The sequence below is a fragment of the Lipophrys pholis genome (genome assembly GCF_963383615.2).
Source record: "Lipophrys pholis genome assembly, chromosome: 12".
In the NCBI taxonomy this organism is placed as follows: Eukaryota; Metazoa; Chordata; class Actinopteri; order Blenniiformes; family Blenniidae; genus Lipophrys; species Lipophrys pholis.
This window is the reverse complement of record NC_137641.1, coordinates 20,432,793-20,494,296: the sequence shown is the minus strand read 5'-3', so window position 1 is coordinate 20,494,296 and position 61,504 is coordinate 20,432,793. Positions and strand designations below refer to the sequence as shown.

General features: G+C 41.8%; 4 protein-coding genes across 5 annotated transcripts; 3 read left to right on the top strand and 1 right to left on the bottom strand.

The window, feature by feature from the left end:
- Positions 1-866: 866 nt before the first annotated feature.
- On the top strand, positions 867-9,558 carry mat2aa (methionine adenosyltransferase 2Aa). Of its 2 annotated transcripts, XM_080476207.1 has the most exons (10): positions 867-1,212; positions 4,112-4,189; positions 4,478-4,600; positions 5,545-5,657; positions 5,777-5,920; positions 6,673-6,891; positions 7,113-7,295; positions 7,743-7,876; positions 7,986-8,117; positions 9,113-9,558. In XM_080476207.1, exons 1-9 carry the CDS (start codon positions 1,119-1,121, stop codon positions 8,086-8,088), a joined length of 1,191 nt encoding a protein of 396 aa, XP_080332333.1. In that variant the 5' UTR covers positions 867-1,118; the 3' UTR covers positions 8,089-8,117; positions 9,113-9,558. The 2 variants fall into 2 exon arrangements, with proteins under 2 accessions (XP_080332333.1, XP_080332332.1); XM_080476206.1 differs by having other exon boundaries at positions 7,986-9,558.
- A 2,380-nt stretch (positions 9,559-11,938) lies between these two features.
- sftpba (surfactant protein Ba) lies at positions 11,939-18,291 on the bottom strand. The gene is made up of 10 exons (XM_080477745.1): positions 18,021-18,291; positions 17,863-17,915; positions 16,133-16,207; positions 13,855-13,983; positions 13,662-13,760; positions 13,451-13,531; positions 13,143-13,326; positions 12,475-12,533; positions 12,335-12,394; positions 11,939-12,248 (listed from the first exon to the last, which is right to left on the bottom strand). The coding sequence occupies exons 1-9, from the start codon at positions 18,232-18,234 to the stop codon at positions 12,344-12,346; spliced, it is 945 nt and encodes a 314-aa protein (XP_080333871.1). The 5' UTR covers positions 18,235-18,291; the 3' UTR covers positions 11,939-12,248; positions 12,335-12,343.
- Positions 18,292-29,819: 11,528 nt separating this feature from the next.
- LOC308118359 (eosinophil peroxidase-like) lies at positions 29,820-36,664 on the top strand. The gene is made up of 16 exons (XM_080477744.1): positions 29,820-30,244; positions 30,378-30,443; positions 30,560-30,647; positions 30,793-30,968; positions 31,132-31,264; positions 31,646-31,772; positions 31,863-32,069; positions 32,162-32,525; positions 32,895-33,055; positions 33,141-33,399; positions 33,480-33,650; positions 33,739-33,976; positions 34,631-34,839; positions 34,931-34,965; positions 35,124-35,198; positions 35,748-36,664. Exons 2-15 carry the CDS (start codon positions 30,380-30,382, stop codon positions 35,175-35,177), a joined length of 2,286 nt encoding a protein of 761 aa, XP_080333870.1. The 5' UTR covers positions 29,820-30,244; positions 30,378-30,379; the 3' UTR covers positions 35,178-35,198; positions 35,748-36,664.
- A 3,933-nt stretch (positions 36,665-40,597) lies between these two features.
- On the top strand, positions 40,598-49,921 carry LOC308117473 (eosinophil peroxidase-like). Its single transcript, XM_080476377.1, has 16 exons — positions 40,598-40,709; positions 40,843-40,908; positions 41,024-41,111; positions 41,261-41,436; positions 42,069-42,201; positions 42,565-42,691; positions 42,782-42,988; positions 43,081-43,444; positions 45,801-45,961; positions 46,045-46,303; positions 46,384-46,554; positions 46,643-46,880; positions 48,192-48,400; positions 48,492-48,526; positions 48,685-48,759; positions 49,309-49,921. The coding sequence occupies exons 2-15, from the start codon at positions 40,845-40,847 to the stop codon at positions 48,736-48,738; spliced, it is 2,286 nt and encodes a 761-aa protein (XP_080332503.1). The 5' UTR covers positions 40,598-40,709; positions 40,843-40,844; the 3' UTR covers positions 48,739-48,759; positions 49,309-49,921.
- Positions 49,922-61,504: the final 11,583 nt, after the last annotated feature.

Genomic DNA, 61,504 nt, shown 5'->3' with positions numbered 1-61,504 from the left:
CCTGAGGAGGTTGGTCCACTCAGCAGAGCAGGACCATCAGAACCACTCTCCTCAACCTGCAGAACATTTACTGCAAACGATCCAGGTTAAACCTAGAAAATTGCTATTGAAATAGTGTATACTTGTTTGTGACAAATAAAGGACTTCACTGTCTGTTACTGAAATGTTTTGATAGTCGTGTCAGCCTTATTAGCCATGCTCAAATAACTGAATAGTTTTAATCGAACACTGCTATCTATGCATTGGGTGGGTACTCGGGTAAAACTGCATATTTTGAGCCTTTTGAAATAACTTTTTTTTTTAAAGGTCATTTTTATAGCATTGCCACTTGCTAGTTGTTTTGGTTTATCATGAAACCTTTATGTGTTGGCATACATCTCAGCTCTGAACTGCACTGTCTTGTCATTCAATAAATTTGAGAAGTTGAAAATGTTCATAGATTTTAGGGGCTATGGTGGGTCAGTTGAGAACTGTTTTAGTTGTTTAGGGTTAGTCTGGGGTCAGGACCCTCAAAAGACTACAGCAACAAACTACAGACATATATCACATTACTTTAAATAAATTCTCTAAGCCTGCAAAGGTTGATCACAACATTGGATACTAGTACTAAGCAGCCTCCAACATGTAAAATGCATCTTAATTCAATCCAAAAGGGACATAAACCATGCAGTTATCACGACCCATCACTGTGTTTGAAAGGTTTCCAATCGTCCGATCTGAAATAATAAAGTTGTAATCTACTTCAAAGAGACCTACAACTTACTAACATTGTTTTTTTGTTTTTTCCTGTTTTCCCCTCGGGGACATTTTCTCTGAGTTTTCAGGAGCGCACGCCCCCCCCGAGCACCACGTGGTCTGAGCTCAACAATAACATTGGCTGCAAGCTCGAGCAGAAGGGTCTGGCGAAGTTCTGCACACGAATAAATACAACGGGTCTTGTGCGCTGAGTTTTACCCGTTGGACCTGAAGCGGCCTCGGTGTGGTGTTTTGTGAAAAGGAGGCTGAAGTTGCGCGTTGTGATCCTCCTCCTTCTCCTCCTCGTCTCTCTCTATTCCGCTGTAATTAACTGGCGTTTGATCGGCTAGCTCGCGAGCTAACGGCGCACCGTACGAGCGAAAATGAACGGAGAGCTGAACGGTTTCCATAACGACGGCCGGGGCGACGAAGACTGCTTCCTCTTCACGTCGGAGTCGGTGGGAGAGGGACACCCCGGTGAGTTTTGACGGAGAGCGCATCGTTGCAGTCGGTGTGTTAGCCTCCGTTAGCATCCTCGTTAGCCGCTCAAACAAGGTCATGCGGCTCGAGGAGCGCTTCGCTCAGCTGCTCCGACAAAACTTAACTGTCGGCTGCACCAGAAGTCCACAAGTGACTGTGATTCACCGAAGAACTGCTGCACAGAATAGCACCGAGACAACAACACGAAACCAAACACAGATGAGAAAATATTGAAGGGAGTTGAATGAAAACATAACGAGAATAAAACTATCAACAACAAGTGACAGCTGCTGAAGTCAGCCTCCAGTCCGTCGATTCCGAGTAAGGGAAACGTTAAGGGAGAAATAAAACACTTTGCAGCCCTTCGTCTTGTGATTTGTGTATTTCAGGTGTTAACTGGGTTCCAAATATTCCCTCTAAATTACATCAAACACATGAAACCTTTATTTTTTCTGTTTGTGGGGATGTTTGTCTTTGTGTTTCTCACTCGTGATCTGCGCAGCTCCAGACCAAACACTTTCACATTGTTTACATGTGTTTCAGTGTCGTGGAATAATACAGTATCACATTGGGACCATTCGTTGTTTTTTGTTTAAAAAAAAGTAGAAATGTGCATTGCTTCCCGTTGTCGGCACATAAAAAGCTATAATCATATCAAAAAGCACCTCAGAGAATGTATGATCTCTTTCATTTTAATTGTGAGAAGTTTATAAGAACATGTTGTAATAATATTACAATAATGATAACATTATGAGGTTGTTTTTTTATGTCGGTGGAAGGAATTTGATTGCTTTGTGGGAGATGTTATAGACGATTAAAAAAACAGTTGACGCCTTGTGTGTCTTTTTTTGAGTTAATAGGTTATGAATGTTGGTACAAAGACGTGCAATAATAATAGAACAAGTAATGCAAAAAAAAAAAAATTCAGTAATTTGTCCGATTTAAAAAAAAAAGGAGAGGGGGGAAAAGGGAAGATCTAAAAGTGGACACCATTAAGCTTTACCTGAAATGGAAAAATCTCTACAGAAACAAGAGCAGGGCAGAAGAACTCAGAAATGAGTTGTTTCTTTGCTCCTTTGCGTTTTCCCTTAAGTTCCCCTTAACAGTGGACTGGAAGTTAAGAGCTATTTATCAGAGCTAATGCTGTCACCAGACTGCTGCTGTCTGTCAATCACACTCAGCGTCTCCACGTGGCTGAACAGCAAGAATGACTTTTCCTTTATCTCACAACCTCTTTTAGCTGCTAAGTGATTTATTTATTTATATATTTTTTTGTTTTTTACAAATGCACTCTTTCGTATTTTGAAGTTTGCAGGAGAGTTGACCAGCTTAATTTGCTGTATCCTTTTTATTTTGAGTCTTATAGTCGGGCAGTAGGGTCAGCTCCATTGCCACAGATAATAGACTTGCCAGTACTCCTAAATATAGTTACAGCAGTGGCTACTACTGAAGTATTGGTGTAAACCTAGACTCGGCCAATATATGGCCTTCAGGCCACATGTGCTCATGCATGCAGTACAACCACTTAGCTGCAGGGATTTTTCAGTGCACAATCAATGAAGGCAATTGTTCCCTTTGCTGTGTTTGGTTTACAATTTGAACAAACATTAACAGTCAAATCATGCTGAGAAATACAAAAACTACGCTGATGCAGAACTCAAACGGTCACTAATCAACACTGTGGCACATTCTACATTTTAACTGAATATTTTGATATTGAGTGAGTAGACCTTATTGCTCAGCCCTGCACAGAATTACTAGTTTTTCATCCGGCCTGTCTCAAGAGCTCATCCACAACCTGTACGGCTGCATTATGTCAGCAATGCAAGGAATTCTAACAAATCGGTGAACACCGGAAGCTGCTTCTGACGTCCTATGAATGCTGTCGCACTGGTAATACAATGTGCTTCAAAAAATTACTGCAGTTTTTGTGGTTTGTGTTGCTTAAACTAGCCTTTTTGAAGCAGCCTGGTGAAAAATAGCCACACATTGTGAATTTGTTGAACTTGGTGATGTTGAGCCAATTCTGATAAACAATAACTAAGTTGTGAAATACACACAGGTAAGATTTTCTTAAACATTAACTCAGAACAATACCTTTACGCCGTCAGCTGTGCCACGGTTGGTAAATGATATCATGCCATAATGTTCTTGTCTGGGAGGTATGTGTGACTGAAGGATGGGTGAGATGATGTTCTTGTGTGTTTTGAAATACATTATCCATAAATACTTTACTTGTAGAATATGAAACATCCCAGGGTTCTCAGAGTCGGAAGCAAACGTTAGGCAATCGTTAAGCAGCTTTTAGTTAGTTTAGTCTCCTTTTTCATTTCATGCCTTTCTTATTCACCTTGTTTTAATGTGTTTCTATTATTTCCTTGTACACTTTACAATGGGTTAGGGTTAGGCTTTCCAATGTAACGCACTGTGAATTACCTTGATGTCTAAGCCAAAAGTATTTCAGTTTAAACGAATCCAACGCAAGCCACACATAGAATGATTTGTCCTTAAATTGACAAACGTGTGTGAATGGTGCAGGTGATAATGTGCCAAAGAACCAAACCAAGAGAAATAAACCTTGACTTCTCAGGATGCTCAGCTTTCTCCAGATCTGGCAAAAGAGCTGCAGAGGAAACGGAAAACAAGCAACTGAATATATTCTGGTAATGGCGTATGGCACGATGGTGAAATAGGGAGGTTTTATTTTAAAAGATGTCGCTTCTAAGGCAGGTTGTATCTCCTGTAACACATCAACAGCCAAGAGGAGCGTAACATTGTTTTTTAGTTTTTTTTAGTTTGGTGGATTCATTTTCAATTAAGATAAACTTTATAGCATTTTCTCCCATTATTGTTTTTCGGCATGTTTTCTGAAAAAAATCTTCCCGTTGTTCCACAGATAAGATTTGTGACCAGATCAGTGATGCTGTATTGGACGCTCATCTCAGCCAAGACCCTGATGCCAAAGTAGCATGTGGTGAGTTTTCAGACCTCGTAATCCATTTCGCTATCGTTCAATCACTCTGTATATTGATAATTACAAAAAAAGACTTTCTTTAATGACATATGTTCTCAGATCATGGAAGCTTTATTCACCGTCAACTGTTATGATATTTATGTGTGACATAAGTCTTTAGTTTAACAAGTAGTCAGTAGTTAATAGTAGTTAATTTACACAAATGAGTGGTCAGCAGCTTGGTCAGCAGCTTATTTAAACGTGTTCACTGTGGGTCTTACTCTGAGCTGCACAATACTTTGTCTGCAGAGACGGTTGCTAAGACGGGGATGATCCTGCTGGCGGGGGAGATCACCTCCAGAGCCAGCATTGACTATCAGAAGATTGTGAGGGACACAATCAAGCATATTGGCTACGACGACTCCTCCAAAGGTACTGCACTATTTCAAGTTAGTGTGACGATAATGTTTTTCTGTTTTTTTTCCTTCTACTGTTGATCACGTAAGATAGCGATCAGAGAAAAACAGCTGGCTGTTGATATGTACTCGCAAACAAGACAGACCATAAAATAAAGGGTGTGATCACACCAACCAAAATCAACAGTGCAGTCAAAGCAAAAGTGGTGTTGAATGATATGGAGCTTTTCCGTTGGATGTTCTCACCATGCTGGCAGTAAAACAGTGAGGTAGCCTCAGCTGACTGAGGGAATGCCTGCAGGTCTTTAACAGTAGCCAAATACTTTCATTTCCTTTTGTAACCGCTGATACGACTCGCCCAGACATGTCACACTCACATGACACACAATTCATTGATGTGTTCAGCCTTTCCTAGGAAACTCAAAGTGGAACTTAGTGCTACCCTACAATATTGCTAAATATTACTGACATAACTTGTATGGTAAATGTTTGTCGTCCCCCCCCCAACTGATTTGCATAGTTTTTTCTCTCATAAATGAGGGCAAGATAGATTTCACTTAGAGCATTTTCCCAAAAAAAATTTCTTCACTCATTCGCACACCAATGAAGGTAGTTCAAGGTGCTCAGTCCGTCCGTTGGGAGCAATTTGGAGTTCAGTCACTTGCTCAAGAACACTACGACAAGTGGACAAATAGAGAATCAAACCTGCAACCTTCCGATTGAGAGACGACTCGCTCTACCAACCAAGCCATAGCCGCCGTGTGTCCAGTATAGAGATAAATGCATCAGTCCTGTTTGAATAATAAATCCTACAAAAATAATCCCAATAATCTGCACAGGTACATTTACCCTGGAGTATAAACTCCAGTTCAGCTTTGCTTGTTTGGAAGAAAACTTAACGAAGTGCAGAAGTTCACTTGTGAAAGGTTTGATATTGAAGTGTTAAACTGTGTTTTCCAGGCTTTGACTATAAGACCTGCAATGTGTTGGTGGCATTGGAGCAGCAGTCTCCCGACATCGCTCAGGGTGTTCATCTGGATCGTAAGGAAGAAGACGTGGGAGCCGGTGATCAGGTCGGAGATCTCCAATGTTTGTTTGGCCTGCAGCTGAGGAACTGTGGCCAGAAATGTTCCGATCACAGCTCCTGGTTTATCTTTACCTACATTGACATTATGATGAATTTGCCATGCAGGGTCTGATGTTTGGATATGCCACTGATGAGACCGAGGAGTGCATGCCGCTCACTATCATCCTCGCTCACAAACTCAATGCCAAGATGGCGGAATTACGCCGAAATGGAGCGCTGCCTTGGCTGAGACCCGATTCCAAAACCCAGGTTAGACAAAGATCTTTTCTCAACTGCAACAAAGTGAGTGAACCACTGAGGCATGCAGGCATTTTTGAATGAGCTCAAGGGAGCATTACTTGTGTTGGCGCTTATCCCAGAAGATACTGAGCAAAGGGCAACTTCAGGTGAAGTGCATTACTGTCGATGAGGATTCTGTAGCAGTAGTTCATGAAAATTTCGGTTTGAAAAATTGTGTTTGATTGTAAAAATGTTGGTTTAGATTGCTGATTGTGTACGATGTGAGAGTTCTTTTTTTCATTCAGTAAATTTTATTTACAGCAAATATTTGACTTTTCTTTTTAAACACCGCTGCGCAAAGTTGATTGCTCACACTTTGCATACAGCCAACGGCGGTCCTTTGGTAATTATCATGCTACATTTGCTCAATGGGAGAACAAACACTCTTTCTGCCTTAAGATCTCATCGGTTGAAATGCTCCATGGAAATGATCATTAAATGTGAAAGTTTTCACATTTTTTTTTAGCAAAGGGGTTTTCCCATTTTGTGGGGTTGACATGTAAGGCTGAAGATTGCAATCTGAATCCTTGAGCAAAGTGTTAATATCAGCAACATAACGTTTGATCCAGCTGGAAGCTATGGGTGCAGTTTGTCACTTTAGGAGAGGATTAAAGAAACTAATATTGACATGGTTTCTACAAAGTCGTAAAAAAAAATTTTTTTCTTGCATGCTCAGAAAACACTTCCAGTTAATCCCCTTCTTGTGTTTGTTCTGCCCTCAGGTGACTGTCCAGTACCGGCAGGACCGAGGCGCCATGGTGCCGCTGCGTGTCCACACCATTGTGATCTCTGTTCAGCACGATGAGAGCATCAAGCTGGACGAGATGCGTCGTTGTCTGAAGGAGCAGGTGGTGAAAGCTGTGGTTCCTAGTGGGTACCTTGATGACGACACCATCTACCACCTGCAACCCAGTGGCCGCTTTGTCATTGGAGGACCACAGGTGAATCCTGAGGATGTGAACACACCCCTCTTCTATACAGCTTTAGCCGACTGACGGTTGTAGGGCACTGGAGCAGATTCACGTGTGTTTCGACGATGATTGCTAAATACGCCGCATCATCGGAGGTCATCAGAGCTGTTAGGTTTATCTAGGTATCTGATGAACAATGCAGCTGTCCCGAAATGTTTCAGTTCCATGAAACTTGCGCTGTGTTTTCTCAGGGTGACGCAGGCCTGACTGGGCGCAAGATCATAGTTGATACTTATGGAGGTTGGGGAGCCCACGGAGGTGGGGCTTTTTCTGGGAAGGACTACACAAAGGTAGACCGTTCTGCTGCCTACGCTGCCCGCTGGGTGGCCAAATCTCTTGTAAAAGCCGGACTTTGCAAGCGTGTCCTGGTCCAGGTGGGTGTACCGCAAGTCAAATTGTTAAGAGTTTGAAAACTGTTGACGTGAATATCACCGGCGAAGCCGCTCGTGGACTTGAAGGTGGCTGTCACAGCTTCCCCTGAGGTCGGCTCACAGCAAGACGTTCATGCTGCAGCTTATCTTGTTCTACCGGTTGGTTAGAGAAGTTTTCCTGTGAACGCTTGTTAGTAGTGCAGTGTACTTTGTAAACATTGTGAAGTAAGGCTCATAGCTGCTAAAATCTGCAAGCAGTTTGTTCATTATACAAAATGCAGCAGTCAGTGTCCATGTGTTTTTCACTTTTCCTCGTTTTCCAATGTAAATTTAAAATCGAGAGGGAATGTTTACTATGAAAGCAGTGAATGTGGAGTGCTTTGTAGTTTTTAAAAATGCTCATTCTGAGCCAGTTTGTCTCGTGTTTATAAACTTTGACGCCCCCTTCAGGTATCCTATGCTATTGGAGTCGCCCATCCTCTCTCTGTGTCCATCTTCCATTATGGGACGTCCCAGAGGAGTGAGATGGAGCTACTGGACATTGTTGGGAAAAACTTTGACCTCCGTCCGGGAGTTATAGTGAGGTGTGCTGTAACATATATTCCATTTTTACTTTCCTCCTTCTTCCAAACGTGCAGTTTGTCTTCCACACACTCTAGAATGTGTTGATTATCATTTTTGTGTGTGTTTCAGGGACCTTGACTTGAAGAAGCCCATCTACCAGCGCACGGCGGCTTACGGGCACTTCGGTCGGGATGTCTTTCCATGGGAGGCGCCCAAGAAGCTGAAATACTAAAGCCCCCTTCTCCTCGCCGAGTGGGCCATGTATGTACGGCAGGCCAATTAGTCTTGCCTTCCTTCCTTCTCTCCCCCCTCCTACAATATAGGGACAGCCCCTGAATCATTAGACCAGATAGTCGGTATCAAACATTAAATAGAAAACTACTGCTGTTTTAGTTTAGAGCGGCACCGCCAGCTGATTTTCACCTTTTTCACAAGATCCCCTCGGTCCCGACACTGTTAACGAGGATTTAACTAACTTGTGTCTCACCGAATCAGATAGATATTGACAGCTAGTATTTAAAACTATATTTATAACAGATTTTGAACAGGATCCTGTTCGTATTTAACAACCGTGAAATCGTTTCCTCCGACTCAAAAATCCCCGAGCGGTTTAATTGTAAAAGTGAACATTTGTTTTCGTCCTTTGCTGCACTCCCCTTTTTTTTTTAAAGGCAATGTGTTTTATATCACTCTAATATCGTTTGGTGCTGTATTACACTGCCACTATCGTCCTCTCTGCTCCCCTTGCACTCGCTTTTATTTCTACTGGATGTTTCGATTGCAAAAGTATGGTCAGATGCAGCAGTTTTTGTGTGTGCTGTCCCTTCAGGTCAGTTTTGTTCTGACGTTTTACAGAGAAGTCAGAAGCTGCTAATGATCTTGTGGTTTTGTTGGGCTGCACCATAAAATCTCTCCAGTTTTTTTTTTTTTTTTTTTTTTTTTTTTACTTTTTTAAAAATGTGTTTTATATGTCTGTGAATGTCCTAAATTTGATTAATTTCTGATAAAGATAACGGCACAGCACTCCCCCCTTCCTGAGGCTGACTCTGGGTGTAGTTACAGAGAAACCCAGGCCTGCTCATCTCAGGACAGGGGCTGCCTTTGTCGCGCAGCAACACTGTACTTGAAATATTTAATGTGTGCTTGACTGTCGTGGGATCGTACAATCTGACGAGCAGCGAGAGATGACCAAACACAATGTGCCACACGGTTCTGTATTCAAAAGCCGTTGTTCACTTAGACGCACTTGTCGACAGATTCAGTGTCCCCTGGATCTCATGTCCGAGTGGGGAAATATGAAGACCAGAGTCACGCACAGACGAAGACAAACGACGAGCACTGTCAGCATAGTGAATGTAAGACATATAGTTACTCCTCATCTTAACAAGAAGTAGTTCGTTGCTGGAATCCCCCCCCCCCCCCAAAAAAATAGGGACTTTGTTTGGTCATTGCTGGAACAATAGCTGTAAAGTGACTGTTTGGCTTTTCTTTAAAATAATGTATTTGTTATAGTTGATTGAGTTATGAGTGGCACAAGTAATCTAGGTCCAGTGGGTTACATCTGAGAAGTTCGCTTTCAGCTGCTTTCCTGTCACTGTTCAACGTCAAAAAACAGACAATCTTTATTTCCATCGCACTTTTCGTACAAATTAAATCTGCGAAGTGCTTCACAGAATTTAAAAAAAAAAAAAAAAAAAAACAATACCATGACTGTAAAACACTGAAACAAATACATACCTAAATGGAATGATTGTAATATGAGAACAGACAAGTGGGACACAACAGAATTCTAGTAAGCACTAAGATATAAGTAAGCTCACTAACGGAGAGTCTCTAGTTGACTTTTAAATGTATTAACATTGTGTGCTTCCCTCAGCTCCTCAGGCTGATCTCCAGCCATGGGCTGGAGCTTCTGTGCTCTCTTTAGATAGGACTGAAAGGCCACTACCTGAAGACCTGAAGGCTCATACGACGATAGCATGTCTGATAAAGCGAGCACACGACCATTGAGAGGTTTATAAACTAATAGACATTTCTTTTTAAACCAATTCACGAGCTGAAAAGTGGCCAGAACAGACTCTAAATGGCTTTGTGTTGTTGTGCTCCAGGACCTGCAGACGTGCAGAGCATCACAGATAATCAATCCTGCATGTGTCTGTACATAGACACGCGCACATTTTATACAAAGTTTCAATAAACAAGATAAAAAAAAAAAGTTAAAAGTAATTGGAACATAAAAAGATCAGCTGGTACTGCCTCGGGTTAACATTGTTTTCATCCTATGAGATTGAGCCATTCAGATTAGGTCTGTTTATTCCATGTTTCTTGCGACATAGAATCCATAAATCTATTGACCCGGGCTTTGATATGTGGAGGTTAACAGGGACTGATGTCCTGTTTGTTGATCACTGAGTCCTACACACATCACCTTTTACAATTTATCTGAAGAGTGCACTTAACAACAATCAGGGTTTTACAACATCGGCCTTCGACTTCTTGGATTTGTCCAGTTCACTAGCAGAGGTGAAAATGTTCGCCCAAATAGCCGACACATTTACAAATACTCTGTCTGTACCTTTCGAGTGCTCCTCCTCAGCTCGTGGTTAGTGTTTGACTCCAGTTCACCACAGTAGGCCCCAAAGTGTTCTGTGCTTTAACATGCTGTAATGTCCTCTTGATGTAACTAGATGGCGCTGTGTTCCCATAAATCTGACGACCTTTGCAGCTTCTTGTATCGGTACTTCTGCCACCACCTAGAGGTTGTTTGAGTCTATAACAGACACTTGAATACCTAAGATTTGTAGTCTTAAGCCGCCCACAGAGGAGACCAATGATTGGTTGGTGTTGTACAGAGAAACCCGCCTGTTTACATCGTCTCCTCTGGGGGGGGGTTGAACTGGTTCTCCTCAGTCACATTCTGAACTGTCATTGAAGTGGAATTTGTCAGTGTGGTTGCTTTATGTGTAAAAGTGCCTTTTTTTTTCATTCCCTGCAAGTATCTTCACCTCTTCAATGCTTGCACATGCAACACTTGTCACCTTTCGGCCCTTCTCCTTCTCCTTCACCTCGACCCCCTTCTTCACTGCTGAAGAACATGTTGCATTTCTATCTAAAGTGTTGGAATAAATTGCACTCTTGCTTTGTGCTAATGGCGCATTGTGTTTTGTATTTTCTTAAAGGGAAATGTTCAACAGAGCAGCAACCCAAACCTTTTCGCCTCTGGAGAAGCGCTCACCAGCGTGGCTCTGATTCTCTCAGTCTGAGAAGGTTTAGTGACACAGTAAAGTGGAGACATAATAGTCGTGAAAAAAAAAAATGCCGACACCCCAATTAAATATTCAGAAGTTGAGCAAGAAATTTTCCCACATTTATGTCTAATCTCAATCTTATTCGTCTCTGGAATAGAAAGTGCTTTAATTGCAGGTGAACAACACAAATTGACCACGTTTTACTCGTTAAACTAACGATATCAACAAAAACACATTTTCTAACTTAAGGAAAAAGTTACGACACCCGGCCTACCAATAGCTCGTGTTTCCCCCTGTGGCTGAAAGAACCCCAGTGAGGCGCTTCTTGTCACCGTTTGTCGGTCTCGGACATCGGTATAAATAAAGTTTGCTCCACTGCTCAAAGCAGAATTCTTTCAGCAGTGGGATGTTTGACGGGTTTCATGCATGCACAGCCTGTTTCAGGTCACACAGCATCTCGACGGGATCTTGTCTGTATTGTATTTATTTTAAATATCCAAATGTTTGCTTATGTTTAAAAAAAACCCAAACAAGTTTTCTTATTTTTTTCCACAAGACTCTGTGAAAGCAGAAGCGGTCATTTCCTCTTCCAGAGGGTGAAGCTGTTCACACGAAACAAAGTAGTTTCTGTTCTGACTCACCATTTCTATTACAACCTAATTAATAGTCACATACTGAAAAGTTGACTGGCTCAAAATGTATCTTTACTTTATAATACTTTCTGATTCATAAATTTAATCTGTTTCCCTTTCAGCCCTGAGAGAGTCAACTCCAAGGATCTTTGAAATCAAATCTGGGCAGGTCATTATATTTAAAACAAAAAAACCCATCAAGTTCTGTTGCATATTTTATTTGAAAAACAATTGTGAATCATTACAAAAGTCTGATTTCATTAAAAGAAATACAAAATAGTCTAATACATGTCTAAAAGGATGATCTCGTCTATAATGAGAAACACTGAAGGATTTGATTATGTGAACTGTAACATCGAATTGTGAAAGTACTTGCCGCCGACCGTCATGAGCTCAAGAAACTAACACGTGTACTAGTTCAGTCATTGCAGGATACACATTTATATATAAAAGCTGAATACTAAGACGTTTGCCGCTTCGGGAACAATCCGTGGATTCAACGAAGTCCAAACCTGAAAAGAGAAGTTTGTAAATGTTTCATCAGGTTAAATTTTGTTTTTTTTGTAAATACTTTGTAGAAGTGATCAAATTCACTTACCTAAAGATTTTAGATTGTGTTCAGTGGCTTCCAGGAAAACCTCTCACAGTAGAAGACAGTCTGCAAAGAGTAATTATAATAAGAACTGAGAGTCCATTGATCCATTGTGGGGGTGGTCGTTTACTTCAGGTTGCACTTACCCCACACCTGAGGGCAGTCTGCATGTCTCTGCACCTGTATGCTGGCAGAGTGCATGGATCTGTGGAATGAAAAGCAAATTAGTATTTAGCCAGAACTTGACAAAAATGTAAATGTCACTGGATATATGATCACACACAGGGACCAGGGATTTTCTCGCGACGAGACAAAAGTGGTAAAACCCACATCCTATCCTCTTTAAAAACTCTTTTCGTGCCGTGTTCATTATTTCCTGAGATGATCCATATACACATACAGAGGCGGTATCAATGGTTGTGCTAATTCTGAAATGTCATATTATCATCTGCTGGTAGAGAGAGACGCTGAATGTTTTAGGAAAAGTTTCAATCCAGTACCAGTAAATTCTAAATTAAAATTTCAGTGGGATTTTTTTTTTTTTTACAAACATTGATTGAGACCAATCATTCATCCATCTTCTAAACTGATTGATCTAACTCGGGGTTGTGTGAACCTCTTAAAACTAAATGTAGTGAATAAATCAACCCTGAATGTATGTTCTTGAATTGTGGGAAAACATATGAACGCCACACAGAGAAGACCCCCCCCCCCCCCCCCCCCCAAGCTCAGACTCGAATCGGTGAATATTCTAGAGTGGTAACCACGACTTCGGCATGCCGTCTCTGGCCAATCAGATGAAGATCACACTGACCAACTACAGGAGCGTCCATCCTTTTGCACATGTGGACGAGGGCGCAGAGGGTCTGGGGGGTGGCGTAGCCCAAGATCGCGTCCATCAGCAATCTGCTGTACTTGTCGATAACAGTCTGACACTGGTCGCGGTAGGCGGAGGGCATGATCTTGCAGATGTCTTCGAGGAGTTTGATCACAGCGTCCTGCAGAGAGGGTCAGGTTGTGTGACGGCAGTGTTGTCTGGTGACATTCGAGTGTCTCCGTGACGGTACAGACGGTGACTGATCGTCCTTGTGCGCGCTTCCTCGCTCTCTAAACATGACTCACCTCAGTCCTCTCTTTTGGAAGCAAATCCTCCAACGTCTTCACGAACAGAATACAGAAGGAGCATTGTGGCGACGACTGAGCCTTGGTTCACAGACACAAACATTCGGGGATTAAACCAGAAGGCGAAGCCGCCGAACTGGACCCTATTCGCACGCCATGTTGTTTTCTATCGGGCACTTCCACAATTTGATTCACTGACGTTTCCACTTACCCCAGCAGCCTGAAGGGCCTCCACAAGTTGCTTGAGTATCTTTTCCTGTTTTCCACCTGAACTGCAGAGTCCGATCGATTTGCAGAGTTCTGCTGGTTTCTACAGAGGAAAAGACAGATGAGACGTTTTATTTCACAGTTACTGTTCTTCGCTCTGCGGCGAATTCACAGTTTATTCCAGTCCGGACACTTACTACGAAACCAGTGAGAAAGCTGATGGCCATCGGAAGCATCTTCTCCACCTCGTCTTTGCAGGCCTGGGCGGTGGTGGCAGGCCCAGGCAGATGCTCACACACACTTTCAAGGCCATTCATGATCTTTTTCTGGGATGAGAGAGTGACAGCTCTTTCTGTGATTTAGTTGTATCCACATGTGTGTTTTTTTTATTTTCAGATGGACGAGGGACAAATATAAGCAGGTCAAAGTTTTGTTTTCGCTTCTGAGGCAGATGAAGCGAATAACGAGGGCAACTTTAACCTTACGACTTGTCCTTAGTTATTAAGACTGTAAACCCGGAAGAATGAACCAGCATGAAAACCTGAATTTCGTTGGCAACAGTAAGACTGACACAGCTGAGTCGAAGAACTTCCTGAACAACACAGCTCATGGGTTGTTTTTGCTATTCTGTGGGGAGTTACTTACACCGGGGCAAAAGGCTCCAGCGTTGTATCGGAGGAGCAAAAGGCTGCAACACTCAAACGGCCTTCTGCAGCACAAACTACTGGAAACTGAACTGCATTTACTTAAAAATGTATAACATCATCCTGAAAGAAACCCGGCCAACTATTAAGATTAAATAAGAAAATAGGAAATAAAATGATGAATGAAAAAAATTATATATTAATTGAAAAGAAGCTGCTTGTTTCCACCAAACATACGCTGGTTGCAGCGTATTTAGTTTCATTTCAATAGTTTGGATGTTTTGTCTGTGAGCTGTTTTTACTGTCAGTGGTTATGTAACAAATTGTTCTTATTAAGGTGTGGTTTTGCCTTTGCAGTGAAAAGACTAACAGATCCTGAACATAATATAGTGCTGTCATCATACTGCTGTATTGACAAAGCATCCCAGCATGTTTCTTTTAAATAAAACATCATTGATTCATCATTTTATTTCATTATCTTTGCCTTTGATCACTTTAGTTCAAATGGTATCTGTTATTTCTTGCAGTGATGATTAAATCTAATTATTTACTGTACTTGAACTTCCGCATTTAGGGTAATACTTGATTAGTTTACGGACAACAAGTTAGTTGCTGACCATTTAAATACAGTCATGGTTTGTTTCTTTCTTCCCCTTTTAAGTCTCTTGGTGTAGTTTCCTGATTATAACCATGAATTTCGGTTGTTATAAACCTGTTTTTTTTGTCCACTTCTTTCTTTTTGGAGGGTTTCTCCGTGGAGAAAGGAGTGGCCAACTTTTTTTTACAGTCACATTATAGTCATCCACTGAAATATGCGGAAATCGAGTGTCTCACCCTGCAGTGTTGTTCAAAGAAATGTTTTAATCTACAATCGGACATTTTTCAAAACTTATAGTTTAAAAGTTCAGTAAACTGATTAAATTCCCTTTCTGGATTCTTGATTGCGGTTACACAAATATTTTTTTTCCTTTTGTTCATTATTTAATATTTAGGCCTATTACTGTCAGGCAATATTATTAAGTATTTACAAATAGTTAACAGAAGTGCGACTACACCCTGTTCTTTGCTTTTAGTATATTATAAAAATAAGTTTCATTGACAGTGACAATAACTAATTACGCTGCCAAATGAATTGTTTTTCATTAGATTACAACCTGAACAGGCCAGTATCACTTTTTTCTTTTCTTGCCTCCAAGCTACACAAGCTCAACTCACACTTGCTGACAGCAGCGGTCAGCAGTGTGAGATGCTCACTACAGATGTTTTTTTTTTTTTTTGTTTTAATCCTGTAGGTCATTAGTTACATTGTACTTTGTGTTATATGAAATAGATAGTCCACAAACCAGAAGTGCCTCAAAAAAAGAGGATCTTCAAGGTTTAGACAGAACCAAAGAGCACTTTTCATTTCTACTTTTATTTAGACGCAGAAAACAGGAAGTCGTTTTGCATAAAAATGTCAAAGGTCCTCAGCCTCTTTTATTGTGTGTGTGCGTGTGCGTGTGTGTGTGTGTGTGTGTGTGTGTGTGTGTGTGTGTGTGTGTGTGTGTGTGTGTGTGTACACTGCTGCCTGGGGATAACTCATATCACTGAATGTGCCGACAGTACTTCATATCACAAAAGAGCAGGTGTCAAACAATTTCAGGAATTTGACGCTTTCCTTCTGATATTTATTGAAAACTATCTACTGCAGATCTTGGGAGGAAGTTGTGACGGTATTTCATTGATATCTCGTGAGTATATAGACAGATCCAACGTTGATAAGCTTATCTGAGAGTCAATATAAATACAACCTGGAGTGTTTATGCTGCTGTGAGTCGGACATTGAACTCACCTGGAGGTCTGGATTGGAAAGCATGTCACCGAGGAGTTCAATGATTTGAGTGCAGTCCTTGCAGACGTTCCCAGACTACACATAGAGGCAGAGACACACACAAAAAAATAAGAGAGAATAAAAAGATTATAGATTAGCTTTTCGCCCACGCCAAGCTGCAGTAATAACAATAATTTAACCACTTCATTGAATAATTTGAATAATTTTGTGTCTTTTTGCAGCCAACATGTCTGTTTGTTTTGGGCAGCTTTGGTTCAGTTGGTAGAGCAGGTTCAACCACTCATCTGTTGACGTGTCCTTGAGCAAGACACTGAACCTCAACTTGCTCCCAATGGATAGCTCCTTGCTGATTTAATGTTTGCCTGAGAAATGTGTTTTTGAATGAGGAGTTCGGTAGAGCCACAGTGCAATTAAATACGGTTAAATGAAGCTAATACTCTGGGTGTTTTCTTGAAAAATCTACTTTTTACTTTTGCCTGAGTACTTTCACCTGTAATCGATTACATTGTAGGTATTAGAACTTTAGTTGTACCATAATACACATTTTCAGTCCTCTTTCCATGTCTTGTTAAAACACAGATAAATAGATTCAGATCGACATTTTGTTGTAAAAAATCTTTTTTGTAGCTCGGCTTCGTCCACCAGACAAATAACTAACAACCAAGTGAAAAGGTTTTTTTTTTTCTTTACTCTGTTTCTAACTGAAGTATACAAAAAAATAAAAAATACTTCCTGATTTTCAAGAAATACAAATCTCAGTTGTGCATGAGAGCTTCAGGGAGGTTCCCCGCACCGCTGCTGGTTTCAACACCACTGGAAGAGCGGCTCTGTTAAAGTTTAATACTTTCCTTCATTCTGATGATGGCGCCATAAGAAATTAGGCAGTAAATGCATCACATTAAAACTAATGTAGAAATGTTTTGATAAACCATAGATTTTAAATGGGTGATTTCTGAGTTTCACTACAATTAAAAGCCTTAAGACAATAATTTTTCGTTTTCTGTTCCAATATGTCAATAATGTTATTCAGGAGTTCAGTTCGGATGTAAGATTCTTTAAGTTGTCGACCATCACATCATGAATACATTTGGTCTTTTTTTGTTGTGCTTTATAACTTGTAAGTCTTGCAAGTTGAGGAAAAATAAGGTTTCAAATGATGTGGAAGGTAAACATCATTGAGATGTAGTTCTTGTTGGAAAGTGTAAATCTGAACAACATCAACCACGTTTCACTGTTTTCCATTAAGAACTGTAGTCGATTTATGCCTGGATTTCTCTAAAACATTGTTGCCATACTGGTGAATCACACCATCCTACATCCTACATCCGTCTGTTACAAATAACCTTAAATGTGACTTTCTAGATCTATTTGACTTTTGTTTGACAGACTCTCACATGCACATTAGCAAATATGGTTATGGTGTGTTTTATAGACAGGTAAATGGTATAATTAATCTATTGAAATCAACTCAAAATGTACACTATTAATTTTAATGTTTTAGCTTTGTGGTGCACAAAAGTACCTCAACTGATTCACAAGCCCGACAATAGCACAACAACTGGTGCTGGTGTTACCGCAGATTGTATGTGTCACTGCTCACATCCACTGACTTCCATCCATCCATCCCAATCATCACCACCAAGACAAACAGTTTCTAATATATCATTGCATAATAAAAAATATGACTTATTGCACTACATCTGAAGTATGGAATGAAAGAGACCACTCACTCTCTGGACATCTGGATCACTTTGCACATCGCTGGTATAAGTCAGACTTGATGCTGAAAGGACACACAGTTTAAAAAAAACAACAAAAAAAAACCATCATAATTTGTCTCGTCACACAATTGATCATTTCATGCATGATGCCGTTTCTATTCTCTTACCACAGCTTCGGCAACAGATGGAAAAAATCAAAGCCAACGTAAGGAAAGCCATGTTTTTTTCTGCAGAAGCCTCGGTCCGTTTGTCCACACAGAACAGCAAGCGCAGCCTATATGTGACACGGCCCACCCACCGGCTGTGACCCCCACCAACCACACGTACATGGTGGATTGATAAGCTTTTCAAGGTTTTTTTTTTGTTTGTTTTTTTCTCCATCTCTAATAGTAGTCAGGTTTCATATCCAGTTCCTCAGCAGCAAGGTGCAAAAAGGGGAACTTCTTTTATCTGAACGAGATGTGAAACAGTTGTGTTTTACACCTTGTCCAGTGTCGCTTACAATCATTCGTCTTCCATTTTTTTAAAAATTAAATAAAAATAATTCACGGATTATATGTTTTACTCTTTGCAAATGTCTAAAATAAGGCCAACACATATTTTATGTGAAAAAATCAAATCGATTTTAGACACACACACACACACACACGCACGCACGCACGCACACACACACACACACACACACACACACACACACACACACACACACACACACACACACACACACACACACACACACACACACACACACACACACACACACACACACTGTTATTATGAGTTTCATAAACTTCAACAAAAAAGCCCATTGTCAGTTCAACAATGATCCGCGATGATACATGTAATAATATTGATACTACTAATTATCTGCACATGCGTACTTGGTGAGAGTGAGAGGCCTTCCTCGCTTCCTGATTATTCAAACTTTTCTTCTCTCCTTCATGTTCAAGACGTTCATCTCCCAGCTTCCATTTCTCATTAAATATTCTCTAAAACTTGTTTTGTTTTTTTTGCTGTAATAATTTCAATCATTTCTTCTTCTGTTCCTTTACGTTATCTGTCAAGTTGTTGCTGGGAAAAATAGCCTGCAGCAAAAAGAATGAGAGGAAGAACAAACTTCCAGCTCATGCTGTGGTTAGTAGGACTGGCTGAGTTTCATGTTGGAAGGTTTCCCATCCGCATTTGGTGGGTGTGCCTCTTCACCCTCGTAAATATACATATATAACCTTACAGTTACAAACGCTCTCCACGTTCTATTAGAAGAATCAGTAAAAAATGACTGACAGAAAATCCCAAAAGTAGTTTGAATTCTGTCTTTTCACTCTTTTCAAGTGAAAGTCTTTTCTTTTATTAAAGACGGCAGTTCACAAACACCAAAAGTAAATAGATGACCGAGTATGAGCAAAGCAATCAAATCAGTAACTTATCAGTGAAGCAGCAATCGCCGCCATGTCCTTTGAAATCTGTGTCACTATGTGACTCTGACGTTGAACTTATTTATTGAGTGGCTTTTTTTTTTTGTCAGTTTTAAGTCTCAATGAATTGATTTTATTTTCTAATAATAGGATGATACAGTAAATAGCTTTTGAAGAGACCAGAAACAGGAAATAGACACAAAAGCATGCGTGTACTTCACAATGTAACTTTGCTGAACTTTTCAGTATCATATCAACAATATCAGTGATATTCTTATTTTATTTAGAGGCCTATGGAAACCACAAAGCACTTAAAAATAAGAATATCAGTGATAAAGAGGAATAACTATGAACGTTCAGTCAAATTTTACACTCACCTGAACGTCTTCCTCCAACAATCAGTCAGCAATGTGTTCAATTAAATGCAGTCCCAAATGTAGATATAAGGTCTGAGTCACATAAAGCAAATATATCAACACACAGAACCGACTATATGACACATACCAGGAGCTGACCTCTGAGCTGCTGTGTACTAGATATACTCTACACATATGTAAATGTTGTCTTGATTAATTGTGAAGTTTTCATTCAACTGTAATATAAAACTTATGCTTAAAAATCAAGACTAATTTCTTTCTGTCAAATCTAGTTCTTGATAGATGAAAATAATAAATGCACTTCCCAAAATCTTTGTTATCATAGAAAGTAAACTTTTAAGTATTATTTATAGCGCTAACATCCCTGAAACCCTCTTTATTGAACACAAACAGAAACAAGCCTTGAAATACGTTTTTTTGTTTGTTTGTTTGTTCTTTTTACTTTTCGTAGCTCTTTCTTTAGTTTTTATATTTAAATTTCGATCAAAGTGACATTCAAGGGTAAAATTCCTTGCTGGACAACTTAAACCTGCAGAGCACGCATTGTTAAGGAAGCAGGAAACAGGTTTCCATTAACGCTGCTCGTGGACTATTTGATGTAAAGTCCACTGACTTTAGTCTCTGATCATCTGCGTCACTGTATTTCCTGCAACTCTTCATACCGTTCCTGCTGTGATCCTCGTGGCTTTAGGGTTTAATCTGCCATATCTCAGTTGTTGAAGCTCAAGTTAATTTGAACAATATGCACACACCCATAGTGTTCCAATACGGGAAAGCGCTGAATTTACACCAAGTTCCTTGTTTGCTGAGTCAAGTTTGATATTTCCCTGAAGCAAAATGACTTTAAATAGACGATATATAGGTCGTCATACCAGGCTGGCTCACCTTTCAAGTGCCAATTTTATCTTTATAGCTGCCGACTTCCCAGTCACTGTCAAACTTGGCCAAGTGTTTGTAATTCAATGAGGCAGTAAATCAGCTTATCTCAGAATGGATTTAATGATTGAAGAGGTTTGTAGGCTGATATGTCTATCACTTTCAAAGCATTTTTTTTTTTTTCTCCTCATGCCCTCTGCAGCCGTGTCAACTTCCGTCAACATTGTTGTCCTTAAGCTTTTTGGCATGTATAAAGGACTGTCAAGGGAAAACAAGGTTAATTTATTGTGCAAAGGAACATTTTGCAGCAAAGCAATTCAAAGTCCTTTACACCGCCTGCAAGAATAACAACAACCTCAGAAACACCAATAAGACCGTTTAAAACATTAAAGTGAAACAAGGAGGATATTCTTTTTTTAAAAAGAACATGAAAGCATAATTGAAAACGGCTTAGAAATCATAGCTGAAAGAACATCAATACAATATAAAAAAACAACACCAGTGGCGGCTGGCCAATAGAGGGTGTCAGGACGCCCCCTCACTGGGATAAAGAGGGATTTTTTTTTTTTAAACAGTAAAACCTCTGATGTAGGGACGCCCTAAAATCCAAGGACAAGTGTCCCCTGGAGACAGGTGTCCTCTCTTCGGAGGGACAGGTCACTAGGACAAATTGTAGGACCAGTTGATATTGAACAAACCAAACACCAAATATGTTATGGTTTAAAAGTAAATACCTAAACCAATACAAAGATGGATACAATATAAATACAGATATACACATGTATATGAGATGTATACAAAATAATTATAATATAAGATTTTATTTACTTCAGGGACCAAATACAGTCCAGTTTCATCTTGAGTGGACCAGACAAGTAAAATATTGCTATAACAACCTTTAAATTTACACTTCAAAGTTTTATTTGTTGTAGCACACCGTGTCTGTAATGGAAGTGTCAATATTTTTGCCAGAGCAAACAGTTACTACTGAAAATAATTACAATCTCAACATAAAGTCAATTTTAAAGAAACATTGTAGTGCAAAGTACAATGAAATGTCAAAAAAAATAAATTTGTATAAATCCTATATAAGCACCTTGCTTGGTGGGTTTGTGGGACCAGATTGAAGCCCCTTGCGGCTCCGACCCGCGGGGGTCGACAGCAGCCCAAACTGTGACCGCGCGACCTGTACGCTCCGACTGCGCATGCGCCAGAGCCTACTGGGCGCTTGTGTGAGGAGAGCCTCCGTCTCCCCGTCTGAACAATCACAATTTAAATGCAAATAAAGAGGCAGAGGCTCAGAACTCTCGAGGTGAAACATAAACTACTTTAGGAAAGGTGGAGAACGCCGGGCAGCAGAAGTGAAGATAGTTTCACGATCGTTATGTTACGTTATGGAACGTGCATGGAAGTGCGCTCAGAGAGGAGTATGGATGCAGTCCTGTTGCACCCGCGGCCTGTGCACAGTGACACGTGATGCGGAAACCATGGAGGGTCTGACGGAGAGGAGCTTCACAGAGCAGCACTGTGCTGCGGGGAAGCGGCAATTATTCAGATTTCAAAACTAATCTCCTGACACCACAACGTCTGAATATTCGAATAATCGGGTCCAGCCCAAGTATTTTGGCCGCTCAACATGAATTTTTCCAGGAAAACCTGTTCGTTGTCCTGGCAACTCCAGCTCCGTTCAGCTCCTCAGAGGTTCTACTGTATACTGTATGTATGCCGGAATATGTTTATGCCAACTAACTAACAATGGGCTCTGAATTGTATTTGCTTCATTTTCTGCAGATAATCTCCAATAACAGACAGGATTTCTTGATTTCCCTCCCTATTGTGTGTGTGAGCAGCTCGGGGCGATGTGAAAGTCACCAATTACTGATTAACACCATGTAACATCAAGTAAACCAGCCCCAAAACACATTCATTTTCTATAAGGGACTAATTAAACATCTGCTTATATTTGTTTCCGAGTATGTTAAGAAAAGAGTCTTAATAAGTGCTCTCTATACATCTGTTTAAAAGTACAATAATTATCATCACTGGAGGCCTCGCTCAGTCTGAAAAAAGGCAAGATTGTCTGAATTTAAATGAAGTGAACATTGGCTGAAATTGAATAATAATGAAGTAAGAAAACAAATCAAGTACAAAAAACACTCCAACTGATACACATAAACAGGATCTTCTATTTGTAAGCTCGTCGTGATCTGCCCTACAGTTAAGTACGGCCCAGAAGAGACCAGGATTATTAAGTCGGTAATGTCACCATCCAGCTTCACAAAGGGTAATGATATGCCACTGATAATTATTGTGCCATGTGTCACGCTCCAGCTGTGTTTCAGTTAGACTCATTGAGGACGGAGGACGTTCTATTAGCTGTTATGTGTGGAAATATAAAAAGAACATCAATATTGCTTTGTAATTGGTGTGGATGAGCAGGCCATTAGGTGGGTTGTTTTGTGTTTAAAACTGGGAAATTGGTTGAGAGAATATTCTTCCTCTTTGTTTTGTCTTCTCTGCCCTCATCATTCTTATTCACTTAGTAATTAAACTCTGAAACAAAAATATGAAGGTCACATACCTGTTTGAGAACATGACTCTTTATGACGAAAGGATAGACGCATCCAGCTCTTGTAAAAGTTTTTGTGTGGTCATTTTAGTCATATACATCCATCGTTCATTTTAACTGAGTGTCGTGGGTTCCTGGAGGAGATGCCAGCTGACTCTGGATGAGGGCAGGTTACACCCCGGACAAGTCGTTTACAATACAACAAGCGTCTGATAACGACATATCGCCATGCACACGAAAATGTCTGAACCACTGATGTCACGTCACTTGTCCGTTCTGTGTTTGTATGCAGTTTTGTAAGGCTTTCAGAGGCTCTCAACACCATCATTGTGCAAGACCAACAGACAAAACACAACAAAAGTTAGGGCCCGGGACTGTGAGAGGAAACAGGGCCACGGTCAAGGTAAACTTTATTATCCCAAATTTATGGTAGTCTCCTGTACAACATAGATAAAAGATAACATCATTCATAGAATACACACACCGACACATCTATTTACAGTGATTGAGCAGACCAATGGCAGTTGGAATGTAAGAGTTCAGCTGCTTGGAGGCAAACTGAGCTAACAACCTGATGGTAAGTCAAACGCTACAAATAGAAGATGGCTGCGGTCTGTCAGGATTACCTGATTCAAGGCTGGGATTGCCCGGTGACATGGGTGGAATTCTCCCTCTCTTTTCTTTAGTCCAGCGTGCCATTGTTCAAATGATTCATGATAATTAGTGTCTTGCAAGATGGAAATTCCATCTATCCACTCCTGAACCTGGAATTCTTCAATCACTGTTTGTTGCTCTGGTTTGAGGATGAAACCTTTGTCGCCCTCACAATGCCACAGACTTGACCTTATATACTGTAGCTCTGCAGTAAAGATTGGTGATGAAATTCCCTTTTTCCTTTTGCAAAACAGCTTCCTAAATGTGTAATGAGCAGTGAAGTGTCTCAGTGGTGCCGCTCAAATCCGATCTATACAGATTGGATGTAATATAAAACCTACCAACTCAGGATAGATATCTGAAGTGCTGTCCACTTCATGTTACATCAGCTAAAGAATTAGAAATCGTCTCCACGCCTAACTAATTGCCTTCAACCTATAAAATAATGAATGCTCAAGGAAGATTATAATTATATGTGCCATCTGCAGCCCGGGCGCAGCCCTCATGATGAGAAATACATGTTTTGGTTTTGAACCCACATGACTTTATCAAAACTATTCGCTGGAACATTGACGATTTGATTTGCACTCGACATTCTCTGTTTCCCAAATGACCTGTGGATACCAGCTGACCTCTCTCCCAGACGTTACATTTATGTTTGAGTATTTGAGTTAAGCCTGCAGAGCTTCGTACTGTAAAAGATGAGATCTGGTTGGATTTGTGACACACGGGCCTAATGAAGTGAAACGTGATTCATCTGTGACGCGATTGGCTTTGTTTTTGGTTTTGTTTTGTTTTGTTTTTTTAATGAGGGCAGATATAAAACAATACTTGGCATTGACTCTTCTGATAAAATGTTAAAGCATCTCGGGGAAGTACAAACAGGTTCTTGAGGTCCTGGTGGCGACTAATAGAAAAGGTATTGAGTCATCCAAGGAGTATACAATAGGAGGGAGGGATTTCTTGATCTGTTGTCAGAACTCTTTACAGCTTCACACAACTTTTACTGTCATCATTCTTTGTTTTGTTTTGTGTTGTTTTAAGCTTATGAACTATGTTTTTGTATTTTTATTTTTTTTTTACATTATTTCCTGGTGTGCAGCTAGGGGCATTTCTTTAGTCATCTTTTCCTACAACAGGTGTACTGTACATGACAGAGCAGCAAAATCCACAGAATTGCAGCAGCTTCTTAAAAAAACAAAAAAATAAATACTGCTTTAAGATTAACATCACATTATTCTGTATGTTTTAATCCCATATTTTTCCATACTTCTGTTCTGAGGGTTTGTCGTCAGTGTTTTAGATTTTGTGCGTGTGACATTCAAACCCACGGGGGTGAAGTGTGAAAAAGGACTCGCGTGTTGTTGTTTTAATGTGGCCTTTTTTCCATCGCCAAGAACCGAAAAAAGCTGAAACTTGTGTTTCAATTAAAGCGCTTAAAAAAAAACAAGCCACGTGGGTTATGGAAACTGAACATAGAGGAGGACTGACCTGCTAGACGGAAAGATTCCATACAGTTACAGAGGAGAGTAGGGGCGTAACCACACACAAATATCACGTAAACAAGTCAGAAAAAGAAAATGGAACACCAAATGGGGGTAGTAAGGAGAAGAATAAAAAAACTCGACACAAACTTTGAAGGCCACAAAGTTTCAATACCAGTCATGAAATTACTGAGTTAAAGTTTTAACCCTGTCAAAGCAAAAGTATTTTAGGCTTTGGGTGTGTGTGTGTGTGTGTGTGGCTGCCTGTCCAGGGTGTATCGGGCCTTCCCTTTTTGATAGATGGCCAAAGCAAAATGCACGCAGTTCGCTCTCGGAGTGCTTTACTGTAAACGCTCATCTCCTGGTTTTTTGGGTTTTGACTCTGCACAACAAACACAATGATCAGTGCTGAACAAGCATCCCAAAGGCCTCGGAAGACACCACGAGATTTATCGAGAAGAACCTCAGAAAATGTCAAAGTAACATTTATTTTTCTTACTTTTTCACAATAATAAATAAGAAAGATATATTCTCCTGGATACAAGGCTTACCGAACTAAACAGCCGCTGAGAAACGAGATATTATAAACATGTAGACAAGTTGCTCAGTAAATTGCTTGAATACGTCAAAGACTTTTCAACACAAGGGTTGCTGCACAAATAATTTGCGTTTGGTTTCATATTGTCTTTAGATGCTTTGTGCAAAATGTGTAAGAGGTCCACTTTTTCATGCACGTCTATTTATTATTATAATTCACCATTATATATTCTCAGGTAGAAACAAACTTGTTTTTATCATCATGATAAAATTTCCCAAAGAATAAAGACAATTAAAATATTCAGAATATATACCCCTATCACATTTTCCGTCCTTTAGTTGCAGAATATTTAACCGCAACAATCTCAAAGATCTGGCAGGTTTCCACTGCAATGCATTCAAGTTCTTCTTAGATTTCCTGCGGTTGTTTCTACAAGATGGACTTTTCAGTTTTTTAAACATCTCCTGAGTATAAAAAAAACGTGTTTCTTTGCAAAATCTCTAAATATGTCATACAATTGTACCCAAAAATGAGAAAGAACCTGCAGGCCTGAGTGTTGTTGTCTTGGCACACGAACAGGGTTGATGTGTTAAAAGTGATAAAAGTGAGATAAGGTGACCTTCATGATGGGTAGTGTTCTGAGCATTGTCTGCCTGAAGGAAGACGCCTATGATTTACGGTCTACAGTATCAGGTACACTGCTTCCTTATTGTATTCGGAGAAAAGGTGAGGTCTGACTCTCATTTCTAACTTGTTATCTTAACAAATGACTCATGATAATGAATACACCACAGTCAAGCTTACCTGACCTGGGTCTTTTCGCTAATTACTAACATTACTGACAGCCAGCATAGAATCTTCCTGGTTGGTGATCTGTATAAATCAAGAAATGTCATTTCTAATCAGGTCTTTCTGATTCTTTTTCTCTTCTCTGCCATCGTTACGCTGTGAAATATTTTTTGAATGATTGTAAAAGTCACATTTCCCAACTTTGTGCTGCAGCCAAACACTACAGGTCACTAACTGAACCAATGGTGAAATGCGGCTTTTTTTTGCTAAACCCAGAAGTTGACAAACTGTGTTTCAATAATTACCGCTAATTTCTGCTTTTCGTTTTCTCCTTCCTTAGAAGATTGATTTGGACACAAAGGGTGCAACCCTTCAGTGGATGTTATGAAACCAGTGATGTGTTGACAAAACGAGCCTTTTCTCTTCGACTCCAAACCTACAAATGAACCCTTTGTTGTGTTTTACAGTTCCAGAATCTTGCTTACTGTCTAACACTTTCTTGTAACAGGTATTATCGTCATGCATATCGAAATCTGCAAAGATAATAATTTTTTGAATTATAAAGTCTTGCTAAATCAAGGAGATGCATCCATGTATCAAAAGACACAAAGTGGTATCATAATAGATATTTACATGTACGATGCACAGATAAAAGGTGTTATACCAGGGAATAGATATTATACCAATTGATTTTATTTATTTTTTTTTAAATTTCGGAGCAACGGAGGTAGTTGTGTAAAAAAAAAAAAAAACCGCGAAGCAAACCAAAACACAACAAATGGACTATCAAAGGCGTTTCTTTTGAATAATTGTTTTTATTTCACTTTATTGTCCTTATCATTCATAGCAGACTTTTTAAGTTTTTTGTTTTTTTTAATCATTTATTTCGTTGGTTGGTTGGATGTTTGGCTGTTTGGTTGGTAAATGTATTGATTGAATGGACGATACGAGGCCACACAAAGCACAAAAAAGGGAATTGCACACATTTCTACGGACCCTTTAACCAAGACAACCTCGACTTTTGTTAACAAGTTCACCTGGACTGTGAAAAGGAATCTGGAGCACCCAACCACGCCAAGGAAGAACATGCAACCCTCACACTTTCTCAGCAGTTTACCATGTTGCATTTTTAACAAATATAAATGGTACTTTCTTTAAATGCCACAACAAAGAATGTTTTTATTAACAGTCTAGTTTTGGGGATTTTATTTTTTCACTTTTAATGGGATATCAAAATTCTCCCTGCCTGCACAGTGTGTGTCATAGAGCGTGAAAACGCATTACAAACAGTGACTCCACTCATCGTTGCACATGTTATTTAATGATTGTTTATCTTGTTTAGGTGTTTGTCAACTGATTGATTGATACGTGGTTATCCACCAAACTATTAGTTTGGTGGTATTTAGCTCTAGTTTCTTTCCATTCTTCTTTCTTTTGAACTGCAAACGACAACACATCCTCTAATCTTTACCAGAATGCAAATCATTGATAGTGGGTAGAACTTTGTTGGTTTTTTTTGGCACCAAATTCCTGGAATAATTTACGGATTGATCTTATAAAAGTACATTCTGATAAAAATGGTTTTAATACCTTGTAAAATCTTAAAAGTCCCGGTTATATTTAAGCATTTCCAGTTTTAAAATTTTGATGTTGTGTTTTCTCTGAAATCAAAGTGATCCTTGGTTTAAACAGCACATATCTGATTTTAAAAACAAAACCAAAAGACGAGTCAAACTTGGTCTGTTGCATGTTCGTGAATATAGTTATGAACGTAAAGTATGAGAGTGTAAAGAGTTTTCAATCATGACGTTGACATATACTGACATAGGTAAAACATCAATCGTTAGCTGTGTGTTCGCACAACAATTTCAGATTTCAGTTGTTATTCTAAAACCATGTTTAATCACTCCACTTTAAAATGAGTGTAGGTACTATCTAACCTCAAATGGATTTAATGACAGTGGCTCACATGTTGAGCATGTTTTTGCTTTTGTTTTTTAACCTGGATACTCTCAAGCTCCCAAGTACTGTCACATAGTTCTGGCCACTTTGCTCATAGTTTGTCCCTTTCCTGAAATTTTCTGACATTGAAAAAGCATTAAAACTAATCTCCACCCAAACACTTCCATACAGCCAAAATTATATCTCTGATTGCTGCTCTCTGTTTTCCCCTCCGCATTGTCACAACTTTCCATGACAACTATGCACATGTAATTCTGAGTAAAGCTATTAGAGTTCTCTCCGCCCATATGCACACCGGGTGCAGGTAAAATCATACATAACATCTCTGCTCTTTGTTTCGTTATGTTTGTTGTCTTAGCAGCCTTGTCCCAACTTTTTGAAAATACTGTGAACAAGCTACTGTAAGTACAGCAGGCTCAGCAAACCCCACCCATGCACAGAAATATTTCATAAGGTGAAAACGTGTCACGCATGTCTTGGGTTTTTTTTTCTTCCAAAAACACAACCGGTTATTCATTCATTACTTTGTGGGTTTACCCAGGTAATTCTGAAATGACTCAGAAAAGGTCAGCACAAGCTATGTAGAAAATTAGACTGTAGACATTAGTAGACGTTAGTGTACGTGTGTGTGTATATATATATATATATATATATATATTCAGTTGTCTCACATAATAAAGTGGTTCCCTATTTCAAAGGATTTCTCAAATGCATCAGTTGCCATGTTGTAATACTGAGGCCACGAGCAGTCAACGACTGAAACAAATAAAAGTACAATAACACAACCCCATACCCACACCAAGGTTTTGAATCCCACCCACCCAGTTTGTCTGTCTGTCTGTCCTCTCCTTTTCTTTTCTCTCCTTTATCCACTCACCCCAACCAGAATATCAGAAAGCCGCCCCCTCCGGGTCTGGTTCTGCAAAAGTTTATTCCTGTTGGAGGGAGTTTTTCCTTTCCACGGTCCCTTATGCCTGCTCATGTGGATGTGTTTGGTTTTTCCTCTGTGTAAAGCATCTCGAAAAGGACTGTGTTGCATTTGGTGCTATTAAAATAAGGTTGAATTGAATTGAATAACATTCATCTAACTCTTTGACCCAATAACAACCAACATACATTCACATCTATGGAGGAAGTTAACATCAAAGAGCTTCAGATACATGTTGTTTGTATTTAGTTTTTATCAATCGGTTATAAATTCAGGTGAAAATTCTCCTTTCACATCTTTTTTTCTGTTTTTAGACTGATGTCTGCAGTCTAAATTTCTGCATAGCTTCTGCTATAATTACCTTACTAACCACAGACACGTGGACATCATGTACTCACAGATAGAATAAACATGGTTGGTGTACCGTGATTGTGAGGCATCAGTCTTTTCTTTACTTTGAAAAAAATGGTGCAGGATTATACAGTCTTGCAAAGAGTGAACTCTTCACAGTTTGGTTGGTAACTTTTCCTCCTTTCCAAATATTGCCCTATACCTACAATAGACATCAGGATTAGTACCTGGCCATTAACTGATAAGGAAAAAGAAAATAGATAAACATTTCCTTCAGCACAGAGAGGAGGAAGAAGGAAGAGCTGGTGGCTGACAGAACCTTCACCTGCTGAAGACGGGGCGAGGCTTCCAGGCTGAATAAAAGACGGTGACTGTGGGACATGCGACATAGTTCACTTTACATCTCACAGCGCAACTGAGGCCTTCACAAGTCTCCATACAGGCACAGGTAACAAGACTTCTTTTAATCTTTATTTACAGCGTTCCTTTTTGATGGTACACTGTGCTTATCAAGTCATTCTACACCAGCATTTTAAACAGATTTTAGATTAATTTTGGTTTGATGTTTTTATTTTTCCCAGAGATGCTTTTCTCTGTCCTTCTTGTTCTGGGCATCTGCCTGATGCCCGGTGAGTCCAAACTAGCAGGTAAATCCATTATACTGCCAACTTGTTTCTAGAGTAATTCTTCCTTTTCTGTGTTTTTTGGGGTTTGTTTGGTGGAATTTCACTGGATAGTTGAATTTCTTTTTTTCTCTTTGAAGGCCAGACCTTTGACAGTCCTCTCCTTCAACATTGTTTTGACGACGCAAAGAAGATTGTGGATGACGCCTATACATACTCCAGACAAGAGTGGGTTTTCCTCATATATTTTATTTGTAATAGTCCTGCAAAAGGCTCGATGATTAGACTTTTGTGGTATCCAGTGGATTCTTCATTATCCCCCTGTTTTACCAAAAAGAAAAACTTTCCTCAATTGTTTGACTTTTGATTCCAGGAGTCTGAGACGGGTTCGCAGGGATGTGGTGAGTCCTCACGATGCTCTCCGTCTCCTGAAGCAACCTCGTGCTTACACGCGTACAGCCGTCAGATCTGCGGACTACATGGCCCAAACCCTCCGTTTGCTGCAGGAGAGGACACATCATATCCACAAACGCTCTCTCAATGCAACAGGTTAGAGACAAAAGGACACTGCTGGTTTTGTGTTCCTGATGTGGCACTCTGCTACGGTGGGGGCATACCGGAACACTTCAAAGGTCTAATTAAAAACCAGACATGCGAAGCTTGGAGATATGCACAGTGTTCACCACAGTATGCATCTCTTCCATTTTTTCAGATTATCTCAGCGAGGAAGATCTGATGAAACTGTCTGAAATAACTGGATGTGCCGCTCAGACCAGAGACCCGCAGTGTAACACCATACAAAGCATTAACAGGTTTCGCACCATCACCAGCATCTGCAACAACCTGTAAGTGAAACAATACAGCTTGTTGAAAGGTTTTAAGGTCATCTGCATTCTTAACTCTGCTCGTGTCCATAAACACATGAAAAAGATAAACACTTCTTACATTTATTTTGCTATCATATAAATAGTTTTCAAAATGTAAAAATATTATCTTGAATATTTGGATTAGTATCACTTAGGTTATTTTGATTTTAACACTCTCTAGAACAGTTTCTCACAAACCCCCCCTCCAAAAATTACTAGGGTTAAATTGATGAAACTTGGATTTCAAAAGTGTTGTGAAATATAGCTTGTAGGACAGGCCACCTCAAAAAGAAGTGTACACATCCCCGGGATTTCTCAAACATGATTTCTAAATAAGTACATCTCTTGTTTTCTCTTTAGAAAAGCCACTCGTAAAGGAGCCTCCAACACCCCGTTTGCCCGCTGGCTGCCTGCTCAATATGATGATGGTATCTCTGAACCAAAAGGAAACAGCAGCCGAAGGATCAACAATTTCCTGCTCCCACTGGTACGACCTCAAAGACCCAGATGATCGTCTTTAGTGGATTATTCAAACTGGATGGAGAAATAAAACTACCTGATTCTCCTTCATTCTCAGGTCAGACAGGTGTCCAACAACATCCTGAGCACAACAGATGAGGGGGTCGTCAGTGACAGAGAGATCACCCACATGGTGACAATTTTTGGACAATGGAATGACCACGATCTCACCTTCACGCCCTTCTCACCGAGCATCAAGTCCTTCAGCAACGGGGTGAACTGTGAGGAGAGTTGCGAGCGTTCTGAGCCATGCATCCCCATCAAGGTTGGTGTTCAACCTCAAGCCTTCCCACAGAGATGCCGTTTCCCTCCATAACCTTTGGCTCCCTGACTTAAACTCCCTTCTCTTCCAAACAGATTCCTCCCGGTGACCCTCGCTTTCCCACCGGCCCGGACAGCTGCATCCCTTCCTTCAGATCGGCCGGCGTTTGTGGAACAGGATTCTCGGCCTACAATTTTGGTGGAAGTCCAAACACAAGACAGCAGATCAATGCGCTGACGGCCTTCTTAGATATCAGCCAGGTGTACGGCTCCGAGGAGAAGCTCGCTCTGGATCTCCGCAACCTCACTGACGATGGCGGTCTGCTGCGAGTTAACACAGAGTTCAGAGACAACGGCCGTGAGCTGCTGCCCTTCCACTCGCTGCAGGTGAACATGTGTGCCACTCGCAGAGCAATCACCAACGACAGCAACGCCAGGGAGATCCCTTGTTTCATCGCAGGTGAGAAGTTTTCAGTGTTTTGAATTGTAAGTAGAAGCTTCAGAAACTAAACAAGTGATTCAAGCTTGATGTCTCAGTGGTCAGCGGGAGGCGACAACAGTAACAAGAAGAATGAATTACAGCTGCAAGGATTATGCATATTAATCCTGTAAAGACGGGTTATATTTTAAACTCTTTGCAATGAGACACACTTTTCTTTCATGAACCATTTGTTGGTAAAAGGAGTTTTTGAAACACCTAATAAACAGATAAGAAGTATGAGATATGATAATTGTAAAAACACAATTTTGATGATGATTTATTGACCATTTTTAAAGCATTATTAAGTACTGTGATAACGAAACGTGTACTTTATTTTTTCTCCTTCAGGTGACGTCCGTGTGGACGAGAATGTTGCTCTGACGACGCTTCACACTCTGTTCGTGCGTGAGCATAACCGCCTGGCTCGTGAGCTGAGGAGACTGAACCCACACTGGGACAGCGAGACTCTTTACCAGGAGGCCCGCAAGATCATGGGTGCTTATGCACAGGTAGCAGGACCAAGCAGTCAGTCATGTTTGTCCAGCGAGATGTTGTAATTCTGCCAAACTGAGCATCTCTGTCTCTCTTGCTCAGGTGTTTGCGTTGAGAGACTACCTGCCACAAATTTTAGGAGCAAGGACTGTGCGCACCTTGATTGGTCGTTACACTGGGTACGATCACACCGTTGACCCCAGCATCGCCAATGTTTTTGCAACAGCAGCTTTCCGTTTTGCCCACTTGGCGATTCAGCCATTTTTTTCTCGCCTGGATGGAAACTACAGAGACAGCACCCAGTTTCCCAACATCCCCGTGTTCAAGGCTTTCTTCACCCCCTGGAGAATCCCCTTTGAGGGTGAGTTGCACAAGGCAAACTGTAACTAATGGGTAATTCTCTCTTAAACTGTGACCCTAATAGTCCTTTCATTCTTCCAGGTGGAATTGACCCCCTGCTGCGTGGTCTGATCGGCCGTCCCGCCAAACTCAACGTACAGGATCACATGATGGTGGACGCTCTGAGGGAGCGGCTTTTCCAGTTTGTGCAGCACATTGCATTGGATCTGGGCTCTCTCAACATGCAGAGAGGGCGTGACCATGCCTTGCCTGGTACATACTGTGCTCAAATTCAGGTTTTGTCCCATAATATTTACCTTCTGCTGTAATTGTCCTGACATTTACCTACTTACTTCCACAGGATACAACGCCTGGCGCAAGTTCTGTGGCCTGTCTCAGCCCAGGAACCGGGCAGAGCTGGCTCAGGTCCTGGGAAATAACAATCTGGCGGGCAACCTCCTTGAGCTCTACGGTACAGCTGACAACATTGATGTGTGGCTTGGCGGTGTGTCGGAGCCGTTTGTCACTGGTGGACGCGTTGGGCCTCTCTTTGCCTGTCTGATCGCGAGACAGTTCAAGAACATCCGCGATGGTGACAGGTTAGTCTTTGTGTGTGCATACATTAGTATATTCGCTTTTAATTTCCAGGGCCATATAATCAACTACTTTTGCATTTATACGCCTAATAAACACACATAAATTTGAATGAAAATGGGAACTCTTCATCCACAATACAAACAACCTTGCATTCTTAACCTGATCATGCAAAACACTCCAACCTGTCCTTAGCGGTTTAAGTTTTTTGGTTTTGGCGTTACACTAAGAGGAAGTATTGGTCGTGCTTCAGGTCTAAAGGTTCTTGTGCTGAGGTTGATCATGTGTGACTGCCGAAGCCTGTTCTTTGACCAACATCATAATTTTTACACCAAAAGATTGTAGCCTGACCTCAAAAACAATATGAGAGTGGCATTCTGCTGTTAAACCCGCATTGTTGGCTGAATTAGGAAGAAACCTTTTTTTTTTTTTTTTTTAAGAAGGCAGGGTGATAATACCTTTCAGGGTAAACTCCATCTTTCTTGTTGCACTTTATAGGTGTTCACATATTTACAATATAATCACATTTGTTTTTATTGTATACTGCATTATAGAATGTTTATTTTTTTATTTTTTTTATACTCGACTTTGGATGCAGGCTTCTGAATTTCAGCTGAAGCTCGTGTTGACATAAATCTGTTTTGTCCCTTATTTTTCAGGCTGTGGTACGAAAACAGGAATGTCTTTTCCCCAAGGCAGAGGGCTGCGTTGTCCAATGCTTCACTGGGCCGGATAATCTGTGACAACACCGGCATCACATCTGTCCCCGCCGACGTCTTCACTGTCCTCTCGAACCGGAACCGGCTTGTTCGGTGCTCCACGGTCCGTCGTTTGGACCTGTCTGCGTGGAGGCAGAGGCCCTGCAGAGGTGAAGCAACACCGATATACTTTGGGAAGCGTTAAATGTTTTCAGTCTGTATTTAACTGTGTTTTAACTCATTTTATCTGGCATCCTACAGGCGCTGGTTGTTCTGGACCCAAGCAAAGACGAGAGGTTGGTTTTATCCACCACTAGTAGACACAATGAAGTCACATCTCATATGATTCTTTCCTTTTTGTCACCTTTCATTGTTTTCTCACCAAAGTACCAATATGGCTTCCCTGATACAATCATCCTGGGATCTTAATTTAACTTCTTTATCTTGATTTCAGCTGCGAACAAATGAGGTGGAACAGTCAAGAGTGCGCAGGGGGCGCTCTGTCTAACAGGGCCAAAGGGAAGACAAGGTAATTTACTCATCACTGAGGCTCTTTCAGCTTAGATCGCCTTCTCCCTCGATAATTACAGCTCTAAATGTCTTCTGAATAGTTCAAAGTGGTGAATTAATATCAAGTCCAAGCATGTGAATGAACAAAATTTATTATGATGCAGTTTGAACGAGAACCTGATTATGGTGGTTGAACTCAGATAACGTCTCGTTCTGACAGCCACAGGAATTAAATAGCAGGATTTTATACGTTTTGGTTCAACTTTGAAAAGAAGATCAGGAAATATAAAGAATAAACACTTTTCATTGCAGTAAAAGCAACAAATATATACATTTGATCCTGTAGTGCCAAAAATTACAAACTGTATTACTTATTAAACTTTAATCTGGCAGCTGGAGAACAAATGATGTTTGTTTTCATGTTTGCAGAAAGCAAACTTTTCTCAGATAATCTGAGGACATTTTATCAATTTAGCCCTGAGAATTTGGATTTTTTACAAGCCTTCAGGATTCACACCTCTTTTTCAGGGTTTTGAAATACATCTGATAAATTTTTGTTTCCCTGCAGGCCCAGCAGGACCCATCAGGCCCCAGAGACTTGGCGGACCACCACAGTCCAACATCCTCACATCCACAGACTCCACTCTCGGTCCTCCTTGGCCACTTCCAGCCATTACATCTGAGAAAATGATTCGCTTCTGTCAGATCATCTACAACGAACAGAACCATTACAGCTCCTAGGCAGTCGTGTTCATGTGTGTCATCCCTGGAGTCTTTGAGGCCAGCGATGGGACCAATGGGATGAGAACTTAAAGCTTCTTCACATGCTGCCTGCTTTTCACTGTATGGCACTTTTTGTTCCATCACACTTTTAAATGCTATTATTTTACCTGCTTTAGGATGTGTGTTGTTTCCCCCACCTCTGCATTGAAGTTACTTTTACAGTGAATCTTAACTTTTATTAGTTTTATTAGTTTTTTCCTCTTGTGAGTGAATCTTGAACAAGTGTGCACATATTTAATAGTTTAATGAAGGATGAACTACTGTGCGATTATTTTTAATGAAGGAAAAATGTGATTTCAGATCATCTATTGAACTCTGTTACAACACGCAATACATTGGACTGAAAATGTAAAATCATACAATTTAGATGATGGGAATTACCAGTGTTACTATAAATATGAAAGGTTTGTTTTCACATCTTCTTTCACTAAAATGCTCTATTGTTTGTTGTTTGTAAAACATGTTTTACAGCAACTTTCTTATTATGTTTCTCGTTTTGCACTTAAATAAACTTTGGCTGCAACAAACATTTGTTTTCATGTTATCAAAGTGCCGACAGCTTGGCTCATGTGTCACAGAATCTCTACAGTGATGCAACTATGTGCAAATTAGTAAAGGATCCTGAGACAGACCATTCAAAGTAATTAGTTCCAACACTAAGTACTTGTATTTTTACATATAAACTACTTTTACATATACTACATCACTTTTTGACTCATTTACTACTAATTGTAATACACTATTAATTGTTAGATACTAACTCGAATCAAATTGAAAGCTCCACATTTATATTCAAAGACAAGCAAAGGAAAGAGTCAGTGTGTGGCTTTATAAAGTAAATGTGATGACAAGTCTCCTCCTGGGAAAACATCAGTTCACTAAACTGTTTTAGTAAATATATAATGAATGCTGTCAGTGAAAGGAAAACATCCATGGACAGTAGTTCTCCTCTAGATGGAGCCACTGTTTCTTTGAGTGAGCAGTCCTTCAGTACAGAAGGAGAACAATATGGCCCTGACAGTCTAACTCATGTTGGGCATTGATTTTTTGATTTTAATAACAAATTACACATTCACACATAAGATTTAAAGCTTTGATGTTGTGTCTTATTTTAAATCAAAGTGATCTTTGATTTAAACAGCACATATCTGGTGCGTGTGTGTGTCTGGAAACAGAATGAGGGGCCACAGGAAGGACCCCAGCACTCAGTTGTATTTTGACCAAGTCAATGTCAATATGAGCACAGTTGACATCCCAAAATTAAAAGATGAACAGATCCGAGTCCTATAAGCTCCCATCTCAATAGAAGAACTGCATGAAGCTCTCCAGCACATGATGGTAACTCCTGACCTATCGGATACCCTGCTGAATTTTCCAAAGAATTCTGAGGAAGAAATGTTTGACAGGTGAACTGTCATGCTGTTAGAGGCAATGAAGAAAGTCGACTCGACTCCTCAGTCCGTCGCATCCTTCTCAGCCTTCCTGGGGGCCCCACTCTGTCTGGTCTCAGCTTGGCAGATTGGGCTGGGGCCTGTGGCCCTGCGTCCCTTGCGGTCTCCTGGGGGGGGTCTCTGCTGCGTTTTCTCTCTGGTGCTTTCTGGGCTGGGGGTGTGGCTATCTCTGGGGTGGCTCGCTAGAGCCTTCCTGGGTCTGGGGGGCCGTGGCAGTGGTAGCTGGGCCCGATGGCTTCGGGTCCCAGGGTGCCGTTGCAGGCCTCCCTGCAACCGTTCTAACCACACACACACACACACACACACACACACACACACACACACACACACACACACACACACACACACACACACACACACACATACACATTTGTTCATGGTGAAAGGGACTTTGAATAAGGAAGGCCATCACTCCAAGAAGTGCCCATCCAGCCAATCCAACTTGTGGGAGGAGCTTCTAGAAGTGTGGGGTGAATCTTCTCCAGATTACCTCAACGAATTAACAGTCAGAATGCCAAAGGTCTGCAATGCTGTAATTACTGCAAATGGAGGATTCTTTGACGAAAGCAAAGTTTGAAGGAAAAACGTATATATATATATATATATACACACACACACACACACACACACACACACACACACACACACACACACACACACACACACACACACACACACACACACACACACACACACACACACACACACACACACACACACACACCGGACATCTCACAACCTGTTGGCATTAGTATTAAACTTTGAGTAAGTTTTTTTTACTCTGTCGTATTGAAATAAAACTTCACTTAAACAAACTGTCAATACGTGTGTGTATCTATCTATCTATCTATCTATCTATCTATCTATCTATCTATCTATCTATCTATCTATCTATCTATCTATAACATGTAAAAAGTGTATGTGTGAAAATGTCTGAAAAGAGCTGCACAAAGGAAGGGAGAGATTTTGGTATGAGCAGATTCGTGATGCTCACAGCTTTGTGCAACATATCAAATACTCACATCATCAGACTGCAGTTCATGTTCAGAGAAAGGCTGAGAAAGGCCTACTAGTCAGCTCTCTTCAGCTTTCCTTCAAGTTTTTGAAAACAAAACACGGACAAAGTGCTCGTTCTGCGTTAACTCCCGATGACTCTGGCACTATCCGAGAACGAGATGCCCCATCCAATATGGCGGTGACACTGCATCACTCTCCAGCACAGAACGAGGCGTCTCTCCTCTATAAGGTCCATGGGTGTGCCTCCGCACAGGAAAAGTCTGATAGAGCAGGAGCAGGAAGTGCATGCAGTAAGTTTTGTTGGGGTTTTGGCACTATACAGATGATGTACGGTGTACCACTGAGACAAGGCATAGTGGGTACCTCACTACAGACCCAGCATGTTGTTAAGTACTGTCAGCAGTGGTGATGGATGGTTTTTCAGTCTGTTTTTTAGCAAAACGCACAGTGATGTGACCCGATACCACAACCCATCCCCAACACAAACTCCAAATATTCACAAGCACTCCCCACTTCATAGTCCTCAGGTGGAAAACACCCAACACTGTGTGCGCGTGTTCAAAAGTCTTAGTTTACAGTGAGAAGGAAATATCACCTTCTCACAGGACAAAGAAACAAAATGCAAAGGAATATTTTCACCAAATAAAATGTACTCTGTTTTGTCATTTAAATGGAGAAAATGTTTCTATTTTATTTGTGTTTTACCCCAGGATTCTGATTAGCTATCATGGCTTCATGCTTCTCGCTACACTGCCCCCTACAGATTTGACATAGCATACAGCACAGGGCCCAAGATGGAGCCTTGGGGCACTTCACAAAACAAAGAGGCATTGGAGGATGACAGGTCGCCAATCATAATTGAAAAGGTCCTGTTGGTCAGGTAAGACTCAAACCACTTGAGTGCAGTACCACGGATGCCAACATAATCATTTAATCGAGACCGGAGGATTGAATGATCCACCATATCAAATGCCGCTGTTAAGTCGAGCAGCACTAAGACAACAGGGCATTTAGCATCAACAGACAGGGCGACATCATTATGCACTTTCAGCAGTGCAGACTCAGCGCTGTGTCTTGATCTGAACCCAGACTGAAATTTTCCCAGAACAGTTGTATTTGGTGTTATAAAAAATATGTTTGAATTGAATTGGATGACATTTATCCAACTTTTTGATACAATAACAGCCAACACGCATTCACGTCTATGGGGAAACTTAACGAAAAAACAGCCTCAGATACATATTGTTTGTTTTTTGTTTTTACTGTTGGAAACTGGAGTACTAAGAGAAGACTCATGCACAAAAATAAAGAACATGCAAACACCACATAGAAAGGTCTGATCTGTACTGAAACCCAGATCTTCTCATTCCGGGGTCAGAGTGCTGTCCTCTGCATCATTGTGTGGCAAGCACAAAAACATACAAACCAAAGCAATACAGCAACAACAACATAAAAAGGCTTTTAAGCAGGAGGTTGTATAAAGGGTTTTTTCTATCGTCTGGGAACGTAGGGGAATCAGTTTTGTCAATAAATGTCAATCGGTTATAAATCCAGGACAAAATTCTCCTTCTTTCAGATTTTTTTTCTGTTTTTAGACCGATGCCTGCAGTCGACATTATTGCATAGCTAGTGCTGACCTTTTCTCAGTCATTGCCTTACTAACCACAGACACGTGGACATCACGTACTCACAGATAGAATAAACATGGTTAGTGTACTGTGATTGTGAGGCGTCAGACTTTTCTTTATTTTGAAAAGAAATGGTGCAGGATGTTACAGTCTTGCAAAGAGTGAACTCATCAGAGTTTGGTTGGTTCACATGTACAAACGTTTCCTCCTTTCCAAAGATTGCCTTGTGCCTGCATAAGACATCAAAAACTCTGATTCAACATTCCCTTCACACCACAGATTTTGAATAAACAATATTGGGAAAACATATTCACACTAACATGACTGAAACTAAAGACATATATTAATATCTTAAATCATGAAGGTCGTTTCCATTTCTTGACTTATTCCAATGTTTTATTTTAACATCTCTGAATGAGCTGGTGCAAGATTAGCCCCTGGACATTAACTGATAAAGGAAAAAACAAGCATTTCCTTCAGCACAGAGAGGAGGAAGAAGGAAGAGCTGGTGGCTGACAGAACCTTCACCTGCTGAAGACGGGGCGAGGCTTCCAGGCTGAATAAAAGACGGTGACTGTGGGACATGCGACATAGTTCACTTTACATCTCATAGCGCAACTGAGGCCTTCACAAGTCTCCATACAGGCACAGGTAACAAGACTTCTTTTAATCTTTATTTACAGCGTTCCTTTTTGATGGTACACTGTGCTTATCAAGTCATTCTACACCAGCATTTTAAACAGATTTTAGATTCATTTTGGTTTGATGTTTTTATTTTTCCCAGAGATGCTTTTCTCTGTCCTTCTTGTTCTGGGCATCTGCCTGATGCCCGGTGAGTCCAAACTAGCAGGTAAATCCATTATACTGCCAACTTGTTTCTAGAGTAATTCTTCTTTTTCTGTTTTTTGGGGTTTGTTTGGTGGAATTTCCCTGGATAGTTGAATTTCTTTTTTTTGTCTTTGAAGGCCAAACCTTTGACAGTCCTCTCCTTCAACATTGTTTTGACGACGGGAAGAAGATTGTGGATGACGCCTATACTTACTCCAGACAAGAGTGGGTTTTTATCCATCTTTTTTTTTGATAGTCCTGCAAACAGGCTCAATAATTAGATTTGTCTCATATCCGGTGGATTCTTTATATTCCCCCTGTAGTAACACAAAAGAAAAAAAAACTTTTCTCGATTGTTTGACTTTTGATTCCAGGAGTCTGAGACGGGTTCGCAGGGATGTGGTGAGTCCTCACGATGCTCTCCGTCTCCTGAAGCAACCTCGTGCTTACACTCGTACAGCTGTGAGATCTGCGGACTACATGGCCCAAACCCTCCGTTTGCTGCAGGAGAGGACACATCATATCCACAAACGCTCTCTCAATGCAACAGGTTAGAGACAAGGCTTACAGAATCAGTGGCTCCTTTAAAATATCTTTTAAAAACCCACTTTTAGAGACTCGCTTTTAATTGAAACCTCCATTTTTAATAAGATTCTCCGCCTTTTATCTTTTTTATGCTCTTTCTTTAAGCTACCTAGGCCAGTGGTGTTTTGTTGCCAATAGTAATATTTTTTGTCTATTTTCCATCTGTTTAATGACTGCTTGTCCGTCTGTTTGATTGCTCATATCTTCTGTCTCGCCTGACTTTTTTGTTTGTGTTTTTACTGTAAAGCACTTTGTGCAACATGTGTTCTGAAAAGTGCTATATAAATAAGGTTGTTATTATTATTATTATTATTATTATTATTATTATTATTATTATTATTATTATTATTATCCATCCATCCGTCCATCCGTCCATCCATACATCCATCTATCCATCCATTTTCTTCCGCTTATCCGTTTCCGGGTCGCGGGGGTGGCAGTCTGAGCACTGTCACCCAGATCACATTGCACCGATTAGGAACCTTTCCTGCAGGTGATGAGCCCATGGGAATTATTATTATTATTATTATTATTATTATTATTATTATTATTATTATTATTATTATTATTATTATTATTATTATTAAAATTTTTCAGATATGCTCAGCAAAGAAGATCTGATGAAACTGTCTGAAATAACTGGATGTGCCGCTCAGACCAGAGACCCGCAGTGTAACACCATAAAAAACCTTAACAAGTTTCGCACCATCACCAGCGTCTGCAACAATCTGTAAGTAAAACAATACAGTTTGTTGAAAGGTTTTTGTGTCTTCTGTATTTTTAACTCTGCTCGTCTTCTTTAAAACATGAAAAAAAAACACTTCTTACATTTATTTTGCTATCATAAAAATTGTTTCAAAATGTCTGAATCTTTAATATTGGGATTATCACCACTTCAGATATTTTGATTTCTCACTCTCAAGAACAGATTTTCACAAAAGAAAAACATTAGGGTTAAATTGATGAAACTTACATTTGAAAAGTGTTGTGAAATATAGCTTGTAGGACAGGCCACCTCAAAAAGAAGTGTACACATCCCCGGGATTTCTCAAACATGATTTCTAAATAAGCACATCTCTTGTTTTCTCTTTAGAAAAGCCACTCGTAAAGGAGCCTCCAACACCCCGTTTGCCCGCTGGCTGCCTGCTGAATATGATGATGGTATCTCTGAACCAAAAGGAAACAGCAGCCGAAGGATCAACAATTTCCTGCTCCCACTGGTACGACCTCAAAGACCCAGATGATCGTCTTTAGTGGATTATTCAAACTGGATGGAGGATTAAAACTACCTGATTCTCCTTCATTCTCAGGTCAGACAGGTGTCCAACAACATCCTGAGCACAACAGATGCGGAGGTAGTCAGTGACAGAGAGATCACCCACATGGTGACAATTTTTGGACAATGGAATGACCACGATCTCACCTTCACGCCCTTCTCACCGAGCATCAAGTCCTTCAGCAACGGAATGAACTGTGAGGAGAGTTGTGATTGTACTGAGCCATGCATCCCCATCAAGGTTGGTATTCAACCTCAAGCCTTCCCACAGAGATGCCGTTTCCCTTCATCACCTTTGGCTCCCTGACTTAAACTCCCTTCTCTTCCAAACAGATTCCTCCCGGTGACCCTCGCATTCCCACCGGCCCGGACAGCTGCATCCCTTCCTTCAGATCGGCCGGCGTTTGTGGAACAGGATTCTCGGCCTACAATTTTGGTGGAAGGGCAAATGCAAGACAGCAGATCAATGCACTGACAGCCTTCTTAGATATGAGCCAGGTGTACGGCTCCGAGGAGAAGCTCGCTCTGAATCTCCGCAACCTCACTGACGATGGCGGTCTGCTGCGAGTTAACACAGAGTTCAGAGACAACGGCCGTGAGCTGCTGCCCTTCCACCTGCTGCAGGTGAACCTGTGTGCCACTCGCAGAGCAATCACCAACGACAGCAACGCCAGGGAGATCCCTTGTTTCATCGCAGGTGAGTAGTTTTCAGTGTTTTGAATTGTAAGTAGAAGCTTCAGAAACTAAACAAGTGATTCAAGCTTGATGTCTCAGTGGTCAGTGGGAGGCGACAACAGTAACAAGAAGAATGAATTACAGCTGCAAGGATTATGCATATTAATCCTGTAAAGACAGGTTATATTTTAAACTCTTTACAATGAGACACACTTTTCTTTCATGAACCATTTGTTGGTAAAAGGAGTTGCACCTAATAAACAGGTAAGAAGTATGAGATACGATAATTGTAAAAACACAATTTTTTAAATCAATCTTTCTGTTTGTTGGTGGATACGACGAGGACCATCTATTCATTGGTTCATCTGTGGGTAAGCAGACGGCTAGTGAGACCAATATGCACTGATGGAGACCTGTTTGTGTAGTTCTTCCTCATCTGCCTGCAATGCTCTGCTGCAGCAGTTCTGCTGGTTTCACAGGATTTGACACCGTTCTGAATCAAAAGATTCCACTTTGATCTGTCGCATGGTATGCTCTCCAAAGAGGGACGCCATCAGTGAAGCATTGTTATTAAAGCGCTTCTTTTGTCCTCCTCTGGAGAGTTTGCCATGTAGGAACTCGCCATACAACAGTTTCTTTGGGAGCCGATGGTCTGACATGCGGATTACGTGGCCTGCCCACTGCAGTTGTGACTGCATTAGGATTGTGTGTATACTGGGTAGGTGAGCACCTCAGAGTCTGGGATTCTGTCTGACCACATGATGCCAAGGGGTTTTCTGAGGCTGGTGGTGGGGAAGGAATTCAGCTTCCTGGCATTCCGTTGATATACAGTCCTAGATTCCCTTCCATAGAGCTGTGTGTGGGGACTATGGCCTTATAGACCTTCATCTTGGTTCTCTAGAGTGATGCCTCTTCTGCCCCAGATATTCTTCTTGAGTCTGCCGAAGCCAACACTGGTTTTGTCAAGTCTGGCATTCACTTCTTTGTCAATGACAACTCTGCAAGAAAGGGTGCTGCGCAGGTACTTGAACGTGTCCACCGTGTTCATTCGCTGCCCATTGATGTAGATGTTGGGTACAGTGTATGGCTTTCCAGGAGCTGGCTGATGCATTACCTCTGTCTTCTTGGTGATGATGGTTAGGTCAAAGTTTTGACAGGCATCAGAGAATCTGTCAACGGTGTATTGCATGTCTGCTTCAGAGGCAGCATCAAGGGCACAGTCATTAGCAAAGAGGAGGTCATTGATGGTATCAAACATGACTTTTGAAGAGTGAGGCATATGTGAGGAATCATTTATCATTGCTTATGCCCCCATCTTTGAAGGCATCTGTCAGCATAACCAAGAACATCAGACTGAACAGGGTGGGAGCAAGCACACATCCCTGTTTCACTCCACTGGAGACCAGGAATGGCTTCGCTGTCTCCCTGTTGTCTTGATCTCTGGCCAGTATTCCATCATGTAGCTGACGTATGATAGCCATGAACCATAATCCTCCACAAACCATCTCTGCTCACTGTGTCAAAAGCCTTGGTCAAGTCAGCGAAGGTGCAGTAGAGATTGGCATGCTGTTCCTGGCACTTCTCCTGAAGTTGCCTGGCAGCAAACACCATGTCAATTGTCCCTTGTTCTTTTTGAAAACTGCACTGGTTCTCAGGAAGCAGGCCTTGCTCCAGAGGCGGTAAAGCAGCACTCTGGCAAGGATGTTGTTGGCGATGGACAACAGGGAGATTCCTCGATGGTTGTCACAGGACTGACAATAGCCTTTGTGCTTGTAGAGGTATTTGATACAGGTGTCTTTGAACTCCTGTGGGACTGCCTTATGTCATGACAATACCGCCTTCTTTGTAGACCTCAGCTTGAATGGAGTCTGAGCCAGGTGCTTCGCCACTGGATAAACAAAGGATCGTTTTCTGTATCTCCTCCAAGATAGGTAGTGCATCCAGTGACTCATTGACTGGGACTTGTGGAATGCTAGTTTATGGCCTCATCGTTGATGGTGGAGGCGAGATTCAGGATTCTGCTAAAGTGTTCGACCCATCTATTGAGAATCTCTTCTTTATCGATGAGCAGTGTGGTACCTTCTGCACAGAGAATCAGGGATATTTCAGAGGTTGAGGGACCATACACTTCCATCAGACCACTGTCGAAGTTCATCATGTTGTTTCTGTCAGCAAAGCCCTGAGTCTCATCAGCTTTGTTGCTCAACCAATCATCTTGCATCTGGTGCAACTTCCTCTGAATGGTGCTGCAAATGATCTTCAGCACGTCTTTTTTAGATGAGTAATTTGGATTGTCATTCAAATCATTATAAAGTACTCTAATAACTAAACCGGTAAAACAAACATCTTTGATTTACTACTTTATTTTTGTCCTTCAGGTGACGTCCGTGTGGACGAGAATGTTGCTCTGACAACGATTCACACTATGTTCCTGCGTGAACATAACCGCCTAGCTCGTGAGCTGAGGAAACTGAACCCACACTGGGACAGCGAGACTCTTTACCAGGAGGCCCGCAAGATCATGGGTGCTTATGCACAGGTAGCAGAACCAAGCAGTCAGTCATGTTTGTCCAGCGATGTTGTAATTCTGCCAAACTGAGCATCTCTGTCTCTCTTGCTCAGGTGTTTGCGTTGAGAGACTACCTGCCACACATTCTGGGAGGGAACACAGCGCGCACCTTGATTGGTCGTTACACTGGGTACGATCACAGTGTTGACCCCAGCATCGCCAATGTTTTTGCAACAGCAGCTTTCCGTTTTGCCCACTTGGCGATTCAGCCAATTTATTCACGCCTGGATGGAAACTACAAAGAGAGCCCCCAGTTTCCCAACATCCCCGTGTGGCAGGCTTTCTTCACCCCCTGGAGAATCCCCTTTGAGGGTGAGTTGCACAAGGCAAACTGTAACTAATGGGTAATTCTCTCTTAAACTGTGACCCTAATAGTCCTTTCATTCCTCCAGGTGGAATTGATCCCCTGCTGCGTGGTCTGATCGGCCGTCCCGCCAAACTCAACGTACAAAATCACATGATGGTGGACGCTCTGAGGGAGCGGCTTTTCCAGTTTGTGCAGCACATTGCATTGGATCTGGGCTCTCTCAACATGCAGAGAGGGCGTGACCATGCCTTGCCTGGTACATACTGTGCTCACATTCAGGTTTTGTCTCATAATGTTTATCTTCTGCTGTAATTGTCCTGATATTTACCGACTTACTTCCACAGGATACAACGCCTGGCGCAAATTCTGTGGCCTGTCTCAGCCCAGGAACCAGGCAGAGCTGGCTCAGGTCCTGAAAAATGACAAACTGGCCCGCAGCCTCCTTCAGCACTACGGTACAGCTGACAACATTGATGTGTGGCTTGGAGGTGTGTCGGAGCCTTTTGTCCTTGGTGGACGCGTTGGGCCTCTCTTTGCCTGTCTGATCGCGAGACAGTTCAAGAACATCCGCCAGGGTGACAGGTTAGTGTTTGTGTGTGCATCTCCTGCTCAATCTCCTCCTCTCGTGTTACAGAGAGGAGCGTCTGAACCTTGTCAGAAGACCACGAAGTTGTGTCGTGCACCGACGTTTCAATAAACCAGTTAAGAAAGCGAAAAAGCGGCGTATGTAAACAACGACAAGACAGTTCACGGCAGATGGAATATATAAATATTGTGGGCAAGTCGAGAGTGACGATCGTCACCACCAATCAGTAGATGGCTACGTTGTTGATCCTCCTTATGAGACCCGTTCCTCAGTGCTCGGTACCTCAACGGAGGAGTGACAAAAATTGTAATCAGTGGTAATGGTTTTTTCTATACCATCCACAACTTTTGTCAATGGGGCTGTACAAAATCCTGTCCCGTTCCGTCCCGGCACAAACAGCGCGGTGGGACCGCAGCTCAGGAGGAAGTATTTGTCGTGCTTCAGGTCTAAAGGTTCTTGTGCTGAGGTTGATCTTGTGTCACTGCCTGTTCATCATTTAACACTAAAAGATTGTTGTCTGACCTCATGAGAGTGGCACTCTGCTGTCAAACCCGCCTTGTTGGCGGAATTAGGAAGAAATCTTTTTTTTGATAATATCTTTCAGTTAGAGCTTTTGCACCAAAAAGAACCAGGAGCTAGTTCAGGGCCGGTGCCAGGGCCAGTTCTTTTTCCACCGTTAACTGAGCCAAGTGAGAACCACGTCATTGTGCCACTCCAAAACGTGATACGTCACTGATTTAACCAATTTAGTGCTGGCAGCGCTCATACAAGAATGAGGAGACGGACTGTGTTCAATGGTTTAGTTCGGATCGCTCAGTCCAGTCTGACCTGAACCTCAGATGCAAACCAAAGACCGAGAAAACATTGCGTCTCTTCGTATCTCTATTGGTGTTTTTTCACATCTGTCTTGTTTTAGTCCGGAGCCCCGGAGTGAAGAAAAAAAAAACAACTGATGCATGTATGAGTTTTGGGCTTATTTTTCAACATTTTGGCATTACACTGCAAATTTGTGCTCCTTTCACTTTATTTCTGGATGTGTCTGAATCACATGCTTCAACATCAGAGAAGAATGGAGGTGGAGAATGATAGAACACAGCTCTACAGCCGTTTCCATGACAACCTACATAAACTTACGCTGATTAAAGTTCTCTTTCACTTGAAGCGCATTGAAAGTCTCATTTTATGGCTAAAAAATCCAAGCTTTCATTTACAGTTGTATGTAGTTTGTTTTTAAGTTGCTGATAAACCAAAAGTATTCATTATAAAGAAGTTCTGTGGGTAAATCTGTTTCGTCCCTTATTTTTCAGGCTGTGGTACGAAAACAGGAATGTCTTTTCCCCAAGGCAGAGGGCTGTGTTGTCCACTGTTTCACTGGCCCGGATAATCTGTGACAACACCGGCATCACATCTGTCCCCGCCGACGTCTTCGCTGTACTCTCGAGCCGGAACCGGCTTGTTCGGTGCTCCACGGTCCGTCGTTTGGACCTGTCTGCGTGGAGGCGGAGGCCCTGCAGAAGTGAAGCAACACCGATATACTTTGGGAAGCGTTAAATGTTTTCAGTCTGTATTTAACTGTGTTTTAACACATTTTATCTGGCATCTTACAGGCGCTGGTTGTTATGGATTCAAACGAAGACGACAGGTTGGTTTTATCCACCACTAGTAGACACACTGAAGTCACATCTCATATGATTCTTTCCTTTTTGTCACCTTTCATTGTTTTCTCACCAAAGTACCAATATGGTTTCCCTGATACAATCATCCTGGGATCTTAATTTAACTTCTTTATCTTGATTTCAGCTGCGAACAAATGAGGTGGAACAGTCAACACTGCGCAAGGGGCGCTCTGTCTAACAGGGCCAAAGGGAAGACAAGGTAATTTACTCATCACTGAGGCTCTTTCAGCTTAGATCGCCTTCTCCCTCGATAATTACAGCTCTAAATGTCTTCTGAATAGTTCAAAGTGGTGAATTAATATCAAGTCCAAGCATGTGAATGAACAAAATTTATTATGATGCAGTTTGAACGAGAACCTGATTATGGTGGTTGAACTCAGATAACGTCTCGTTCTGACAGCCACAGGAATCAAATAGTAGGATTTTATACGTTTTTGTTCAACTTTGAAAAGAAGATCAGGAAATATAAAGAATAAACACTTTTCATTGCAGTAAAAGCAACAAATATATACATTTGATCCTGTAGTGCCAAAAATTACAAACTGTATTACTTATTAAACTTTAATCTGGCAGCTGGAGAACAAATGATGTTTGTTTTCATGTTTGCAGAAAGCAAACTTTTCTCAGATAATCTGAGGACATTTTATCAATTTATCCGTGAGAATTTGGATTTTTTACAAGCCGTCAGGATTCACACCTCTTTTTCAGGGTTTTGAAGTACATCTGATAAACTTTTGTTTCCCTGCAGGCCCAGCAGGACCCATCAGGCCCCAGAGACTTGCCGGACCCTTTTCTCCCGCTTATCCGTTTCCGGGTCACGGGGTGGCAGTCTGAGCACTGTCACCCAGATCACATTGCACCGATTAAGAACCTTTCCTGCAGGTGATGAGCCCACGGGAAACTTTTTGTTCCATCACACTTTTTAATGCTATTATTTTACCTGCTTTAGGATGTGTGTTGTTTCCCCCACCTCTGCATTGAAGTTACTTTTACAGTGACTCTTAACTTTTATTAGTAGTTTAGTTTTTTTCCTCTTGTGAGTGAATCTTGAACAAGTGTGCACATATTTAATAGTTTAATGAAGGATGAACAAATTTGTGATTATTTTTAATGAAGGCAAAATGTGATTTCAGCTAATCTATTGAACTCTGTTACAACACGCAATACATTGGACTGAAAATGTAAAAACATTCCATTTAGATGATGGGAATTACCAGTGTTACTATAAATATGAAAGCTTTGTTTTCACATCTTCTTTCACTAAAATACTCTATTGTTTGTCGTTTGTAAAACATGTTTTACAGCAACTTTCTTATTGTGTGTCATGTTTTGCATCAAAATAAACTTTGGCAGCAACTAGCATCTTTTTCATGTCATCTCATTTTGCTTATGCATTTCATGTTTGCTAACAGTAAATAGATCCTATTTAATATCAACAGTGTCGAAGACCTTTGAAAGCTCGATGAATCAAAGCTGAAAGAAAATATAAAATCAGAAGAACACCAGTGCCCTGTGCAGGGGTAAATGTTATTGTAGGGATTTCTTACCTCATCAGGATCACGTGGTACCATTTATGTAGTGTTTTGGCAGTTTGACTATCGACAATGATAAATAACTATCAAAGATAGTTATCAATAATGTTATTGAAATTTTTATGGTGGGTCTCCTTTGCATGATGAGAGATCAGACGCTGAGTGCTGGGAGTCTAAGCTCGGACCCTCGTGGTCGTGTCAGAAGAGGATTTGAGGAGTTGAGGCCTTCGGTTGCAGACCTCTGGTGTTAGCAGGATGAGCTGCTGATCAATCAATCAACTTTACTTTGAGAGAACTTTTCATACAATAAAATGCAGCACATTATTTAAGTATTCTTAAAGGCCCTTCCTCCTCCTACGGTCACGCTGACCTTCCTACCAACCATCCATCCATCCATCCATTTTCTTCTGCTTATCCGGGGCCGGGTCGCGGGGGCAGCAGTCTAAGCAAGGAAGCCCAGACTTCCCTCGCCCCAGACACGTCCTCCAGCTCCTCCGGTGGGACCCCGAGGCGTTCCCAGGCCAGCCGAAAGACATAGTCTCTCCAGCGGGTCCTAGGTCTGCCCCGAGGCCTCCTACCGGAGGGACATGCCCGGAACACCTCCCGAGGGAGGCGTCCATGGGGCATCCGAAACAGATGCCCGAGCCACCTCAGCTGGCTCCTCTCGATGCGGAGGAGCAGCGGCTCTACTCCGAGCTCCTCCCTGGTGACTGAGCTCCTCACCCTATCTCTAAGGGTGCGCCCAGCCACTCTACGGAGGAAACTCATTTCAGCCGCTTGTATCCGGGATCTCGTTCTTTCAGTCATGACCCAAAGCTCATGACCATAGGTGAGGGTAGGAACGAAGGTCGACTGGTAAATCGAGAGCCTCGCCTTTTGGCTTAGCTCCTTCTTCACCACGACGGACCGATACAGCGACTGCATAACTGCAGACGCTGCACCGATCCGCCTGTCGATCTCACGCTCCATCTTCCCCCCACTCGTGAACAAGACCCCGAGATACTTGAACTCCTCCACTTGGGACAAGGGCTCTCCACCGACCTGAAGGGGGCAAGCCACCTTTTTCCGGTCGAGAACCATGGCCTCGGATTTAGAGGTGCTGATCCTCATCCCAGTTGCGTCACACTCGGCTGCGAACCGCGCCAGTGCACGCTGAAGGTCCAGGTTTGATGAAGCCACCAGGACCACATCGTCTGCAAAAAGCAGAGACGAGATCCTGTGGTCCCCAAACCAGACCCCCTCCGGTCCCTGGCTGTGCCTAGAAATTCTGTCCATAAAAGTTATGAACAGAACCGGTGACAAAGGACAGCCCTGCCGGAGGCCAACGTGCACTGGGAACAGGTCCGACTTACTGCCGGCAATGCGAACCAAACTGCTGCTCCGGGCGTACAGGGACCGGACAGCCCTTAGCAAAGGCTCCCGGACTCCATACTCCCGGAGCACCCCCCACAGGACGTCCCGAGGGACACAGTCGAACGCCTTCTCCAGGTCCACAAAACACATGTGGACTGATTGGGCGAACTCCCATGAACCCTCGAGTAGCCGGTGGAGGGTATAGAGCTGGTCCAGTGTTCCACGACCTGGACGAAAACCGCATTGTTCCTCTTGGATCCGAGGTTCGACTAACGGCCGGATCCTCCTCTCCAGTACCCTGGAATAAACTTTCCCAGGGAGGCTGAGGAGTATGATCCCCCTGTAGTTGGAACACACCCTCCGATCCCCCTTCTTAAAAAGAGGGACCACCACCCCGGTCTGCCACTCCAGAGGCACTGTCCCCGACCGCCACGCAATGTTGCAGAGACGTGTCAGCCACGACAGTCCCTGCACATCCAGAGACTTAAGGAACTCAGGGCGAATCTCATCCACTCCCGGTGCCTTGCCACCGAGGAGCTTAGCAACTACCTCGGTGACTTCAGCCCGGGTAATGGACGAGTCTACCTCTGAGAACCCAGCCTCTGCTTCCTCAGCGGAAGACGTGATGGTGGGATTGAGGAGGTCCTCGAAGTATTCCTTCCACCGCCCGACGACATCTCCAGTTGAGGTCAACAGCTCCCCACCTCCACTGTAAACGGTGTTGGTGAAAAACTGCTTCCCCCTCCTGAGGCGCCGGACGGTTTGCCAGAATTTCCTCGGGGCCGACCGATAGTCCTCCTCCATGGCCTCCCCGAACTCCTCCCAGGCCCGAGTTTTTGCCTCCACCACGGCCCGGGCTGCGGCCCGCCTGGCCTGCCGGTACCCGTCAGCTGCCTCAGGAGTCCTATGAGCTAACAGCGCCCGATAGGACTCCTTCTTCAGCTTGACGACATCCCTTACTTCCGGTGTCCACCACCGGGTTCGGGGGTTGCCGCCACGACAGGCACCAGAGACCCTGCGACCACAGCTCCAAGTAGCAGCTTCAACAATGGAGGTGGAGAACATAGTCCACTCGGACTCAATGTCTCCAACCTCCCCCGGAATCCGTGAGAAGCTCTCCCGGAGGCGGGAGTTGAAGACTGCGCGGACAGAGGGCTCGGCCAGGCGTTCCCAACAGACCCTCGTGACACGTTTGGGCCTGCCGAGTCTGTCCGGCCTTCTCCCCGTCCAGCGCATCCAACTCACCACCAGGTGGTGATCAGTTGACAGCTCTGCCCCTCTCTTTACCCGAGTGTCCAAGACACGTGGCCGGAGGTCAGATGACACGACCACAAAGTCTATCATCGACCTCCAGCCTAGGGTGTCCTGGTGCCAAGTGCACTTATGGACACCCCTGTGCTCAAACATGGTGTTCGTTATGGCCAAACTGTGACTAGCACAGAAGTCCAATAACAGAACACCGCTCGGGTTCAGATGAGGGAGGCCGTTCCTCCCAATCACCCCTTTCCAGGTCACACTGTCGTTGCCCACGTGGGCATTGAAGTCCCCCAATAGAACAATGGAGTCCCCAGTTGGAGCACTATCCAGCACCCCTCCCAGGGACTCCAAGAAGGTCGGGTACTCTGTACTGCTGTTCGGTCCGTAGGCCGAGACAACAGTCAGAGACCTGTCCCCTACCCGAAGGCGTAGGGACGCAACCCTCTCGCTCACCGGGGTGAACTCCAACACATGGCGGCTGAGCTGTGGGGCAATAAGCAAGCCCACGCCAGCCCGCCGCCTCTCACCGCGGGCAACTCCAGAGAAGTGGAGTGTCCAGCCCCTGTCAAGGAGCTGGGTTCCAGAGTCCAAGCTGTGGGTGGAGGTGAGCCCGACTATATCTAGCCGGTATCTCTCTACCTCCCGCACAAGCTCAGGCTCCTTCCCCCCCAGCGAGGTGACGTTCCATGTCCCAAAAGCTAGGTTCCGTGTCCGGGGATCAGGTCGTCGAGGCCCCTGCCGTCGACTGCCACCCAATCCACATTGCACCCAACCCCTACGGTTGCCTCTGTGGGTGGTGAGCTCACAGGAGGAAGAGGAGGGACCCGCGTCATCCCTTCGGGCTGGGCCCGGCCGGGCCCCGCGGGCAAAGGCCCGGCCACCAGGCGCTCGCATGCGAGCCCCAACCCCAGGCCTGGCTCCAGGGTGAGGCCCCGGCTGCGCCTCGCCGGGCGACGTCACTTTCCTCTTTCGTTGTATTTTCATAGGGGGCTTGTTGAACTGCTTTTGGTCTGACTCGTCACCTAGGACCAGTTTGCCTTGGGAGACCCTACTGGGGGGCAAGCCCCCCGACAACATAGCTCCTAGGATCATTCGGGTACTCAAACTCCCCCACCGCGATAAGGTGGCAGTTCAAGGGGTTGGTTCCTACCAACCACCTCTGTAATAACTATTGATTAACTCAAACAGATCGAAATAATGTGCCCATCCCTACTTGATTTCCAACTACGTGATGTGGCTGTAGTAGAATTCAGTCAGTCATGGAAATGACCCACAAAGTGTCGACAGCTTGGCTAATATGTCACAGAATCTCTACAGTGATGCAACTATTTGCAAATTAGTAAAGGATCCTGAAAGACACCGTTCACAACAATTAGTTCAACACTAATTACTTTTATTTTTACTTACTTTACTATTAACTGCACTTCATTTTGGCTCAGTTACTACAAACTGTAATCAACTCTGAATTGTTACAGACTAACTTGAATAACTCCTGGTGGTTTCCTTTGTACCTCAAATTGAAAACCCCACATTTATATTCAAAGACAAGCAAAGGATGGAGTCAATGTGTGGCTTTATAAAGTAAATTTCACTTCAGGTCTCCTCGTGCTTTAGCGAACTTCAGTTTACCAAGCTGCTTTAGTAAATATATAATGAATGCTGTCATTGAAAGGAAAACATCCATGGGCCATAGTTCTCCTCTAGATGGAGCCACTGTTTGAGTGAGCAGTCCATCAGTACAGAAGGAGCACACTTTGGCCCTGACAGTCCAACTCATGTCTGGCATTAATTTCTGCTTTAAATAACATTGTACGCATCACGCCAGCCTTTTTTGTTTCTACTCTGTTACAATCTCAAAATGAATGTCATAATGTGAAGATGCGTGGCCCCCATAAAGTGACTCACATAATGTGAAGATGTGTGAATATTATAATTTGTTGTCTGGTTAATAAATACATACATCAATAAAATGTATATTCACTTCTTTCTTCTTCTTTTTTTTTTTTTTTTTTAATTATAAAAACCAGTGTGGTCATGTTCAGCCAATTGGTGCAACGCACCATTAACCTTTAAACTTACCACTTCCTTTTAATGAGAGCGCATTTTTTGTTATTTCATTCTTTATTGATTCATCGGAAATAAAATTAGTTTTAATTGGAACCATCTCACCCTGTGGTGTCATTGAACCTGTGTGACCTTTATTTAATAGTACAAACAATAGCTAATATTTCCTGGGGTGCAATTCCCCAGGTGGCGTTGTCTGAAGTGCAATAACTTAAAAACAACATAACACTGTTATTGCCAAATTCAGTTTTTATTTGTACACTTACAGTGTTTTTCATTCACTTAGCACTGTAGTGCCCCCCAATTTTGTTTGTATGTAGTCTTTCACTCTGTCTCCTCTCTTTTTGTGGTGTCTTGGCTGTCTTCTTATGGGTATTTTGTAGAGAATCTTTGCTGCTCTCTTCTTCTCCCATACAGTGGCCACCACTTTCTCCTGCTCGGCCTCGGTGGGCTCCATTGGGGTGTTGACATTATGACCTCCTCTTTCTTCTCCCTCACTTATGCGGAGGTTGGAAAACTGCTCCATGAGGTCGGTGATGGTGTCGCAAGACGTTTCAACTTCGTCCTGGTGAGACTTGATGCTGCTTTTCTGGTCCTGTAGCTCCTCCTGGGCCTCTGTTGGCTCTGCCCTGGTGGTCACTATCAAGGTGTTCAACCTTTTCACCTCCTCGCTGTTGTGGCTCAATCCATCTCTGAAGTTTTCACAATTATTGTGACAAGAGTGGAGAGCTTCTGCCAAGTTGAAAAATTGCTTCTTCAGGTCCTTGAAGCTGATTCGAGCTGCTTCAGCTTATTCCTGGTGGCATTGCAGACTTTTTCGCAGGTCCTGAATCTTCTCGGTTCTTGTCCTGGAGCTCGGAGTCCTTTTGCTGCTGTTCAGCCTCCAAAGTGGTCACCCTGCTCCTCCAGACCTCTTTCTCCTCCTGCAGCTTCTTGTTGTCATCCTCCAAACTGGTGAAGCGACGATGCAACTTGGCGTAGTCTGCACACCATATGCAAATTAAGCCACGCCCCTAGAATTAAAAAAAGAGAAAAAAAAGACATTTGCTCTAGAAAATTCCATGACCATGATAATAATTATAATAATAATAATAATAATAATAATAATAATAATAATAATAATAATCCGGGCAGTTTCATTAGGGTCCTTTGGCACTTTCAGTGCTCGGACCCTAATGAGCAAAATGTCTGTTTGAGTCAAAGCGTGAGTAATGCACAAACAAAACAGTAATTACATGTAATTAAATTATTTCTGGAGATTGTGTGTGGATTTCAAAAACACTGACAACAAAGAGCCCATCCCACACTTAGAATAAACAGTAAACAATCTGGTCTCAATTTCAAAGGTGTTTAAGAGAAACAGGATGTAGCCAAGCTCAATTTTGAGCATCATGGCAAACACTGTGAATGCTTTTACATTTGATTTGTTAGGTTTTGTTTTTTCAAATAAATTTACCAACCAGTCTTCAAAACGTACGCCGACGAATTGGAATCTGATAGCCTCGCCCGGTTTTATCAGTCATCAATGCATACGCCGATGCATTGGAATATTAGATGAAACATATTTCCATGGATTGTTCTTTTTTATTTTTTCCCATTGATGAATTACACTGTGTAAACAAAAAGTTACACCTTTTATTTGAGATCTAGAGTGTTTTAAGGGTTCCCTTTATGATTTTTTTTAGCAGTGTACATCGTGTGAATTAGTGGATCTTGACATGTTAATCGCAATTTGTGATTCACAAAGTATCTAGGTGTGTACTCTGCCTTCTCTCAGTTGGGATAAACTCCAGCTCCCAGATTGAGTTGGAGGTTTGAGTTAGTGGGTGTAAGTGAAGCAGGTACTTTCAATAGAAAGACTTGAGCTTTTACGTGGCTTATTGGCAGTCTCAAGCATAATCTATAGTAACTAGTACAGGGACGATAGGGACTACAGACGAAAAATAGCCATTAGGCTAATTCTGGCCTATTTTGCAGCAATGTACATTAATATGCACTGTCCCTATAATAAAAATAGATTAAATTGAATTAAATTAAAATTAAATTAGTAAGAAACAGAAATTATAATGAAAAGTCTTCTGAAATACATTTTCAGGTTTATCTCATTTGAAAATTCGCCTTTTTTTTCCTGGTTTTTTTTAACCTCCAAAATTTAAGTCCATCAATGCAGGCCCCTCAAGCAGTAGTTCATCCAAACATTTTAATATATGATTATAAAGAACACAATTTTCAGGCAACTCAAAGCTTCATACAAAAAAAATTTTTTTTTCCGCTATTCACAAAAATGTAATAGAAAGGGATACATCAGATAACATCCCACCTGCACCACAGTTCAGCGAAAAAGGTACTACATTGAATTCAATTACCAACCTTGAGATCAGAATTAAACAAAGTCGTGAATTTGCTTTCCACATTCTTCCCCCCAGTTTGCACCGAACACCGACTCCTTCAATTGAACCATGTCAAAATTTGACACAATCAGATGGTCCGCTATAAAACAACGAAAACAAATATTTCTTTAAATAAAAAGAATAAAAAAAGGGGGGAAAACTTTTTTAAAGTCCAAAACAATTTGTGCACAATGGCACAAAAATAAAATATATCTAAAAAAAAAAACAACAAAAATAACTGTCACTGTAACTGTACACAAAAATATGAAAAAAAGGAAAGAAGCCTGTTTAAATCCTGCAGTGAATTTTACTTCTCAAAATGACTTGACTCAACTACTGAGTAAAGAGTGGTAAACCTGCGTTAACTCCATTTGACTCTGGCGCTCTGGTGGGTGGGTGGATTTTATCCCCCAATTGGTTAATCCAAAAATTATCGTCCTTCAGTTTTGAGTGCATTTCCTGTAGTAAAATAACATTTGTTTTTTCGCCCTTACAAAACAAAAATATTGGTTTCCTCTTGCTGCTATCTCTTAATCCCCTAGCATTCAATGACAAACTAGTAAAAGAAACAGACATCATAAAATAGATTAAATTAAGCGAGCGATTGCGAGCAATTGAACAGTGGAGAGAAATAAGAAAAAGGCCCAAACTTAAGAAATGTTTCCTCAAACAAAACAGTTTTGAACTTAACTATCCAACATTCTTATATCAAAGAACTATTGTCATTTTTTATGTGTGAAAATTCCAAACTTGTTACCAGAACGATACCGAGGCTTTTGCCTCGGAGCAAGGACTCGAAAGGACTCGAAACTCATCATACGAGCCTGTATGCTAACTTGCCTACCCCACTGGTCCAAACAAATCCTACACGTCCTCAGGGAAGCCACAACAAAGGTTTTTGTCATTTATTTCCTGGACATTGACAGACATTTCTTGTCTGTAAGTGGTATGAACGTCTACTCCATCAGGATTCAAATCCACATAAACATGCACAAATAACCATCATTAAACAACACAGTGCTTTCAATAAACAATACAGTTGATACACATTACCTTCAGACTGACCACCTTGTTCACGATCTCTGAAGTCTGGCTGGTGTGCTGGTTCATACCTTCGTCTGTTGCCAAGTCCTTCTTTTTGGGGTTTTGGTTGAGTTTTGACTCAGAAAATTGGTCTTTTCTTTTGGTGCTATTGGTCGAAACCTCCATTTTGGTTGCATAGGCATGACAGGCAGTGGGCACGTTTCCTCGGCTTGTGGCAGTGCGTTTCATTTCATAAAGTAAATACCTTTAAATCATCTAAGTGTATGAATAGATAGAAAGTTCTGTGAAGTAAATCTGGGACTGACAGACAGAGCTCTTTAGATTCCTTTTTGTAAACATTGAGGGATAAAGCAGCATATGTGAGGGAAATTCCTTCAGCTTTGGCCAATAAGATTCTACCTCTCAATGATAAAGCTCTTTGCGTTAAATTAGTTTTTTGTCAGTTTTTGTCAGTAATCGAGTCAAAAATCTGATTGCATCTGGCTTCTCCATCCTTGTTTATGACAATTCCTAAATAAGTCTTATACTGGTATATTGTAAATAGACGGGATGCCGTAATATTCAAGAGCAAACAGTTCACATTTCTTTATGTTCAAGCATAAGAATAGTCCAGATGCAGCAGAAAAAGTATTTATCAAGTCGATAGATGAAGGTATCTGAGAGAGATCTCGAAAGAAAATAATGTATCATCCGCCAGTTGGCTGATGACAAGTTATTGAGATGTCTTTTAACAGACTAAGCTCTATAGAGTCAGTGAGTAGCGGAGTACAGAGCAAAAAGAGATAATCCCTGCCTAACCCCACGTTTGAGTAAGAACCGAGGAAGTTCCAGCATGCAGTCTGATTGAGCAGTTTCAATTTGTGTACATTGTTTTGATATCACGGCTAAAATATGAGCCAAAACTAAACTTTTCTAAGGCATGGAGAATACACGTATGCTCAATTGTGTCAAAGAAAATATAAAGATCCACAAAAAGGATGAAGCTTTTTGAGCATAAATCTGAATTGTCTATTAAATCTAGTACTAATCTTAAATTGTTGAAAATATGTGTCAGGGCGCGTGAGTATGGACCCAAATGCAGACTCGGAAAATTCTATAAAAACAGAGTTTATTGCAGAAAAAGTCCAGGGAACACAGGAAAACGCAGGGGAAACAGTAGCCACAAGACGAGCCGACACAGACAACAGGGGAGAAGGGATTAAATACTGAGGGAAGGCAGGGAGACCACAGCTGCCACACATGAGCGCTGAGCAGGGGAAGAAGGCAAGAGGATCATTGAAAACGTGAAGTGAGACGCACAGGGGCAGACAAACGCAGAGACCTGACAATATGTCTGTTTCTCATAAAGCCAGATTGAATTTCGTCAATGATATGGTCTAAACCCGTTTTTATTCTGTTGGTAAATATTTTGTTATCATTAAGTCAGCAGAATCAACGCCAGTTGTCAATGAGGAGTAAATCCTTCCTTGCTTTTGGTATCAGAGTTATAAGGCCTTGGCTTAAAGACGGGGGCAGCGATTCATTGTCAATACATTCAAATAAAAGACAATGGAGGAAGGGTGCCAACTGTTCAGAGAATGTTTTATAAAATTCAGAGGTGATACCATCTGTGCCTAGAAACTAATTAAGCTTGAGATGTTCAGCACTATCCTCTTGTTCGCAGTAAGGTACTCTTTAATATTATTACATGATGCCTAAGTGATTGTTAAAGGTTATAGTTACACCTCTAGGTGGTGCTGAGAGCACAGTTGGCTCAGCTGTTTCAGGAGGAGATTATTAAAAGTAAGTCTGGGTTCTGGTGGGTTGTAGATAAGGTGTTGTGGTCTCTGTTGTGTAAAGGACTCACTAAGGTTTTGAGCATAACCAAGAAATTGTGGACTGTCCTTATTCCTGCACAGGGTGTTTTGTTATCCTTGAAATAAAGCGCCACACACCCCTGTCGTCCTCTCATAGAGCATCATGAAAATGTATCCCCCAAATCTTCCATATCAAAGCCTTGGTAAAGTGCAAACAGAACACACTATAAGTAATTCTGAATCTTTTACAGCTAAATTTAATTAAACTTTCCTGAAAAAGCACACACACACACACACACACACACACACACACACACACACACACACACACACACACACACACACACACACGCACACACACACACACGCACACACACACAGAAAAAGGTATTTGAGGCCACAGTAAAATTATCTGGTATGAATGTAAGTGTGTGATTGTCTTTGTGTGTTTTGCCCTGTCGTAGACGAGCGACCTGTAGCGGGTGTATCCTGACTTCACCCATTGCCAGCTGGGATCAGCTCCACCGTTCACACTCTTAATTGGATAGAGTTGTTTTTAGATATTGCTTCTTTTTAACTAACTGAGCCATGGCCGCCCTTGTAAAAACATGACAATGTTTATGTGGTTTCATCTCTGTCTGGTGTAGAACATAAATGCAGTCTTTCTCTCTTTCTCCAATTACAAATTGAGGCTGTTATAGTTTGCATATATTGTCTGTATTCTATTATGAATCAAAAATGAAATGATGTCATCACTTTTCATGCAAACAGAGAAAACGATGACGCTGCTTGTAACGTCAAGATCGATCTATCATCTTTCAGCTCATTGTTTTGTTTCCCACCAACAGATTTACTGTTTACGGTTCACTGTCACTGTTCTAGTTCCAGCTGTTTCCAGTGTGAATGTTATAAAACTCCATCGGTGTACCACCTGCTCAACACCAAATAGCAGTCAGACACAGTTAGTGATCAGCTGGAGAACACACTGGAGCACTTAACTGCATGAACACTCAAATATTTTCCACAGGAGGAGGTGGAGAAACAACAACATGGAGGAAAAGGGGAGGAAATATAGATTCACAGGCACCTGACAGCTGAAACTTTTAGAAAAATATTATTAAATGTAAGTCACATAAAATTGCCTTGTGTTTGCACATTAGTTGAGAGAAGCGCTCAAGATAGTTTCAGTCAGGAGGTTGAGACGGACAGAAGCGATTCAAGTAGATGGAGGCATTGCTCAGATAAGAGCTTGGTCATTGTTAGTCAAAACATCTGTTCATGCTGCGACTGTGTCTCTGGGGCTGCAAAATAAACGGAGATACTGCAAGTGAAAAAATCTCAGTGAGTCACTGCACAAGACAAAGTGTTTCTGGGCCGCGTCTCGATAAAGTGCTCCTCCTCGTGGCGGCACGCACTGCAGTGGATGTGAAGATTGCCACGTAGTCCACCACACTGTGTGTGTGTGTGTGTGTGTGTGTGTGTGTGTGTGTGTGTGTGTGTGTGTGTGT

What these genes read in the sequence shown, in the direction of transcription:
- sftpba (XM_080477745.1), bottom strand. Translation starts at nt 18,234, where the DNA reads ATGGAGAAAAAAACAAACAAAAAAAAAACCTTGAAAAGCTTATCAATC. An exon ending in TTTCCAATCCAGACCTCCAG is followed by an intron (nt 13,984 to 16,132) that starts GTGAGTTCAATG and finishes CTCTCATCCCAG; the next exon opens with AAAAAGATCATGAATGGCCT. An exon ending in TTCCAAAAGAGAGGACTGAG is followed by an intron (nt 13,327 to 13,450) that starts GTGAGTCATGTT and finishes CCCTCTCTGCAG; the next exon opens with GACGCTGTGATCAAACTCCT.
- LOC308118359 (XM_080477744.1), top strand. Translation starts at nt 30,380, where the DNA reads ATGCTTTTCTCTGTCCTTCTTGTTCTGGGCATCTGCCTGATGCCCGGT. An exon ending in TCATGGGTGCTTATGCACAG is followed by an intron (nt 33,056 to 33,140) that starts GTAGCAGGACCA and finishes TCTCTTGCTCAG; the next exon opens with GTGTTTGCGTTGAGAGACTA. An exon ending in AACATCCGCGATGGTGACAG is followed by an intron (nt 33,977 to 34,630) that starts GTTAGTCTTTGT and finishes CTTATTTTTCAG; the next exon opens with GCTGTGGTACGAAAACAGGA.
- mat2aa (XM_080476207.1), top strand. Translation starts at nt 1,119, where the DNA reads ATGAACGGAGAGCTGAACGGTTTCCATAACGACGGCCGGGGCGACGAA. An exon ending in ACGTGGGAGCCGGTGATCAG is followed by an intron (nt 5,658 to 5,776) that starts GTCGGAGATCTC and finishes TTTGCCATGCAG; the next exon opens with GGTCTGATGTTTGGATATGC. An exon ending in TTGTCATTGGAGGACCACAG is followed by an intron (nt 6,892 to 7,112) that starts GTGAATCCTGAG and finishes GTGTTTTCTCAG; the next exon opens with GGTGACGCAGGCCTGACTGG.
- LOC308117473 (XM_080476377.1), top strand. Translation starts at nt 40,845, where the DNA reads ATGCTTTTCTCTGTCCTTCTTGTTCTGGGCATCTGCCTGATGCCCGGT. An exon ending in AACATCCGCCAGGGTGACAG is followed by an intron (nt 46,881 to 48,191) that starts GTTAGTGTTTGT and finishes CTTATTTTTCAG; the next exon opens with GCTGTGGTACGAAAACAGGA. An exon ending in GAGGCGGAGGCCCTGCAGAA is followed by an intron (nt 48,401 to 48,491) that starts GTGAAGCAACAC and finishes GGCATCTTACAG; the next exon opens with GCGCTGGTTGTTATGGATTC.